The sequence below is a fragment of the Rhodamnia argentea genome, chromosome 6 (genome assembly GCF_020921035.1).
Source record: "Rhodamnia argentea isolate NSW1041297 chromosome 6, ASM2092103v1, whole genome shotgun sequence".
Classification (NCBI taxonomy): domain Eukaryota; kingdom Viridiplantae; phylum Streptophyta; class Magnoliopsida; order Myrtales; family Myrtaceae; genus Rhodamnia; species Rhodamnia argentea.
This window is the reverse complement of record NC_063155.1, coordinates 1,450,918-1,511,865: the sequence shown is the minus strand read 5'-3', so window position 1 is coordinate 1,511,865 and position 60,948 is coordinate 1,450,918. Positions and strand designations below refer to the sequence as shown.

The following is a 60,948-nucleotide window of genomic DNA, read 5'->3' as shown; positions in this document are numbered from 1 at the left end:
AACGGTCTTGTAGAGAGAAGAGACAGGTCCCAATGAAAATGGTTAGGTCTATGATGGCACAGGCTAGTTTGCCTATCATCTTTTGCAATGAAGTTTTGTTGATTGCTGTCTAGATACTTAACCGTATGTCTTTTAAATCGATTACTTCCACTCCATATGAGTTGTGGACAAGTGAAAAATAGGATTTGAGTTTTCTTATATCTTGGGGATGTGCTTCCTATACACTCAACTCCTTCCACATGTATGAAAATTTTCTCCTAGGGACAAAATGAGTATCTTCATGAGATACTGAGAGCACTTAAGAGGGTATGTATTTATAGGTGAGTAAGAAAATAGGAAGTGTAGCTGAATTTAAATCACGAGATGCCACATTCTTAGTGAATGAATTTTCGAAAAAGGGTGAGATAAGTGAAGACTATTCTCTGTTTAAAATCTTGGATAGTGATAATAATTTTACTGGGGCATCTCATCCAAATGGGAGCAATGTGAGAAGTGGGGAATTTATTTCGAACCAATTTCAATTACAACCACTTGATGTGAAGATATCGTCGTTATCTATTCCAAGTGGGAGCATAATGGAGAATGATGTACTAAGTGTACGATCTTCAATACAGCAAACAAGTCGCCCAGTAAAAGTGTAATGAAGCATGATGTACTAAATATACAATCTCTAATTTGGCGAATAAGTCACAAAAGTGTTCTCAGTCGACTCGTCGACGTTTAGACATTGAAGGTAAAGCTTTTATGGTCACTTCATAAGAAGAGGATAAGCCAAGGAATGTAAATGAGGCTCCAACCTGCCCTAATAAGGAAAAGTGGTTACAAGCAATGGAAGAAGAGATAAAGTTAATGAGATCAAATCAAGTTTGGGAACTGGTTGATCTTTCGAAAGGACACAAAGCCATTGGGAACATGTGGGTTCTCAAAATAAAGCTTAAAGCTGATGGCTCGATTGAGAGATATAAGGATCGCCTTGTGGTGAAAGAGTATAATCAACAAGAATTAATTGATCATAAAGAGGTTTTTTCTCCTATGGTGAGATTTACCTCAATTCACCTTATTCGGGCAGTAGTGATTAGTATGAATTTTGAATTACATCAAATAAATGTAAAGACTGCGATTCTCAATGGAGAATTAAAAGAAGAAATTTATATGAAACAACTTGTTGGGTTTGTTACAGAAGGCAATAACAAAAATATATACATGACAACTTTTGAGATTGATATATTGTCTTAAGCGGTTTTCGAGACAATGATATATACATTTTCGTAATACCATAGTAGCATATGATTTTACAGTGATTAATGAAGATCGTTCAATTTATATCAAAAGATCCAAAAATCAATTTGTGATCTCATCATTATATGTTGATGATATACTAATTGCTAGAAGTAATATAGTGTTTGTTAATACAATTAAGAATTGGTTATGTTCCAGTTTTGAGATAAAAGATATGGGTGATAGAAGTAATATAGTGTTTGTTAATACAGTTAAAAATTAGTTATGTTCCAGTTTTGAGATAAAAGATATGGGTGAATCTGCACATATTTTTGAAATTGAGATTTCAAGAGATCATTTAAAGATATTATGATCTCTTTCACAAGAGACTTATATAGATAAAGTATTTGAATGATTTCGTATGCAAAATTATAATCCCAAGGATACTCCTATTGTAAAAGGTGAAGGATTAAGCTATAGAGTGTGTCTTGAGACTTCACAAGCAAATGAAGAAATAACAAGTGCTCCATATGCTAGTGTTATTGGAAGCTTAATGTGCGTTATGATGTGCATAAGACCTGATATTTGTTACGCAGCTGAAAAGGTATGTAGGTATCAATCTAATCTAGGTCAAGCACATTGGATTGCGTTAAGAGAATCCTAAGGTATATGAAAAGTACTGCCAATTTTTTTGTTAAGTTATCAAGATAGAGATATGTACCTTGAAGGTTATATTGCTATTGACTGAGGAAGAGGTTTAGATGAGAGAAAATCTACCTCTTGGTTTGTAATCTTACCGTGCAAGAGCGCATTATCTAGGAGTAATAAGAAGCAATCGTGTATAGCCTTATCCACGATGGAAACCGATCTTGTGGTGTTATCGACAACAGTACAAGAGGATGTTTGGCCTAAGAGATGTTTTGATCAATAAGGTATTGCTAAGGATGGTGCAGGTTCAATTATTAGTTAATTGTGATAGCCAAGCAGCAATATCTTATACTAAAGATCCATTGCAAGACCAAACATATAGACACGAAGTATAATTTGGGAAAGACATGGTTGTACAAAAAAAATGTGAACATTCGGTACACATCTATGAATAGAATTATAGCATATCCTATGACGAAGTTAATTTCTAGAGATGTTTTCCTTGGTCATGAGATTAATTACCTACATTAAAATCTTTAGAAGTGCATAGAAGTTGGAGTACTTGATATTTATATTTCCCAAAGTTCATAGTTAATGATATTTGTTATCATTATTGATGCCTATGAGTTTGTATAACGTTTATGCAAATCAATGCTTAGTGCACTATATTGAGAAAGTATGTCCGGCGTAAAAGAGATTAGCCCACTCATGTTGATAAATAAAGACAAGACGATTTTAAGCTTATTATTTATGTGATAATTGAGAATTCAAGCTTGAAATTTTGATATCGCCTTAATAGGAGTGTTACGATGATGTCATAATAAGTTATGCCCAAAAGTGAAGTAACTACGTATTTCATTTTATCTGTCTTTAATGACGGATGTGAGTCTCGATGGATTCTTTGAAGAGAGTAGATTTGTGAACTCAAGTTAGACATTCGAAATGTTTGAAATATCATATGTATGATATTGAATGTAGAGACATATGCTTTATGAGAAAGAAGAGAATACTATAATACGTGCTTCATATTACGTATGCATGAGATGACCAAGAAGAGTTAGCAAGAATATTGATCTCAACTCTATAGTGTGAGACTTTTGAGAATATGAGTTCCTCAGCTTAGTGCTATCATGACTCTGACCTATTCTTGAAATTTTGATTTAGTGTTTGTTATCTTAGAGTGTTGCAAATGATCATTAATGATTCGATCTAGCGGGATATTTCCGGAAAAGCGAATTGAGTTGAAATGGAGAGATTTTGAGTAAGGAGAAAGATCAATTCGTTGTTGATATCGCATTATGATTTTGTATCCTCAAGTCGACTAATTGTGATTATATGAGTGTAATCGTAATTGTGAATACAATACATATCAAACTTTTGAAGAGATCATGATAAATATAAATGTGACTGATTGATCTAGGGTATAGCACATTAGATCTACTCTAAACTATAATGTCTAATATGAGTTGCTATATATTCCTAACGGATGTATGGCAACGGGCTTTTAGAGTATGTTTGTTGCACGGATTATTTGCCTATATGGACTTTGCGATGAGAAGAGAAATAGAAACGTTTAGCATTTATGGGCGAGTGGGAGATGTATTGCACCCATTAAGGGCAAAATCAATATCTGCATTTATTTTGATCATTGATTGGGATTAAGGGAGAGTTATTTCCTATTCAAAACAAAGAGAGCGGAGATAGTATATCCTCTTTCACAAAACGTACGTTGTTCAGGCGATTAACACAAAAAATTCTCTCAAAAACTCTCTTAGTGAAAACCCTATTGATGTACGATCGATCGGCGGATTCGGATCATTTTCTCACCTGCAATTGGGGCTCTTAATCTATGGCTATCGAGGTATGTTCACTCTACGTGATATATTTCTTCGATCAGTGATTCAAGTTGATCTAGGACATGTAATTTAGTATAATCCGCTGTGTATATGTACGTAGACGTGGCCAAATTGGAACCGGGGCCCGGAACCCGCCCGTTGACCGGGCCCATGGTTCCATAATTGTGGGAACCGGCCCGAAACCGCCGATTCCGACCTGTTTAATTAAATAAATAAAAAAAAGGGGCCCGGTAGGGCTAGTGGGGCAAAGAGCCGTTGGGCTCTTTGCCACACCACACCTCCTCCCCACAGGCCCCGGAAGAGCAACGGCTCTTTGGGCCGTTTGGCCGTTGGCTTTTTTTTTTTTTTTTTTTATAAAAAAATTGATTTGTTTTTAATTCTTGTCTATAAATACCTATCCTCCCCCTTTCATTTTTCTCACAAATCCTCTCAATAATTCTCTCAAATTCTCTTAATTCTTTCAAATTCTCTCAATCCGCTCAATTCTCTCAATCCCGCCTCAATTCTCTCAATCGGATTTTCGATCAATTCTCTCAAAAATAGCAAGTGGAAGCAGAAATGCTGAAAATGGCAAGATGACAATAGGAAATTCCGAGTATCCCATTTCTGAATATAATCCTCGTGAGTATGCATGTTAGGAAGACAACAACGATAATATCAACATTGTTCTGATTCCGAACGTCGAGCACATCCCAACACAAGAAATTCTTCATCCTCCTACTGGTGTCAAAGAAACGTCAACGGCAAATGAGCCCGAATGGAAGGGCCGATAGAGTACATCCGACTTGTGGTTGCACTTCGACAAGGTACGTGATGAAGGCAAACGTAAGTATAATATAAATTGTAAATATTATTTGCAAACATATAAATTTATGAAAGGAGACGGCTACAGAACATTCCGTCGGTATCTGACGAAAAAACATCCAACGCAAGCGAGGATCGACACTACGCAATAACAAATTTCTGGGTACGCCAATTCTAATCCTCATCCTTTATTCCGTTACACCGATGCACTTTATAAATAAACATTAGCTAAATATGTTACCCTTGATGATGCTCCGTTTACTACTAGTGAAAATTTTAATTTGAAATATTTGATAAATACTGCATTGGTTTTGCAAGCACCAACTATTCCAAAAAGAACTCTTAAAAGCAAACTTTTTCATCTTTATAAAAAATAAAAAAAAATATTTAGCAAAATTTTTTTAGGAATTCAATGGACGTGTGCATATAGGTAGCAATATTTGGAGTGATCTTTGGCAAATTCATTCTTATGTGGGTGTCACGTGTCATTGGATAGGTGACGATTATACTATTCAAAAAAGACTTATTGCATTTCGAGTTTTTGATGAAAAACATTTGGCTCATAATATTTATAGAATAATTAGACAAGTTTTAGAAGAATATAATTTGATAAATAAAGTATTTTCAATTGGTTTTGATAATGTCGCCGCAAATACCGCTTCCATTCCCGAATTAGAAAATATTTGCAAAACCTCTTTTGGCGGACAATTTTTTCACATTAGATGTGCTTGCCATGTTTTAAATTTATGTGTACAAGATGGTTTACGAACTCTTGACACTTCTCTCGTCTTAATAAATGGTGCAATTAAATTTTTATAGAGCCGTGCCCATTTTATAAAAGCATGAAGAAAATTTTGTAAACAACATGGGAGAAGGGCAAAAAGATTTCCAAAAGATATTCCAACTCATTGAAATTCTATCTACGAGTTGTTTTGTCAAACTTTTGATTACAAAGATTTATTATGTATGTTTATTTCGTAAAATATTTCCGAAATTACTTTACTTCCACAACATTGAGACGTTTGCAAAAAAATTGTAGATTTTTTGAAAAATTTTAATAATGCTATTAATACTTCATCTGGTATTTATTATCCTACTACGCATTTATTTTTAATAGAGTATGTTAATATTGGTAGTGTTTTTAGTGAATATGAAAAGGATACCGAATTAGATCAGACTATTTTAGTACTGCGAGAAAAATGGTTGCATTATTATTTCCAAATTCATCTTGTCTATTTAGTTGGTATTGTTTTTTATCCACGTATTAAATTAGACAGTTTACTAGATTATTTGAATATGTATTATCATGATTGTTTACATTTGAAAGATTCAATAGATATTTCAAATATACAAGGAGATGTTAAAGAATCTATAATAGTATTATATAGAGAATTTTGTAGTAGGTATGATTTAAGTGATTCCGGATCTTTACAATCTACTGCCTCACGTAGCGAAGCTGGTAGTTCATTTAGTAAATGGTACAATATGCTCAAGAGTAGGAAAAAAAAACAAAAAGGGGCAACATGTAGTATTTCTGAATTAGAAAAATATTTAACCACTCAATTTGAGTTTCGTGATGCATAATATAGTACAGATTTTCAAATCCTAAACTGGTGGAAGAGTCACTCAATCGATTATCCAGTTCTCGCCCTCATCGCTCGCGAGATATTAGCAACCCATTCTTCAACAGTTGCATTGAACAATCATTTAGCGCTGGAGGATTAGTTTTGGACTCTTGCCGTTCAAGATTAAGCCAGGAGTCCGTAGAAGCTCAAGCTTGTGTCGACGTTTGGACGAAGGTGAAATTTCGACACTAAGAGCTGGATCGAGAACACGAATTTTTTAGTGACGATTGTGGAGATACCACCACTGCGGGTACTACAACGAGTAGCAATGATTGACGATAAGGTAAGTTGGGGTTATCAAAGGTAAAAGAACTACATGAGTTTTGATTCTTCTATCCCCAAAGATATGTAGGCGCTTAATGATAATTCATTAAATTCAAGCCTATTCCTCCTCTCTTTTTTTTTCCGCCACATTTTATTACAATGTATAATTTGATTATAATTTATAATTTATAATTTATTATGTTTATTTTATTATTTATTATTTTAAAAATTAAAATTAAAAAACGGAACCGGAACCAATCCCGGAATCGCCGATTCCGGCTCCAACTTTTCGTGGAATCGGAACCAGCCTTGTCTATATGTACGTATATGTATTGGGATATGGTCCCTTTGTAAATAAATGGCAAAAGATAAATAGGACAATAAAGTAAAGTGCAATAAAGTAGATACTTGATAAAATAAATTGCATAGCAAATAATAAGTGTTTGATTCTTGATTGATCGGTCCCTAAAAAAGTGACGTTTCTGACTATTTATAAACTAGTACAAGATAAAACCGTCTCTTGCGGTTTATTCACGTGCACCTTATCCCGAAATTTTCGGATCTGCCTCAGTAACTACTCTTCTTATCCTTTAAATGGTTTGAAACACATACTTAACTGCTCTACAAAACCGTCAGCGTTACGTACCAACATAAAGCTGTTGCCGACATTTTTTTCTAACCGAGCATCGGACTGCTTGATGCTCCTTCTGGCCGAGGGACGGTTTACCGTTTTTTGGCTACCAACATGCATAGGTTAATGGGCCTTGTGATCTCCACGAGTTTTGTAACCAATTAATGCCCAAGTCGGTTTTTGGTGTCAACAGACACCATTGCCAAGCTGCCGGACCCAAGAATTGTCATCTTGCGTCGCCATCGTGCATGATTCCGTCTCTATCTTGCACGTTGAGGAGCTTCTTGCCCAGAGGCCTCCATCGGTCGCGAGAGCTACAACGGGCCCCAGATAGAGATGTAAACAAAAATTACAAAACGCGAGAGAACAAGGAGCTGCTGAGGAGAGAGATAATGAAATTTGACCTCAAGGGAGGAGGGAAAGAGAGGAATGGGGCCATGGTGACGTCAGGCATCATCACTTGGGTGATTCCAGTTCATGGAGGTGGTGGCTAGCACAAGGAGCCATCAAATGGATGCGGCGGATCGGAGTTTTATCGAATCGAAAATGGTCCAATTTATATTGATCAATTTACCATGTTTTGACTCATTTTTAGGTAATATAAATCTAGCGACCCATATTCGATTTCATTCATGCCCGACGTGACTTATATTGTTTAAATACTTTAATATTAAATCTAGTTTAGAAAAAAAATTATTTCTTATATATATTTTTGAAAATAGATATTGCTGAAACGTGATGGACTATTTTAATAAAAAAAATCATTTAAATTGATTTTTCTATATTTTACACTTTATATTTTTTCTTTCTTCCTTCTACGTCCAATGACCATCGACAACCGGCCACCAGTCGGCAACCCTTACCGGATTTCGTAGAAAAAACGAAAAATAAAGGAAAATAAAAAAGTAAAAATTACGAAAAATTATAAAATAAAAAGAATTAAAAAAATGGCTAGTTTATGAGTCACTTAAACTTATTAGATAACTAACCCGTTTATAACCAATTTAAAATCCATTTAAGACATATTAGCTTTTTAACTAACCATTTATGATCCGCTTAAGCTTATTTTTTAAACTTAAAGCAATCCATTTATGAACTACATCATTCATTATGGGTTAAGAATGAGTTATAGACTTATTTTGCCACCTCTACTAGTGCTTGATCAGACATGGCTAAAAAAAAAAGATATACTGAATTTGGAAATTTTCATTTTGTGAATTTTAAGGAGCACATTTTTACTATAATATACGGAAAAACCTATAGAAAAATGAAAAAAAAAACACTTTTAAGGCTTTCCAATCAAAATAGATGCCGAGTTTGGGTGAATACAGCCACAAAAACTAAGAAAAATTTCAAATAAAGACCCGAAATGTCATCATTTTCTCAAATAAGCACATGAAGTGGACATTATTTCAAATAAGGACCTAAAATGTACCTTGTTTCAAATAAGGACCCAAAGTGCCTTCCTCATGTTTTAAAAGGGGTCGACCAAGGGCATTTTTTATTTTTTACATTTTCTGATTTTTTTTCCTTTTTTTTTTCTCTTCCTCCTCGCCCGTGGTCATGGGTTGGGCGGCTTCACCCGATCAAGTGAGGGCCGGCCCTTGCTTGTGGCCAATGAGGCCACCCAACCCTCATATGTGGTCGGCCACTAGCAAGAATGAAGAGAAAAAAAAATCAGAAAACATAAAAGAAAAAAATACCCATGGTCATAACCTTATTTGAAACAATGAGGATGCTTTAGATCCTTATTTAAAATAAGGTCCACTTCAAGTCATAAATTTGAAATTTTCTTCGAAAATTATGTTTTGGGCTTGTTGCTTGAACCTAGTGGTCCCACCAAGCACGAAATTAGTTAACGTTCATGTATGAATTGTCTATATTGACTTTCGCATTTATATTTTTCTCAATCAAAATCTTGCAGCTTATGAACTTACAAAACACTCAAAATTTTTGCAAATATATATATATATATATATGTGTGTGTGTGTGTGTTGAAACCTAAATTCATGTATTATTTTGAATAATTATGAGGAAAAAAAGGGACTTTAAATGAAAGTTGAGGTATAGCGATTTTAACGAGGGAAAAGAAAGAAAAATAGGGCGTTATGACATGAATATATAACATATATGCTAAATAACTTCTGCACGTTAAATGCATTAAATTTTAATGAACGGATCTTTTCTTTCCCAAAAGAAAACTCGATAGTTGTTCCAAGACAAAATGAGTGTTTAGAGGAAGATCTCCTGGCAATAAGTAGTAAAATTAACCTATATTAATATTTTAAAGAAAATTAGGGGAAAAGTTTAAAGTTTTTTTTTTTTCGTGTTAGAAACTTTAAAATTGGTTAACATAGCTATAAATATGACAAGTCTTTAAGTCATTATTTGATTATTTCATGAACAATTAATTTTGTTAAACATGAAATGTGTTCCAGAAAAATCTACTTATATATCTATAGAATATTGTGGAAGAAAAATTAACTTTGTCGCATGTAATAAATTACTTTCATTCTATTGAACACAACATGTCGTGTATTAGAGTTAATTTTAGTGCAAGGACAATAACTACTCCTAATCGAAATGACCAAAATGATTGAGTTAAATTAAACATGAAAAGTTCGTGATAAATTCATCTTTCGTAAAAGATGACATGAAATTTTTTTTGTAAGTGTAGATTAAATTCATATACAAGAACGGTGAACCCGTAATGATATACAACATTATAAAGTAATATTTTCGTTAACGTTTCATGACTATTGCCACTGCTTTAACTCTCAAAATCGTATTTTTATATAAGTTGAATGTGCAAGAGGGGTGAAACAGTTTCAAGAAAATGAAAATTTGTGTACAGAAAACCCATAAGAAGCACATGGGCAAATATGCTAGTTTTTTTGTATCTTAAAATAGGGGAAAAGCCACCAAAAACCCTAAACTATGCCCATTGTGACACATTTACTCTAAACATTTTCTTACGATACTAAAAGTCTCAAACTTTTATACTAGTGAGACATATTAACCATAAACTTTTTTGTGACACTAAAAATCTTAAATTTGTATCCGTGTAACACATTTACATCAATATTTAGTGTAAATGTGTCATATGCTTATAAGTTTGAGATTTTTTGTGTCACAAAAAAATAATTTGAGGTAAACGTATCACATTAATATAAGTTTGGCATTTTTCGTGTCATAAAAAATGTTTGAGATAAATGTGTCACACGTATACAAATTTAGGATTTTTGGTGTTACAAAAAAAATTATAGTAAATGTGTCATGGTGGACATAGTTTAGGGTTTTTGATTGTGTTTTCCCTTTAAAATATAGACATAATACAATCATACAAGCCAAAAAAAAAAAAGGATAATGACATAAACAGTCCTAGAACTTTGATCCAATATGCAATGTGGTCCATGAACTTTCAATTTGAATAATATAATCCTTAAATTTTAATGGGATATATAATATGATCCTTGAACTTTTAAATTGACCAATATAGTTCATGAACTTTTAAAAAGCGTTTAACTCAATCCCTAAATTATAGAAAGATGTTTAATATAGTCATTTCATTAATTCAAGTTTAGGAATGATTTTAAACGTTTTCTCATAGTTTATGGACTAAATTGAACATGTTCCAAAAGTTCGCAGACCATATTGAAAAAATTGAAAATTGAGAGATCACGTTATATATTGAGTTAAAGTTCAAGGATCACATTGCATATTAAGCCAAAGTTCATTTATGCCATTTTTCAAAAAAAAAAAAATCAGTAATTACACAAATCCGTCCAATAATCTTTTCCCTTCGGTCGTACATATGTGAACAAACGAAGTAGCCCCTTCTGTAGAACTGCGTTTCTCCGTGCTGCTGCAATAGCTCGAAATTGTCTGCGCGACAGCTGAGAATTCTCGGTAATCCTGTTTCAGGCTTCACACTGTACTCTCATGTGTTGATTCCACGATGGTGAAAATGGTAGATTGGTTCGCTGACCTTCGTATCTTTGTCGGGTCCCTTTTTTTTTTTTTGGTCCTTTTGTGTCCCTTTCCTCTCCTTTTCGATCTGTATTTCGCTTCCGGATTATTGATTTGCTTGTGGCGCTGCATTGCTTCGTTGTCTTTCTCTTTGTGTTGTGCGTTCTGGGCATTGGGGAGATTTCCATGTTTTCCTTCTTTCAGACCGTCCCAGATATTATGCTGTGAAAAAATGCGTCTGCTTTAGAGTTTGCCCTTTAGCTTAAGCCGTCGAGGGTTTCTTGCTTCAGTGATGGAAGGACTTTGAACACAGAGCAAAATGCATTTACCATAGGACCTGCTGCGTATTATTCAATTGATGGCCTGTTTTTTGCGTAGCCTGTGGAAAGTGTCTGCCTACTTTTCCCAATTTTAAGTTGTCCTCGACATGGGGCCACGCTCAGGCTTTGGAAAGGGCCTTCCCTAGCAAATTGGAATGATCCCAGATGGATGTCGAAATGGGGAAAAATCACGCATTTTGCAGTAATAATTTGTGTTTTGAAACATGTTGCAGCTTGTGGAGAAGGCTAACGACGCCTTAAAGGGCTGATAGGGAGGTAAAGAACCAAAATGCAGCAGAGGAGGTCTTTGACGGGACGTCCAAGTGGAACGGACGGTTCGGATTTCTCCTTCCGTATGATTGTCGACTCGCGTAAGCTCCTGTCCATCCATATTTGCTGTCTGCTTTTCATTTGGTTATTGTCTTGCCTATCATTTGGTATTTTTTGTCTTTCTGAATGCGTGTCCCTTTGTTTTTGCCTCCCTTCCATTTGGATCTTCAGAAAATTTACTGTATGCAAATGTGTAACTTTGGATCAGGATATCAAAAAGTAGCCCGAGGGAGGTCTCAGTTACAAACATTGATCTCAATTCAGGTAAATTGCCATTGTCTATTGGCTTTGCAATTGCCCCTCTCTTATGCCTTGGTTGACTATCTTGTAGACAAGTTTTCGCTTACTAGTTATCCCCTGCTTTGCACAGGGCTTATCGACATGGTTTGTATTACTTAATTATGATGCACTAAACAACACAAGATTTGTAAACTTAAAGAACTGATCTATATAATGGAAATGGGTTGTGTACCATTAAATATAAATTCCGTAAAGAGCTAGAAACAGAATCTCCTATCACAGACTCTTGTACTTGAGCGGTTTGTTTAAGTTCAATCATAAATAGAATGCAATTTGTTTTAGCGCACACTTTCAGATGCTTCTTGCCTTTTCAAGCGCTCTCGTGACCTCTCATTCCTTTTCTATTAACTTCTGCAAATTATATTTATCTAATTCAGCAAAGAACTTTACGTAATTGAAATTGATGACAGCCTCATACTATCATGAAAATAAGAAATCATTTTCTTTGTGTTAAATACAGCAGTAAAGAATTTACAGCAAATTAGGTACAAACTATCTATTTCGGCATCAAATAGGAATCTTGTTTATATTTACTGGACTCTTTTGCTGACCATCTGGAAATATGAAAGGGAGTTCAATCATTCCTAATCTCATCTATGACACAAACGTCAAAATCAACAAAAACCCATATTTACATATGGGAAATAGATAGTAGCTACAGATTAGATTTACAAACAAAATATTAATTCACTAGTTATACCTCATTCTGCCCATGTTTCAAATCGATAGACAAGTTCCGATCTTACTGCGTTAGAATGTAATTCCTTAGTTCCTTTTGTTGTTGAAGAGTAACAGTTAGTTATTATGATGCAATGAATATTCTCTTACCTTTCTGAAAATAATTAAAGTAAAAGCATGACTGCATGTATAGTAGAAAAATTTTATGTTGTAAGCTTTTTATGTTGAATTCTGTGGTATTTGCTCATGATGGATTGAATGTTATTTTCATTAGATCAATGTGGTGACTCCTGCTAACATTTCTGACTTTTCTTCAATATTCATTCATGAAGATTTTGAATATTTACTTTGCCATTGGAAATCGGAATGCGGCTGTAAAACTTAATCTCCCTTTTGCAGGCTGTTATCCAATTAATTAGGGCGGTGTGTCTAGTTCTATCGATTTTGAAGGGGAATGTCCCCAATCCACTCGCTGTATCATCTCTCGCTACAACCTTTCTATCAATAATTGTTGGAGAATTAGGTTAGTTCTCCTCTCTACTTCTTCTGAAGATGCAACATACCCCAGCTTCAAATGCTGACAATAATCCTTTTGTGTTTGAAAAGGTAGAAGACGAAGTCGAGTAAATTTCTTGAGATTTTACATATTTGCAGCAGCTGCAGTGATACTTTTATCTATCGCCTGTCTTGGCAAGGGAGATTTAAAATTGGAGGTAAGACATTTTCTTCTTTCATAGCTCCAATAAATCGTCGACAAATTCTTCCTGTTGCTTTTCTCCCTGCCTCACTTCTTTTAGAACTTCCAGTTGCTTTCCATGGAGAAGGCAGAAAAGCCAGTTGTAAGCTCTTAACATCAGACTTATAAGAGAGAAACGGTCCTAGAAAATAAAATAGAGTAGCAAAAGAGTAGACAGGGAAACCAATGAAATTAAGAACAGAACATTGGAAAAATTGGGTTAGGAACTCACGAGGGATAAATAAAAGTACCTTCTGATGCTCTAGTATCTGTTAGATGGTGCATATTTTTGAGAGATGCACAGAGATGGGCCGAAGAGTGGGCTGGTGGCGGAGATCAATCTCCCAACCCCAAAACTCTGGATGTGCTTTAACATTTAGCTCGTAAATTTGTTTGTACACATCTTTTATTGGAAAGAATTTAAGCATAACTCTCTCTCTCTCTCTCTCTCAACCTAAATCTTGCGTTCATCATCAAGGGGACTTGAAGAAGACTTTATAAAGAAAATTAATTTGATAATCAGCTCCTTAACTAATTTAGTGTAGTTTGAAAGAATTAATGTAGGAATATGTCATTATTCATGAGAAGAAGATTTTGTGCTCAAATGATGGTTAATGTCATTGACAAACTTGTGGACCTTGTGTACAATCTACAGAGTTCATTTTGCCGACATGTTACATACTTTCAGATCACATTTCCTAACAACAAAATGAAAAATTTGTTTCAGATCATTGTAGTTATAGCTTGTAGAAATGATAATCTTCTATCTGTGTGCAAGAATAAAGCCATTAGGACTAGATGTTCTTTGATACTACCATCAAAACTCTTGCATTTGTGCTAGATATATTGTCTGAATTGTATACCTTGCGTTTTTCTTGGTTTCCATCCATAGTAATCTTGCAGCTTGGTTAACCCGAAAAATGGAAGTTGAATGGTGCATTTGTCCAATTTATGTCTACACTCATGATTCTATGTCCCGTAGATACAATTAATGGATGCCTGTGTAATCTTTGTTCTCATGGCTCCATTCCCATGTAGGACATCCTTAATGTCCACCTCGAAATAAAGAAGTTTGAATTTCTTGAAGCTGCAAGTGTTGTTCTTGGTGAGCATTTCCTCTGCCTCTTCAGTGATCCACATTGGTGAAGTATATGGTATCGTACTCACTATAATGTTCATTTCAAATTTCGCAGGCCTACTGGTCCAGATATTTGCTGTCAAAACGACTGTTTCGCTCATTAGCAACATGTCTCCACCCAAGAGAACTTCATAAGGGTGTGATGTCAACTTGCTATCAATTTGGGTTAAACAGGCGAGTTCTGCTTTCCTTGTGTGTGCCATACGTCTATGAGTATGGCTCATCCGGCATTACAAACAGCAAGAAGCTAGCACTTTGCTTTGCAAGTAAGCTGCACAATGGACTTGTTGGTGCTCGTAATTTGAAGATATTGGTTTACTGTGCTTGACTCTTGGTATCAATTTGGTGACCTTCAGCTGTCAATTAGAGAAGTTAGTTTTCTTTGAAGCAATTTTGGCAGTCACTGGACATAAATCCATATGGAGGAAACAAGTTTTAATACTACTTGACAATTATGAAAACGGGCTTGTAGAAAAAACAACCGAAACCGACTCTTGACTACATGATTTTGAAGTACGAGGCACCCTCGTTAGAGATGGGACTATGAAACTGGGTAGTTGCTGAATTCATATGCACCATTAAATGTCAAGTGTTCCAGCATTTTATTTTGCCAAGTTTATCTATGTTTGGATTCTTTCTGTTTGAGTGATGGAAATTTGGGCCAGTAGCTTAGCTATGTCCCACCTATGTTTGCTTACATTTCTCACCCATAATCAGTGAATCTGATGATTGTTTGAAAGATGTTGCTCCTCTCGTGGAATTCTACAGGCAGTAGAGAGCAGGAATGTAGCAAAAGTTTGCTCTGAAGAGCTTGGCCTGAAAACAGAAAAGAGTTTGATCCGACATCATTCGACTGTTTTAGACGCACGCCCCATAATCGTTACCCATTTTCATCCGTTGATAAATCTTGTTTGGAGAAGGAAATGTACTAACAATAGAGTCTACTCCCGCTATATGGTGCGAGTCCATCGAAGAACTTGGATAGAGACCAATTGCAACAGAGCGGGTTTTGTGGTATTCATCATTATAGAACCAAAATCAAAGAAAGGGGTGACGATATTGCCATTACCTGAGTTTTTATGCAATTTTCACTTGAGTACTTAATTATTATTTTTTTCGCTCAATAGAGTACCTCGACTATTACGATAAAGCAAGATTTGGCCCAATATAGTGCCCCCCTTCAAACATCAGACATCATTAGTCGACAATAGATGCGTGATGTTATGATGCGGCTAAATTCATGTGTCTTTACAGATTTTTTTGTTGTATTTCAACCTATTATCGCCTCGGCCGCGCAAGCGGCAGCTGCACTTTTGACCTTAAGCACCGTGGTTCCAACACTGCTACCTCCACCATCTGAATCAGAACCAAGACCATGAGAAAAACCACTGGGACTTCACCACCCCCTTCTCCACATTGACGTCATCTATGTTAGCTGCCACCAACAACGCGCCCAGCAAACCGATGAGAACGAATCACATGACCACCATCAGACTCAGATGAGACCAAAACACCCAAAACACTTCACAACCCTATATGCTTGCGGTGTCTGCAGCTCAAATGGGAGGTCGAACCTGATATAAGAGGTTCTAAGACCTCTTTGAAAGGCGAGAGAGAGCGAAAGTAAGTCTTCAACGGCGGAGATGACACTAGGCGCAGGGCTGTGGAGGTGCCATGGGACATGAAGGCTGTAACGGTGGCATTAGGTGCATCTGACGGCGGCCATGGTGTCGTCATGCTCGGAACAAGCACGAAGAAGAAGAAACAAGAAAAAAAGGGAAGAAAATATATTGGATGAAGCAATAGAAGGTCTTTGTTGGTTAAAAAAAGGGATTTTATTTTAAATTTATTTTCCTGACGTTTAATCGCATTTCAGGAATTGTAGTCGTTCACATAGTGATTTAGCGGTACCTTATGGAAGATAGCAAAGCCATTGTTTTATGAAGAACATATGGGCCGGGCCAGGCCCAGGACAAGATGGGTGGGCTAGACTTTCTTTCTTAAGCCCATTTCCAAAGCGCGCTCGGTACCCTTCAACCCGCCCACCCGTATCTCACCTCTACGGCCAATTTAGTTCACCTCCACTTCCTTGTTGGGTCCGGATCCCCAGGAAATGAAAGTCTCTCGTCGAGTTGGCCTAACCAGGCGGCAAATATGGCCATTTGATAACATAATTGAGTGCCGAAAGATATGAAAATCCAGAACTTCAATGAAATTAAGCTTTTTTGACCAATCAACTTAAAAAACTATATTTCGTAAAAAAAGAAGAAGATTCACTTGATATATGGCAAGACCTAACCGACATAACCTATTGATAATAACCATTGTTCTATCTTCAGCGAGCAATTTTTCACATTCAGATGTTAATTGTCAATTAGCATCGACTAAACACTTGAATTTTTATGTTTTAGCGCTGAAGATTATAAAAAGTATCCAAATTTTCCGCGCTAGTACCTTATTTTTACCAAACAGGCCCTTTAGTCAAAGAGGGTCCTTTCATTAGGATATAGAAAGAATACAATCTAATCAATAGTACCTTCGTTATTTGGTTATTCTGTAAATAATTTAAAAAATTGAAAGAATTTATTTATCTCATGAGCTATACATACCACCACTTGGTCTAATCTCATTGCGAGACTATTTTCCACCTCATCCAAAGTATTTCAGTAATATAAACATAGCTCTCTCTAACTACATTTTATCCAAAATACTTAGTATTGAGAGTCCGAGTCATAACAAATAAGGCTAACTTAGGCCATTTAAAGGAAACCAAGATCCTAGTGGCACATGATTGCACGATTTAAAATATCGGTTCGTGCCACACCGGACATTCCCAACATTTTCTTTCCTACTTTGGCCTGAGGAAATTTTCTTTTCATAGTTACTTTAGACAGTGCATATCAAAATATTAAAATTTCTATGTACTTTACATTGAACTATCACTTTATATTAACATTTGAAAACATAATTCAATTCGAAAAATCTTCCAAATATAACCCAATCTGGACCAAGATTGAAACTTGTGTTTTACCTCTTCAATGGTCAGATTTAGATGCACATATATCACAACCGGCACTCCTATATAATAAGCAATTCTTTCTTCCAATTCAATCTCTGACTCAAGACAGGCAATTATGCAGCCAACACTCGCACAAACTTTTTTGGGGCACAAGGAAAAATCATTTAGTACTAGATAAATGTACAAAAGAATACAAGAACAAACTCAAAATGATAACCATTTACTAGGCACATGGGAAAATAGAAGGAAAATTTTCTATAAAAAAAAATGAGCATTATCACAAGATGAAACGAGAGCAATTCAAAGCTGAAATGCCCATTGACCTTCTTTACACGCTGCAACTAATTTTTCATGAAGCAGTGCTCCATTTTATGTATTTACAACTTCACTCTTTCATTGTAAACCATGCTTTAACACCGTCATGCATTAGCTTCAACACATAGAATGTATCAAAAATTCCACTAGGCAAAAGCCCGGTGCTTTTAACTAAAAGGAATTCGTCTTTTAATGCCAAAATTTGTAAATTTGAATCCCAATGTCTTTACAACATCATTCAATCAGCTCTTAGTCTCAAAATCTCCTTTGCTGTTCGCCGCCGAAAATAGGGCATATGATCCTGTGACAGAGAGTTCAAACAATACATAAGGAAAAAAAGTTCCTCCAAGTCTCCTCGTTCAAATATCTAAGATAGAAAAACCACTCAAGATGTGGATGAATGGTATACATGCAACCATGGTTTAAAATTGGCACCAAATTCTGTTTTAGAGGACGCTAGAAACAGAAACTAAGCTAGGAGAGTAAAAAGAGGAGCCGATCCAAGACTCCATCCGTCTTTTCAAGAACTTGACAACCATGAATCGAGATAAAATATCAAGTCATTCAATTAAAGCCCAAATACTAAATAAAGTACATGAAACGGTGAGGATGGCAACCTCCACCATCAATGCCTTCTGACAAGCATACTATTTCATTCCATCTCCCATAACACTTAAATCTATCAGCTACACTCACTTTATAAGCTAGCATGTAAATGAACCTCCAGCAATCCATCTCATATGACCAAGTGGATCTTATTAAAGGCCTATATGATCTTGCCCCAAGCACTGGTGGCATTACCCGATCTCAGGCGTTGATAAGGTCCAGAACCAATAGTATAATAAGTATACCACTTATTTCCCCAATAAGGTCTGGGCTAACACTAACAGGCATAAAGAAGCAAAATTACAGATCATTACAAGATGGGCAAAAACCGGCAAAAATCCCAAACTATGCCCACTGACACAATTACCCTCAATTTTTTTCTATGACACCAAAAACCCCAAACTTATATTTGTGTGACACTCTCCGCCAATGAGAACCGTTAAAAATCTACCTACATGAACGCTGCGAAGCAAATGGTGACGGCGCCTACATGGCTTAAGTGAAATAAAAACGACGATTTGGCCGGAAAAATCATATGATGACACCTTGATGGAGGGTAAATGTGTCACATAGGCATAATTTGAGGTTTTTGGTGTCACAAAAACAAGTTTAGGGTAAATGTGTCACAGTGGGCATAGTCAGTGGTTTTTTGTGGCTTTTTCCCTATAAAGATTAATATCGTATAAAAAGAAAAACGATTCAAAATGCACAAAAGAGCAGCAGGCATTCATAGATTTATAACTTATCCATGTGCAACTTTACATGCCTCACCTGGTCGAAATAAAGCCCGAGCCCTCTGCTATAGAAATCAGCATACTTGATCATGAACATGCCGCAATCAAATCTGCTCATAGAATATAGGTGAATTGGTAAAGGTAAGTCCTCCAACACAATGAACAGGAAACCTAAACAACCCATATAAAATATTTCAGCAAAGCAAGCAAAAACAATTGAGAAACCAGTACATGAAAGATTACCAACTACCTAAGGTCATCTTATGGCTTGCAAAGCTCATTTCCAACATTCATGCTCATAATAAGATCTAAAGAACACTCTATCCGACTGAGACTTTTAGTTCATACTGCTGAAAGCTTGAATAAAAATGAATTATACACATTTGAATACATGCCCTCGCATTTACAGCAATGTGCAGAAGCTCAACAGATGGGAATGTCAACATTACATTAAAAAAAAAAAACCAATTAATTGGAAAGTCCTCACTCCTCTGCCTCCACTTTCCATAAATGTTGTTTATCTCAGCCATCAATTTAATTGATCCATTATATAATGAATAAGTTATGTATTGACATTCCGATGCAAGAGCAACATTACTTTTAGTACTTTCAGCAATTTTCTTCTTTATTTTAGTCTTTTTTGTGTTGTTAGGACTAAAATGTGGTATGTGTTAGTAAGGTGACTTTTAATGAGCTTGAATGGTTCAGGATAGAGTTTGTTTATGTTTAATTGAGGCTTGAGATGGTCTTACATTTGTAACCACGATATACATCGGTCTTGAAGTGACTTTTCATTTCTCCATTCACTAAACAATGTTGGTTTTTCTAAACCCAAGAATATCTATTTTCTGTTTCAACTTCAATTCTTCTCATTCTAGCATTGCTTGTGGCTCTAGCTGTTCCTTTACATCCTCAATGCCGTTATTCTCCCAATGCTAAGTACATGAAAAACAAAAAGATAATGCTAGAGGAAAATAAATGGAGAAAGAAGTTTATTTATAGGCAGTGAAATAAAGATAAGAAACAGCATACCCATTTTCCTGTGCAGGCAAGTCTGAGACATATTCTTGGTCCCACGAGCCTACAGCTATGTCTTTCCCGCACTTGTCCTTCACCTCATCCACAATGTATCTGGCCTGAGGCATTAATTAAGAATATAGTAACGTACAATTAGCAAAAATCTCCCTATCGCTCTCTCTTCAAAATAAGGCGAAAAGCTCAAATTAAAAAACACAATAGACAGAAAGCATACCAACACTTTCAACACTCGAGAATCCCTCCCTCCAAGGGAATCCAAATATTGAAATTTCTCATCTTTCTTGTTGATGATCGCTAGACACCAATGTATCTCTTGGTGGATTGGCACAAATATCTAAAACAGAAGGCAAAATTAATGATGACCCATCAAGAGGACAAAAGGCAAAACTAAAAATTATTAAAGTGTTGTGACTGAAAAAAATGAGTAAAGTGCAGCAGTGCTTTACTTTATCACAGTCGATTAGGCTATAACCCAACTTTTTCTGAGTAGTCCACCTTCTGACAGCTTTAAAGTCATACCCACTCCTGCCACTTGTTAACTGGAAATCAACATGTAAATTAAACATTAGTCAATAATACCCAAAGCAGAACGAGAATGCTATACAAGAAGCGCAATTGACGAAATCATGATGATAAAGATGATTGGAAATGTGATTAATCATTGTCGGAATCCTAAGGACAACCTGTATGCTTGGATAGCAGAAAATGCAGGTTTCTCGACACCAAGTGTCCTTTGGCCATCGGGTGCAACAATTTTTTTTGAGGAAAACTAGTTTAAACATCCATTTATATACTTAATCCTGCCCCGGAAACAACCTAACTAAGAACCCAAGAAAATCCTAAAGTTGAGCCCTTTCGATGTACATGCAACATAAGGGGAGAAATCAGGACAAAGACTACAGAAGAAACTTAGCTAGTTCTGACAGAATTAAATAGCAACAGTCAGAAATCAACCTTCTTGTAGAAAAATGTGTTGAAAAAATGACACTTCAAGAACTTCTGTGGATCTCTTTTCTCCCTTTCCTTCAATAACTCAAGATATAAGTTTATGACCTGTGAAGGAAGGATGTAAGATCAAATAAAGGGCTTGCTACATTCCAACACAGCATTTAATCACCGGTGAGTGGAGTAAGATAAAACAGTTTAAGGTCAACCTTCTTCCAAAGTAGCATAAACCCTGACTACAATAAGCTTAACTTTTCATAGAGTATAAATGTAAATTCCATCAAAAAGGGGATGCAGGTACATGACAAATTACCTCATCATTTAACCAAGCACCAGGTCCAAGGCACAACAGGGTTTCTCCTGTGATCTCAATGCCAGAGTTCTCGTGATTAACAAGAACCCTCCTCCTGCACATGCCAATCCTGATATTGTCATATGAAATATAGTCGCAACCATTTAGAGGAAACATTCTGTCTATACTCATACCGGTTGCCAGAAAGGGCACGTTCAACCTCTGCCTCCTCCTCATCCGTAAGAGGAATGAAAGGTTCACTAGGTACTCTCTGAAACCAAAACATGAAAACAATAAGCTTAAAGAATCTAGAAGGTAATCTAGGCCTAAACTTGCCCAGTCTTATGTAATTTCTAGTATCAGAACAAGCATCCAGTAATTCTTCTTCCAGCTTTCTATGAGCTAGAACCAACCAATATGACGAATTAAAGAAACCTATCGTGAAATAAAATGAAAAACATCAATGCAGGAAATTACCCCATCGGGTTTTCTGGCTGGACGCAACTCTTGAAACAATAACCTTTTTTCCTCGTGTAATTTTATCTCAAAATCCAAATTTCCAAGTTTAGCATCCCGCCTCTTCGCATCTTCAAGCAGCTTCTGGTAGGCAGATTTGCTCAAAACCTCAAGACCATCGGCATTTAAGGACAACCTGTCCAATCTCTTCTCTGCATTCTCCATCCCCACATTCCAATTACTCAGCTCCGACACCATGGATTCTTGAGCATTTCCCGCGACCTGATATTCGTCCTTTGACCTACTACCCGACACAACAGACCTCTCTCTTCCATCTTCAAAGCCATCTATTTCCTCTATACTCGAATCTGGGGATGCAATCTCCTTCCCAGGTTCCTCATCCACCAAATCAATCACTTCCTTCTTTGTCAAATATCTCAGCGTGCGCAGTGCGCTCGCCTTCGCCTTCTTGTACTTGTCCAACACATTACCCATGTAATCACTACTGTATTCTTCTTTATCGGAAGAACCCCTACCTAATACAGATGAAGAAGACCCAAATTTGCTTGTCCTAACCGGGGCATGAACTTCACGGTGCAACTTGCTAGTAGCTTCCGGATATCTGGAGATCCTGGAAACAGCGCTATTCGAAGAAACGGCCCGTCCAGGAGATTGCTGCATCGACGAGAACAGCCTCGGCCTCTTCGAGACGTGAAAATCCGGTGATCTATGGAGATTCGGCTGTCTGTTGCTCAAGCTCGAGAACTCATCTCCGCGCTTCCGGTTGCTCAACCCGCCCATCGATAAATCCCAGTAAAGTCAGACACTAACAACCCGTCATCCATCTAAGAAAACCCATGCTTCGCCAAAGCCATCGGGGTCGAAGTTCGGAACTAGGGTTCCAGAACACGCAGAAGGCTCGAATCAAAAACCCTGGACAAAGTGGACCGCCAATTCGTAGACTTCTGCGGTAAGCCAACAGCGTGAATGGGAGTTGCAGGCGCAGCCCTAGAAATGGGCTGAGGATGGGGCAATTGGAGAGAGAACCTAGCGAACCAACGTGAGAACGAGCCGAATTGGAGGATTGGAGAATCCCCGCAAGAGACCAACGGTTGAATTGAAAAACGGAAAGTGGCGCCGGCGTTCAGCTCCAGCGGCGGTTTAACGTGCGAAAGTGACGACGGTGCTCAGCTCCGGCGACCCCTAGGCAAACTTCCAGGTTTTTGTACCGTTCTTTCCCGACTTCCTTGCGTAATCTCATCGGGGCACCCATCGAGCTAGTGTTCTAACTTTTCCTGTTCTCTTCCGAGAAATTACATATTGCCCCCCGAGTTTTCACGATTATTGTAAATTTACCCCCGACGCTAGTAATTTAACCTCTGAATCGTGGAAATCGGACGCCGACCTAATTTTACTTGGAACTCCGACTACCGACTGATTACGGAGGGAAGATTCTTCATAGAAATATATCAACATAAAAATTGAAGGTATTGACATAAAATTATATTGCATGTGAGAGTGTGTGATTAAAGTTTCGACGAGAATATAACCTGAGTCAACCTCAAAAGTACATCAATATGTTTTTTTTTTTAGATATATTTTTAAGAATGTACAATTTAGATTCAAAATGCATTAAGTCCATTTGAATGGAAGTATTTATGAAATCATTTGTAAAGAATAATTCGAGATTACAGTATTTAAAAGAAGAGGTACCCTTTGTTTCGTATGCTAGTGGATTTAGTGTGCCCACCACCACGACCTCCCACTTAAGACACCCCTCTTGTGAAAGGAACCGAACTCAAACCAACTTGGCCACCGATCGGTGGGTCGTGTTTTTCTTTTTTTGTCCTTTAAATAATCAAAACTAAACCTTACTTGAACAATTAACTTTATTTCCTATAAATTTACTGAATCATGAGGAGATAACACCGTTTCTTTTCTTTATCACTAGCAAATGTGCATCTATGTTGCAAAAATAACATATTCGAGTTTTAAAAATGAAATCTGTGCGAGATAGCCCATTAATAGGACGACTTAAAAAATAACTAATGGAGGATGAAAAAAGAATTGTGCTCTCCTAAAACTAGCCACTTTGCTCTATAGGATTATATCATACATATGTCACATCTCTAATGTTGTACATACTTCAGTTTTCAATTATTTTATCCAATCTAATTTTCTATGATCGCTAAGGTGCATTTATAGTTTTTGCTATGTTGTATCTGGATTGGCTCCATCAAATCTACAGCATAACGAGGAAATCATTGAGAACCAATAGCGATTCGACTCTTTGTTATGCATCTCTTAAAAGTCATACACTTGAAATTATTTATTTTGATCAACAACAGGACTTCAAATTTCTCGTGAAATTATTCCGAAAATTTGTAGATGTTCTCCATTGAAAATGAAATTGATTTTATTTTTTGGAAAGTCAACATCCGAGCAAAAGAAAGAGCGGATGACCAACAGGTGAAAAAATTGTCAATCTCCATCTGATTTCGTTGGATGCACCGTACGTGCGCGTCGTTCGACTTCGTGCTTAGCTTTCTTGGATCTGAAGACACAAACAAACAACTGCAAAAATCTAATCCCATACTCTTTCGGTTTGGTCTCCAAGCACATTACTCCCATATTCATGCATCGGAGATGCGAAGTACTCCACAACCTGTCAAAGCATTTCCTCCTTGCATTCCACCCGGTAACTGCAATGATAGCGACATGAACCGGCCACAAACTATTCGTGTCATCATAAATCAACCGACTAAAACGAAGTGCCGGTGCTATAAGCCGTGATGGCAGCTCAGACAATAGAGAAGAGACCAGTCCTTTAGGTACCAACTGATAGGAAGAAAAGGACCCTTAGAACTCAACAGATCAAGCTCACATTGATGTCAAATCCACTCAAGTAGTCAACAGGATGAAGAGTAATTCCACCATGAAAATAACGAAGAGGTTAATTTGTACATCTATGTACAAGGGAGGCCCATAGGTTCATATATTAACTTCTAACGACTCCGATTGTGCCACCGGAGAGGGCTATTTTTTTTCCCTCTTGAGCGAATTACAATCCCGAGATCTTCAAGAGATACAGCAAAACCTACCACAAGTTTTCAAGGGCTGTACTCTCTGAATTATACTACTCGACTCAAAGATGACAGCACTTAGCATGTAATACAAGGCCAGGAAGTACCAGCGTGACCTGGCTATACTTATGCATTCTTAACTATAAATATGCATTGACCAAAAAAAAAAAGGCTACACATATGGGGCTTATTAGAGTCATTGCTATCTACAAATGATCGAGGTAAACTACCTGGTCTCACTTCACACAAGCTGCACGACAGCAGCAACCCGCAAGGCACCATTTTGAAGTAGATCGGGAAGCTCCTCAAATAAGAGAGCTGTTCGCCAACCCCATCCTTTCGGAGCTTTTGGCAAAAGGGTGCCCCTCTGTTTAAAACTTCCAAAGACCATCACTTCTCTTTTTGATGGACAGATCAGCTGAATTACAAGGACATAAGCAACACAGAAGTTAACAAGCTATAGGGTGACCACGTATTCAAATGATATTTGGCCTTTTCAATAGCTGTTTTAGAATTGGAATCCTACCTGATACCGAGCAGTAACCTTTTCACGAGTGTCTACGTACACATGAACCTGCCAGAGAGAAGTTGTAAAGGCAAAATGAGTTGAATTGAGAATACACAGACAGTGGTAACTTCCCTCTGATTTCCCTTCCTTTCAAATGAACTTTAGAGAGTAACATGCATATGAAACCCACATCAAGCTAATATAATCATCTATCCACACTGAAACATAAGCAAATGGTCTCATACTAAACAACAAGCAATGAAAAAACTGACCTTTCTGAGAGAATCAGGGCATTCAGCCTTCCGTCGATGTAGAAATAATCCTGTTACAATTGGGAACCAGTACATTCAGCATATTGTCTTATGGTTTATGCCTGATTCCAAAGGTTTTGATCTTAAAAGCATGGCTTGACAAAGGATATAAATACCAAGAGTTCTGCGTCCTTGAGGGTCTTCATCATTAAAAGCTTGGACACTCACCTATATATTCGAGAGTTGTCATAGATACCATTTTGCATCAGAGCATTTTAAAAACATAGCAAGACATTGAAATGGATGACTGGGATCTACCTTCCATAATGAACCTGCATAGAATACTTCTGCTGAGTGCTTGACTTGGCCATCACTGAGCCTGTGCACATCCTCAAATTCAACCCTACACAACAAAATCAGACCCAGTGCATGGGTGAGATATAATCACAACTTACCGTTCTTTTCAGGAATAAAAACACAAAGATACTTCAGATAATTACAAAACAATCAGGACTAGCAGAAGACAAAACCAAGCAATAGTCTACAAAATCAACTTCCATGAGTAACCGTTTGAAAACAGGGTATATGTTACATGAATTCCTCTACGTATTAAATCCTAAGCTTGGCCCAGATAAACTGGAGAAAAGAAGCACAACCTTGACTAGCTTCTCTCACGGGACAAAAAAGGATGAAACATCAGACTAAAGGAAACAACCAATCTTATTCATGTAAAATTATGTGTAAAGAAATTCAGCTACGTAGCCTAGCCAAAGAAACTCTGAAACCATAAGAGGAAATCCTTCAGCATTCTCCAAGTCTGTCTTTTAAACAGTTAATACGATAACATAGTAGTAGCTTACCCAAAACGGAAAGGAGGAAAATGACTGAGAGGGGTCTTCATATCCAGAGAGATGGAGGAACCACTAGTATTATCCCATTGAATTCCAACGTTGTCACTGGTATGATCAAGCATCTGCACGGGGACGGCATTTCCACTTGGTCCTCCAACAGAAGTTCCAGGCAATTTGCTCTGAAGATCTGTCTCATAACCTCTTGCAGTTAGATCTCCATGGAAATTAGCTGCATTACTTCCTCCCTGGCTTAGCCCAACTAGAGCTGTCAACCCATCTCCCGACAAATCGCCATTCTGGTCACCTCTGGTTTCTGAATTGTCATTAGCAAGAGCTTGAGGGCAATTTCTGTTACCGACACCAAAAGGCACACGAGAAAAAACGAAGCGTGTTGGTGGCCAAGCAGCTGCTGGCACAAAAGTATTTCCACGTCCAATACCAGCCAAACCATCAACAGGTCCCCTGACATGTACTCGTACTGGCCTACATAAACCATTACCATCACCTTGAGCTGGTTCAGTAACATATACACTTCCTATATTGTTTGAATTGTTTTGATCTTGCTCTTGGATGCAGTAACCAGTTGCAGATACCCCATGCGGATAACCAAATGGCTGTCTACAGGCACATGAAGTATTCAAAAGACAGCAGTTCTTGCAAGTATCAGCACAGATTTCTTGTACCCGTCGGTTTAGAAGCATCTACAGTATACCCATTTAATCAGTCAGCTCAAATAACCAAGAAAGCCACCAATAAAAGGCAACACTTTTTTAATGTACGATAACAAAAGCTGCTCCCACAAAGCTCAATCCAAGAATTCAGCATCACACTCACACTTTGACGCACCTGAACATCTTTCCACATCAATAATTGTCCATTTCAACATCAATTAAGCATCCATTCTAGTTATTACGGTAAAAGTGCATGAAACAACATTTGCATGTTCATCTAGGAAAGTTTTAATGCAGATTTTGTCAAGATAATAACTATAAAGGTAAGCTTGAGTAATTTAACAAATTCTGGGTGCAATTGAAGGTTTGCCCATTTGGCACAGGTCACTCAATAATAATTGAAAGATTGAATTTCAATTAAGCATGCATTCTAGGTATTCCATGACGGCAGAAATGCATGACACAACATTTGCATGTTCATCTGAGAAAGCATTGGTGCAAATTCTATCAAGATAATAGTTGTAAAGGTAAACTTGAGTACATTTTAAAAGTTGGGTGTCATTAAAGGTTTGCCCATTTGGCACACGCCACCCTTCCTGGACATTAGGCTTTAGTTGAAGTTTCCCCATTACTAGCCAAAACCACCACCCCACCCAAAACCCCCCGGGCGGCCGCGCGTCTCCAAGCAGAAATTAGAAAGAACCTTGGGAGTGTAATACGACCATTACAGAGAGGTGCCATAACTTCCCCCTCAAAACATGTTTGCATTGGAGATGGAAAAAAGTTATATTCATTCTTCGCAACTATCACAAGTCAATAAACCAAAGAACTTCTAGAACTTACACCGCAGGATGAAGTTAAGTAGCTGATAAACATGGCATAATGAGAATACTGAAATGAACCTACAACATTCATCATCAACTTGTATTTACAAACTGCAGAAACATACAAGAAGGGAAGAGATCTGAGCATAGAACCTGCAACCACAAACTATCGTTCACAGCTTTGCACGGAAAACCCAGTTCTTCTAGCTGCTTTCTCACGTTGATGAGAGCTTCAAAAGACATGTTGCTATATAAAAGAAAACCACCTTCAAATATATCGACGAATGTATCATAATCCTCCCCACTAATTCCACAGTTCTCCGCAGAACAATTTTTAATCTGCCGTCTTCCCACAACCCTGCCTCCCCATGAAAGAGTAGGCATGCCAGATTTTCCCCAATCATTTGGCATGATCCCATAACAGGAAGAGCTCATCATAGAAGAACCATGCCTTGATTGGTCCCTAGTAAGCCAGTTATTATCCAATCGATAGAATGAATTGTCTTCAGATGGCCCCTCCATAGCCAATCCACCATTCCCTAACCCACTTGTCCTGGCACCTATAGATGCTGCCGCCGCATAAGCACACGAGGTGTTACTCACATCAGTATCTGCAGATGACTTCAACATCTTGGAGCCTTCCAAGCCACTTGAGTACATGGGTTCCATATTTGACTGGGCATATGCAGTTTGTTGTGCTGGTTGTTTAGAATCAGATTCCCCTGCACCACAATCGACAACTCCTGCAAGCTCAACCAGAAGATTGCGAGCAGCATTGCATCCCTCCGATCCAGCTTTCGAGTTTAAGTTTCCTACTTCGGGTTCCAGTTTCAAGTGCGAGAAGCCATTCGTCAAATTTTCTCCTTTCTCTTCAGAAGAACCAGATAGAGTAGGCAATCCAGCCTCAGAATCAGAACTACCCTGCTCAGAAAGCTCCGCCCTGTGAAGTGCACCTTTTGCAAGCAGTGTAAGCAGCGCCAGTTCAAACCTTGGAGGGGAGGAGTTTTCAGTGTGCCATTCCACTTCATTTATCAACAGAGACATAAGCCCTTGAGAAAGAAAAGGACCTCAAAAGATCCTAGTTTGCTTACCTCTTCTCCTCACTAGGCACATAGAGTTCGTCCGAGGTCAGCAGCGCATGCAGAGTTTGAGGGGACAACTTTGGAAGCACCTTAATGCAAACAAAGGAAATATTCAAGATAGAAAGGACCTAATAAAATATTGATTTTACCAACTAGGAGGTAACGTTAATAAGTTCTATCATGCAAAGGACACTCATGTCCAATTAAGTCACGGCATTTTATATTGATGCATTTCAAATCAACATACTGCAGCAGAGAAGTTAGTCCTCTTTTTAATAGAATCAAATGTCAGGAATTTAGAATAAGCAAGAAAATAGAAATGACTTCATTTTCTTATTTGAATTATTCCCTTCTCTCTAAGAGGGAGGAGGAGGTATTGGTAGAAGCTTGCTCCTTTTATTGGCTAGATCATTGCTTCATCCTTTTACCTCTTTCAACTCCATGGCACCGCTTTGACAAAGGTAGCCCCAACAAGCATTCCTGACACGCTCTCCATGTATGCCATAATCCTGGCTCTCTGCAAAAACCTGATCAACATATTTATAGGGGTCAACTATCCATATTGTAAGAAAATTATAGCTCCTCCCTAAATGGGCAGCAAAAGCATGTCTTTTATACCTGATAGGCTAAGAAGTTTGAGGTCCACAGCTCAGATATAATGAAGTCTGTGCATATTGCACATAGGTCCTGCCGAGCATCATGATGTTGTCACTAATATGCAAAGTGAACCCAACAAAAGCATATATGCAAAACCATACGGAAGCATAAATTCTAAACAATATCTATATATATATATATATATATATATATTATAAAGCAGAATGCCCATAACAGCAACCCTTGAAATATAATGATAATTCTAATTATATGGAAACCTCGAATGTTGAAAATGTACACCAGCCTTGACTTGTTAATATATTAATACAAATTTCTTCAATCTCGAAACAGATCAGTTGACATTAGGCAAATCATATCAATTAGATAGCATCAAAGGATTCTTAATAAATGAGTTTTAAAATTGAAACGTTCAGATCACTTGGTGTAAGTATGGAGAACACCTGACATACGAAGAACAGTAGGTGCCCAGGTAAATTACAACTGCAGATTGACAGGTAAAAAATGAAATCAAATCTACAATAAAAAAAAAAGAACAGTAGGTGCTGCAACCCAATAGCAATTACCTGAAGGTCAAGAAAGGAAGCGGCCGCAAGAACACGGAATGCATTATTAGCATTAAGCTTGGGATAGTGCCCGTACAAATAAGCAAATGACATTGCAATCGCCTCAGGGTTAACATTCTTGTCGTCGACATGCAAGGTCACAACTGGAGCGCCGGCTTCTTTCCAAGGACCATGAAGCATGTTTCTGAAAAGAGTAAACCAAGATAAAGCTGAGCCCCAAATCGAGCACTAATTAGCTAAACTATGTCAATTAGTAGAATAAAAACTAATATGCAAAACCGTTCGGGTTCAGTTACTCGGCATAAGATATACATCAATAACTGCGTTCTCTGTTCATTCTATGCAGCTCCATTGGCTACTAAATCTTGATTACGAGACGGCACTGCAAAATTTTCACATCAACTCTACCGGACAAGAAGATTAGCCAAAATTATCACAAAGGGCCAGATAAGCTAAAACGACCAATATACTCAGCTACATAACACGAAATGTGTGGATACTGTATAGCATGAAACGAATGGAGGCACAAAGCAACTCAACCAATGAGTCTCATCTATATAAAGTGAGAAGAACGGATGATTGTTGAGACATGATTTTTAATCATTTTTTCTTTAGTTTTATTTTCCAAAAAATTCCTAAAAATTCATCCGTTCTTCGAAAAAATATTGGACATTTTTATGTATTTTTGTGACCTCGAAAAGTATTTTTTATGAATTTTTAAGTATTTCCCTATTTTTCGAAAAAAATCAAAAAAATTAAAAATCAACATTAGAAGCCTTGGCCAAGCATAAGGAACCAATTTGGAACAAAAAATAATTTTTCATATTTTTTCGCATTTTTTTTAATATTTTTGAAAAATAGGGAAATATTTGAAAATTCATAAAAAATACTTTTCGAGGCCACAGAATTAAATGCAAAATATCATTTGATTTTTAATTTTTTTTTATTTTTTGTGAATTTTTAGGGATTTTTTGAAAAATAAAACTAAAAAAAAAATAATTAAAAATCAAGTGTCAACGAAATGACGTATCAGGTTCGCTCATTTTAGCACATCTACAAATTAAGGAAGGTTCACTGGTAAACAGACAAGAAAACATCAAAGTAGAATAGAACAAGACAGCCAAAGACGCAAATCCTCGGCACCAATTTCCACACCGTTAAAACACGTCTTTCTGAACTAAATACAAGAAACCGAGCCCGAAGACAAAAAATGCAAATCAATTCACGAAATTCAACTGAATGGGGAACTGCGGATCGCGACCTCGAACGGAGGCGAGGGCCGACACCGTCAGAAACGCACCTGAAGTAGGAGCTGCGGGAGAGGATGAGGCGATGGAGGTGGTAGGTGGAGCCCATGGCGTGGACGGCGATGTCGGAGAAGGAGCCGGAGTTGAAGCCCTCGATCTGGACGTGGTCGCACAGGGCGGAGAGGTTGCAGTCGAGGGCGCGGAGCTCGCCGCTGCTCCGATCATTGTCGGAGTGCTGCGGCGGAGGATCGGCCGCCATCTTAGGGTGGGGCCCGTAGGATCGAGGCTTCGGGTAGGTCAGATCCATTTCTAGGGTTCGATGATGCAGGGTGCGCATTCTGAGAATTTCTATGGAGGCATTGGAGAGTGGAAGTGGGAGGAGGTGAGACGGAGAGAACTGTGAGTTTACGGTGACGAAAGCGTTTTTTTTTTTTTAATGTCTTTTTGGGAATATATAATACCATGTTATAAAAAAAATGCTAATATATTTTTTTGGCAATTTTCTAGTTTATATTATTATCTTTTTTGGTCAAAAGTTTCTACTAATTAAAAACGTTCTTTTTAAGAAGGAAAACACCACCAAAAATCATAAGCTATACAAACTATGACATATTTACCCTAAACTTTCTTTTGTGAAGTGAAAAACTCCAAATTATGTCCCGTGACATATTCACCTTAATTTTTTTGTGACACAAAAAACTCCCAACTTATGTCCATGTGATACGATTACCTCTCTGTTAGGGTTCTATATCGGTAAAAATCCAACGTGAATCTGAGATGGCGTTCATATGATGCCACGCAAACACCATGTTAGGAAAACATTAAAAAAAAAAAATTTAAAGTCGCTATTCATCATCTTTTGCAAGGTCCTCCGACGCTCGTTGGTCACTATCAACTTCCCTTTGGACCTCCGGCAACGTTCATCGTCCCTTGCTTGACCACATCCACTAGCTCTAGTCATGGCGGCAGCAAAGCTTCGAGGTTCGATCTAGGTTTGAAGCTCGTGGTCGCAATGATCACTCGAGTTTCGTGCTTGGTCCGAGGGTTGGTGAATTTCGGTCATTTATCCGTATGGTGGATGTCGGTCCCGATATTTTATTGCTCCGTTGTGGAGTGATATAAGGTTCTTCTCATTTCCAAGTATCTTCTCGCTTAAACTTGATTGTTCTTGCGAATTGCCCCCTCTTTTCTCCGATTTAAGTTTTTTTGGGTAAGTGATATTTCAACTTGTTGCGCGTTTAAAATCCTTCGACTAAGCCCAAGCGAGTTCCCGGGCTTTGGCCCAAATAAGGTTGAGGCCCAAAAGGATTATCCACGTGGGAATCTTTTATCGAACTTAATCCGTTTGTTTTCCAATAAGGAGTTCTGGGTCGATTTTGGATAGAGAATGTCAAATGCGAAGGATATTTATATTGAGAAGAGAGTCGTGATACAAACTCTTGGCAATCCATCAGCCCACTTGTTCGACAATAAAACCAACTTCGATGCACTGGGCTTCAAGGTATGACTTCGGAATTTAATCGACGAGGTCGAACCAAATTGCGGGACACAATGCTGGAATCTAATCGACAACACTGGACGGTGGATGTAGGACACAATACCGAAATTTAATTGACGGTATTGGACGGGATGAGTGATGAATACAACACCGGAATTGAATCGACGATCTTGAACTTAATGAGTAGACGCCGGAATTTAATCGACGACACCTAACTCTGGGTATGACCCTCACCAGAATTGAATCAACGATAGGAATGTGAAAGCTACAGTTAGACTAGAAACTAGGTAAAATCTAGGTAAAAGAGTTAAGACTTGTTTGTTGAGTTGTTTCGGCCTTTCCCGTTGAATGATCTGCGATATTTATAGAGAGTTTCTTGGTAACGCCTCTCGGCTCTCCACTCCCGCACGTTCTCCCATTTTTCGACGGTTCCCGGATTCGCGCGCCACTTCATTTTCCACCTTTTGGGATTACCGCCTCTTTAGCATAACCGCTCTGCTCGTGGTTCCTTCGCGCGTATTTTCCCTCCGATTTTGGGAACCGCCGCTCCTGACGCGTGGCGTCCTCTTGATCCATCAGAGCCTAATTCCGGTACGCCTAGCCGTAGGTAATCATGCCTTCCTCACGCACCTATCACGTGACGCCCTATGGGATTTTAGGTGTCAACATTATGCCCTCTTTTAAAAGAGGGTCGATCGAAGATTTATCTCTTTTAAAAGATATCCTTTGATTTGAGCGTAATCAGTTGTCTCCTCATGATTACACATTTCCAATTTCCATTCCAAAAGTACGGTCGTTTCGGATTTCCCGTTCTATTTGTTTCCGCACATCATCTTGGCCCTTGATTTCGATCACTTTTACACTTGTGCAAAAGTCTTCCGTCGTCGTCTTCCTGCGTTCGGATTTCCCAAAAAACCCTAAACCCTTTGGGGCTTTGTTTCAATCCCTTCCATGGCGACTTAGACCTTTGAACTCACGCCCGGGCAACTTGTTGGCCGCTTTAACAAGCTAATTAATAGTGAAGATGCTAACAATTGCTTTCTCAAGTTGTTGAATACTACCAAAGAACATGTTGGGTTTATTTTGGGCTCTAGTCTTCGAGATCACAATCACGTCCCAGCATTTCTTCAACCCCGTTTTCTAATGAGGAAGAACGAGAAACTTCCCATTCGGAGTTACGCCCCGATGGACATATGGTCGTTCCCATCTCCTCGATTTAGAAGTTTTCCCTCGTATGACGACAAGTTCTACTCCTAGTTTCAACGTCTGCGGAATAACCTAACAACCGTTTCTTCTTGGGCAACTTCGGGAATAACAACAGCCCTTGAGGTCGGCATGTTGGCACATGATCCGAATAGAGGACTAATAGGCTCTATTGTGAGTTTCGGCCTCCATCGACCAACCTGTTTCTTCTTTCCATGGAGCCCTATGCCGGTCACCCTTTTAGATATGTTTACGATAGCTGGCCTTACTCCCCATGGAACACCTACTGTTGACCTTGAAACTTTCGACGATTGCCCTATCTTCAAGGACGCACTTGCTTATGGGAAGTTCTTGGACGCCTCTTCCAAAACTTCCGGCCTGGTAACTCTTGTTGAGCAGACGACTTTCCTCCTTTTTTGGCTATCGAAGTACGTATTTTTTAGTCCAACACTCAAGGTTTCCAAAGACTACACTTCTCCGGCTTCTAATCTAGCATGGGGAAGAAACATTACTCTTGGACCCTTGGTTTTAGCAAGTTCAGATCGTAGCATTACCCATGCTTCCTCATCGATGATGTCTAAGGACGAAGGCGTGCTATCTGGTCCGCTTTGGGTTTTGCAAGCTTGGGCGGCGTTTTATTTCCCTTTCCTGTTCGAGAGTGTACCTTGTCATCGGGTGAGTGGACTACCTCTTTCCTTCGGCGCACAATTGCTTATAGCTGCCCAATTACATATTCCTACTGGCATTTCGTCTTTGTACTTCTACCTTTAGCAAATTTTATCATTCGATGTGGCGATGGTAGACATGTTCCCTTACTCTTCGGCCAACTTTGATTCTATTTTTGATTCGGGATCATCCAAACCGTATAACTTCCGCGAGTTCTAGACCTGCATTCTGTCCCCTGTTGATTTGCCCATCCGGATTTGCTCTAAAGGTAGATTCCATCCTGGTTTCGAACCTTACTCTCCCCAAGATTGCGCCAGGCAATTTAGTCTTTGATAGGCTGTTCCTATGCCCACTCCATACTCTATGGATTTTCCCTGGATGGCCAGGAAACCCTACAATCTTAAAGTCGATGTGCCCTTTACCCGTTGCACTCGGGTTACCAACTTGATTCACCAGCGTTTCTGCGGGGATATTCCGAGAATTCTTCGATCTAGCCCTGGGGTCACGCCGGGGTTTACTGACCGGTAGCTATCCTTTGCCTTCGAGAGTCCTTATGAGGATGCGATCTCATCGCTTTTGAAGGATGGCAAGATAAAACTTCCCAACTCCCTACCCAAGAAAGCTAACAAAAAGGGTGCCACCAAGGCCCTTCGATTCGTTGATCCCAAACCAATGGCAACTCCTTATGTCGGTAAGCTCATATATTCTTCAGAGCTCGATGAGCCTCGGGAAATCGACTTACCTATTTTCTATCCGTCGGATGAAGGTTCGGATGATGATGGCAGAATGGTCGGTGAGACGATCGCCTCCCTCAAGCGACAGAAGAGGGTTCCTCGGTTCACAGCAAAACGTCACAAACCTTCGACGAAATCTCCAACTGCATAGGCTTCTCGGGCCGCATCCTCCCTTGACAGTGATGCGCCGATCATTGAAAGATTGGATGACATTTCGTCCATCGATGACCTGCCTGTTTTCGCAGGATTGCCTGCAATCCTTGCTCCATTGCCATTAGCGACTTGTGGCGAGCCTTCTCCAGCCCTTTACGCTTACTAGGTGTCATCATCGGGCAACCCAACGCTAAGCCGTGAAGATCCTCCTGCTTCTTCCTCAGCCTTGGTTATCTTTAAAATTGGTGGCTAGTGACGCTCCGGATATTGGTGCTGCTCAAGACACTCCAATGGCTTCCACTTCCTCGATACCCCAAGAGGATTTACAATCTTTCTTGGCGGGCGCCACTCACCCTTTAAAGGAAGGTGATCCCTATGGTATAGGGCGTAGGAGGCCTCTCTGTGGGATCGGCCCGCCTTAGCAAACCGAAGGTTGCATTATCTCGTTCTTTGGACCTTGCCCATTGCGGAGTTGGTTCATTTATCAATAATCCATCGACCCTTCAGGGCATTAAATCTATGTTTGCTGAACTGGTCAAAGATGAGATTAGCGTGTTGCTTCCCCGAGATGTGATCACGCGGCTTAAACTTTTCCAAGAGCACTTTTCTAGTGTCTTCCGCCAATTTCGACGACGATCTCTACAATGCGTCGTTGATGAGATAGCCGAGCTGGATGAAAGAGAACTCGCTCTTGAGCAGCAGAAAATGGCGATTGAAAAGGAGATAGAGGAGATTCGATGTCAAAAGTCCATCAAACTTCTCCGTCGAACCAATGTCGAGGATTGATTGAAGGCGTCAATGACCTCTTTGGAAGAGAAAAGGCAAGCTAATCTTTCCAGGATCGCGCAACAAGAAGCGGGACATCATCAAACTAGGAGGGCTTGTCTAATGCGAAACCATAAGTTTGAGGGTCTTTTTCATAACTTGCTCATGGATGTACAAAAAGCCTTGTATTCCGAAAGATCTCAATGAAACTGTTTTTTCGCGCCAATACTCCCACGATTTCCCTATGTTCACGATCTTGGCCTACTGGCATGAGTCGGTTTCCTTAACGTTTCCAATATATATAATGACCATCCTTGATTGTCAAGCAGCATCTCATCATGGCAGGCCATCATCCAAATTTTGTAGGAGTCCGCGCAGCTTTTCGTTTGTCTCGTTTCGATGATCTTTCATGTTGTGAGGATAAAGGTGAATTATCTTTGTCTTTCATGGATTACCAACCCGATAATGGTCACATCGTCCTTGGTCCACATCTCAATCGCTTGCCCCCTCCTTCGATGCTAGTAGAGTGTTTCCCTCACCATTATGAAGAGGCTTTGCCTATCGAACGATCAACCATCCGTGCTGCCCCCTGGTTAACGTACGATCATCGATTCGATTCTTACCCGTCCTTTGATGACCGATTCTTTCGTTGGTATATCAAGGCGAGGGGAGAATTTTCTGACACGTGGGATCAAGCTCAAATTGGTAAAGCATTGCGGTTACGTGGTATGTCCGTTGATTCCTTGGAATATGGCATTGTCGGTAGCTTGTGTTGCTTCCGGTCACCCTCATCTAATTGTTTATATCTTCCCACCGGTCCGGTGACCATTACCTTATTCGACATTTGGTCCGTTGCCGGCCTTTCTCCCTTCCTTGAGTGCAATAATCAACTAGCAGATACTCAGCCTCCTTTCAACACCCGTCAACATCTGGACCTTCCTTATGATGAATTCATGAATCATCATGCTAGGCTTTCAGGACTCGTTTCTCCAAAAGAGCATCTCGCCTTCCTTTTATGTTGGCTTAGTCGATACATCTTCCGTCTCCCCACATTACAAGTATCTTTAGAATTTCTAGATTTAGCATGTGTACTTGCTCGTGGGGATCAACGTTGGGCTAGGTCATATAGCTTTATTTTCACTATATCGTGGCCCGTAGGCTGCAAGAACTTCTTTGACCAGGGAGCACCTCTATGTCTTTTTTGGTCCACTGTGGATCTTGCATGGGTGGTTACGAATCTACTTTCTCCAGTTGTTTCAAGAAGGCACGGCTCCGCTCCGTCAAACCGCAATGCTTGAGTCGACTATCATAGATGATTTTGAACTAGAGTTGTTCGATCGAGTACTCTGCCCATTACCCGACGGCTTCCCTTTTTTCAACAGCTTTCTCAATATATTGCTATCTCTTACCAACTTTAAGTTTTTCCGGCTGATCGTCGATGAAGGAGTCCATAATCCATCAAGTGATGATCTTAATGTTCATTTGTTTTGGATGAGCATCTTGACCCCATCCGATTTGTCATCGAACTTGTCCGGCGGTGGCACATTCTCGTCGGGCTTTGAAGTCTATAAACCTTACTACTGTGCTCGCCAATTTGGGTTTACCCAAGGCATTCCAATGCCTGTGGTGTATTCGGTGAACTTTCCTTTCTCCGATCATCGGGAAACGAAAGCAGACATGGTTCGTTACATTGATATTGCGCATTCCATCCTCGAACGTGCTCACTTTAGCAGCTTCTCCGGTCATCCATGTAGTTCCACGCTTTTTGACAAATGGTGGGCTGATTATCGTCTTGCTCTATTCTCTGAGCACGCCGACGATGTCCTCTTGAAAGTTCATCTGGCTCCATTGGGTTTGTTACACCCTTTTACGAAATGTGCTGTGTCACCTATGTCGTAAGTGAACCCGGAGTCCTCAACTGATGAAGGTACTTGTTCCCTTGCTTTGTTGGTTATATTCGACTTGGCCTTAACTAATTCGCTTTCAATACGGGTGATCCGATAGCTTCGGATGGCAATTCCGAAAGTGCCCTGGATATTCCTTGGGTGGCTCATACTAACATGGTAAGTGTTTCACACGGATCATCAACTCGGTCCTCCAATGACTATCATCTCATCCATGCTAATTGGTTGCGACTTCATGACTTACTGGGAAGACGATATGCCAGCATATGCAACGACATGGTCATGGAAGATGAAATTAAGGCTCTCCTCACTTTCTTGTCTCATTTACCGTATGATTTTCAATGTCGAGTCCTTGAGCCCATTGTTAATGAGCTTTTCCTTACATTTAGCTCGACTTTGAGATCATACAGGGCGCAGCAAAAAGATCCGGAGGTCATCATCAAGCTAGAGAAAGATGATCTTTTTGTTTCTGAAGAACTCGTGCGTTCTTATTCTTGATGCTTTGGAAAACGACGGACATGTTCCTCTGCGGACCTTATCTGCTCGCTTAAAGGCAACCCGCAAGCAAAAGATTCTTTGTGATTCTCTGCAGCTTGATCTTACGTAGGCCAATTTCCAAAGAGAAGCCATTATTGATGCCAATCGCAACGGTGATATCCAGCTTCATAGTTTTGTTTTAAACATCCAGCAATATGTATTATAGTATTATAATTCACTGCCTATGGCTTTTAATGCCACCCTTGTCGACTTCATTGCCCCCATCGTTTGGTTTTGTCTTCAACGAGCATTCTTTATCTTATTGTCAAATCCGCGTAGCCCATCATGACGCTATCTCAAAAGATCTCTTTTTCCCTCGCGGCATTTAATGATAGATGCCGTTTCGAGTACTTCTTTTCAAATTGAACAGTTGCGACGCTTCGATGATGGTAACAACTAGCTAGGGAACTGTCATCCACGTCATTATGGTCATTTGCATCTTTCCACTTTTCACGATGCACCCCTTCTCCTCGTAACTTGATAACCGTCCATTGACTTTGTTGCCTTGGCCATCGAAGGATCGTGGACGGATACGTGGCATCGTGGGGACAATTGCTCTTAATCTTTGCCTATAAATAGCATGGTCTTTCGGTGGTGAGTCTTCATTCACACTTTGGCCCTTGCAAACTCGGAGCATATCTTTTCAAAGCCATCATGAAGCCTTCGTCTTCCTCTTCGTCTTCATCTTCGTCTTTCACTCGTGAGTTCACCAACCTTTGGAAAGAAATCATTTCTCTCCTGGGCCATACTTACGCTTTATTGACGGTGCGTCCTCGGGCCCTTGAAAAATTGAACTCCCTTCTCAAACGGGCCATACCGCCGAGTCTCCCTACTGATCACCCATTCCGGGCGACCTACGACGAGTTCATGGTCACCTTTGAGTATGGGCTCGAACGATTTCGGCAAAACATGGCCGCGATTTCCAAACACGACCTTGCCGAGCACGAACCGTGGTGCAAGATAGAGGAAATTGAGAATGGAGAAGTGGAGTACAAGGAGCTCTGTAATGCCCGGGAAGCCCTTCTCTCATCTTACTCTGGCTTCCTACGGCTTCAGAACATCGTTTCTGACCGCCTCGGGGTCGGGCGGCGGCGTCTGCGGGGGTCCTTGAAGGATTCCGAGTGTCAAGAGTATGAACTGGGTGAGGCCTGTAAGGCTTGATCCTTAACTTCTGCCGAAGCCACCGTCGAGGCCTTAAAGACCATGGTAGACATTGCCAATGATCTCGTGGAGGCCCAAATTACACGCCTTCAAGGGCTGGAGCGTGAAAGGGATGCACTGGAGGCTCAAGTGGGCGAACCGGCTAAGGCCAAGCACTGCGCCCGAGAAGAGAACACCCTACTCGAGGGTCGGCTGCGTCATTTCGCCGCCAGCTTCCATGAGCATCTCAAGCAGAAGTGAGGGTGCGCCAGGAGAGAGAGAGAGAGAGAGAGAGAGAGAGAGAGAGAGAGAGAGAGAGAGAGAGAGTGAAAAAAATGTACTTGGCACAATGAATGAAGTTGATTTTCCTCATTCCTCTTGTTGTTCTCGCGTCTCCCACATGGAGGGATAGAATTTCTTTAAATATTTCCCGTTAATCAATCGTTGTAAATCTTTTCCAGCGATTTCTCTCATTCGATAAGCATTCCCGGGGAGAACGTCGGTTATCCGGTACGGTCCTTCCCATTTCGACGACCACTTACCATATCTCTCATTGTTGAGGCTAGTGGGTAAAATGGTTTTCCACACTAAATCACCAGCGTCGAATCGCTTAACTCTAACATATTTGTTGTAGGCCTTGGCGACTCTCCGTTTCCGAGCCATTAACCTTTCCAATGCTATGGCTCGACTTTCTCCTAGCTCATCGATAGTTGCGTGCATTGTCTCATCGTACTCTTCTCTTGTTATGTTGTCCTACGGTTTCACCCTCAATGACCACACTGTGATTTCAAACGGGTGTACCGCCTCTTGTCCATATGTTAGCATATAGGGACCGACCCTAGTGCTCGATCTTTTCAAAGTTCAATAGGCCCATAACACTATCGACAATAGCGAATCCCATTCCCTTGGGTTATCTTCCAGGTGCTTCTTTATTAACCCGATGATCACCTTGTTAGAAGCCTCGGCTTGGCCATTAGCATGAGCATAATATGGTGTTGAATGAATCATCTTGATTCCCCTGGACTTAGTGAAATCCAGTATTTCTCGTCCCATGAAGACCATTCCTTGGTCCGCCGTTATGGTTTACGGAATTGCAAATCTGTGTATAATTCACTCTTCGATGAATTCCCTCACGATTTTCTGCGTCACACTTTTGAACGAGGCTGGTTCGACCCATTTCGTGAAATAGTCGGTAGCCACCAGTATAAAGCTATGCTTCTTTGATGAGGGTGGATATATCTTCCCTATCACATCTATTGCCCAACCTCGAAAGGGCCGTGGCTTGACAATTGGGTTCATCAACGCAGCGGGGACGTGCTGGACTGGTCCGTGCTTTTGGCAAGCCTGGCACCCCTTGGCATAATCGATACAATCCTTGGTGATTGTTGGCCAAAAATATCCATGCCGTCGTAATAACCATTTCATCTTTAGACCGGCTTGATGAGCCCCACAAATTCCTTCGTGGACTTCCGTTATCACAAGCATTGCTTCTTCTTGCGCTAAACATTTCAAAAGCAAACCGTCCATTATCTTATGATATAATTCCTCTTCGATCAAAAGGTACTTCATGGCTTGTCTCTTGAAATCCTTACTCCGAGGGCCTGGGTTCTTCAAGTAGTTCACAAGGGGGTCCTCCGGTCCGATCGACTATCCTCGACTTCTTGGCCCTCGATTGGCTTGCTTTGAACCATCATCACCCAACCATCTATTGAAGGTAACACCTTTGTCCGGGTGATTATGTGGTCTACCAACTCTTTTGATATCTTGTACCCAGACACCATCTAAACCAATTCGTTAGCTTCTCAATTCTCGCTTCTTTTGACATGGATCAACTCATATTCCAAAAAGTTCGACAACAATCCTTTCGCCAAATCGTGATGTAGAATGATATTTTCGCTGTGACATTGGTATTCTCCATTAAGTTACTTTATTACCAACTGTGAGTCTCCTTTGATTCAGGCTGACTTGATCCTCATGTCAATCAAAATATTCAACCCCACAATCAAAGCATCGTATTCAGCTTGGTTATTTGAGCATTCGAAGTCTAATCTAAACACGAGCTTCGTTTTTTGTTGACGGGGGGATATGATCATAATCCCCGCTCCGGATGATCCGGACGCCACCGACCCGTCGAAGTATAACACCCATGGTGCAATATGAAGATAATTTTCGTCATCTTCCATTTTCAAGCTTGACAGGTACTCCGTGATAAAATCAGATACTGTCTGCCCTTTTACTACTTTAAGCGGCACGTAAATTAAATCGATTTCTATTAAGGTAAACGCCCATTTTGCAATCCGGCCACTTATGATTGGCCTGGACAATATGTACTTAATTACATTTATTTTGCAAATTACATACACCGTGGTTGGTAACATGTAATGTCGCAATTTCGTACAAGCGAAGTACAATGATAAGCACAACGTTTCGATGGGCGTGTATCTTGTCTCGGCATCATTAAGCATCATACTTAGGTAATAATGGGCCTGTTCCTTACCCTCTTCATTTTCTTGGGCTAGCATACTCCCTATCGTTGTATCGATCGCAGATAAATATAACTTCAACAGCCTCCCCGCCTTCGGTGGTATCAACACTGGTGGCTTGATAAAGTATTCTTTTAACTTGTCAAAAGCCACTTGATGTTTCTCCTCCCACACGAACGCTTGTTCATTTTTTAGTTTGAGCAACGGAGAAAAGACTTCGATCTTTCCCGATAGGTTAACTATGAAACGCCGTAGGAAATTCAATTTTCCAATTAACATTTGCAGTTGTTTCCTATTCTTGGGGGGCGGCAATTCTAAAATAGCCTCAGCTTGGTTCTTGTCTATTTTTATACCTCTCTAATGAACCAGAAAGCCTAGGAAATTATCAGCCCTTATCCCAAAAGCACATTTCAAAGGATTCATTTTTAATTTAAATCTGGGCATCCTAACAAAAGCCTGTCATAATTGGTCTAGATGACTTACCCGATCTGTCTTAAGGATGACGTCGTCAATGTAGACCTCCATGAACCTCCTAATCATGTCATGGAAAATAAAATTCATTGCCCTTTGATAAGTGGCGCCAGCATTCTTTAGTCCAAATGGCATAACAATCCACTCGAAAGTATCGATAGCTCCAAGACACCCGAAAGCTATCTTGTGGACGTCTTCAGCTGCTATAAAGATCTAATTGTACCGGGAATGTCCGTCCATAAGAGACATAATCTCATCATTGGAAGCCGAGTCGATCAATACATCGGTCATGGGCAATCGATACTCATCCTTCGGTGTAGCCGCATTGAGATCACGAAAATCGATGCATACTCTAAGCTTACTATTTTTCTTCCCGACTGGCACGATATTAGACAACCATTCGACATACCTTGCCGTTTTTATGAAGCCGGCAGAAAGGAGACGCTCAATTTCCTCCTTGATTTTGAGGACCACTTACGGAGCAAACCTTCTAGGAGCCTGTTGCTGTGGTCGAAACCCCTTTTTGATTGGTAGTTGATGCTCAACCACCTTTCTATTCAAGCCAAGCATTTCATGGTAGTCCCAAGCAAAACAATCCTTATATTCCCTTAATAGCCTCACCAACTGATCTTTAAATTGTTGATCAAGCAATTTACCGACGTAAGTTGGTTGTGGGCAAGTTTCATCTCCGAGGTTTACCTCTTCTAATGGGTCTTGAGCTTGAACCGCCTTACGGTCTTCCTCCACTGGAGAACTGTCGAACTCCCGAATCCCCTCTATCATCTCGTCCGATTGCCTAGCTTGTTCGGCTTTATAGGCCGAATGCCTCCTAGTGAAGGCTTGCGTCAATAACCTGGCTCCCATCGACCAACCGGCTGGGTGACTCCGCCGGTTCCTTCTTTGGGATCCACTCGATGTTTTTCTTGTCGAAACGGCGAAATGCGATATCACTTGGGTTAACCTCGGGAGGTTCGGATATGCGAAGGTAGTCATCCGTCATGACCTTATCTCGACCATATATACGAGTCCAAGTCACACAAGTTTGCGGGTTAGCCTTTACATATTGTACCTTATCCCCATTCCAAAATACCAGCATTTGGTGCAGTGTCGATGGGACATACTTGTTTCCGTATATCTAGTCTCTCCCTAGCAGGAGATTATATAACCCGTCAGCATCCACGACATAGAAAGATTTCCTCGATGTTTTGGATCCGACGGTTAAGTTTGCCACATACATGCCTTTTACTTCGGTGATCTCGCCGGTGAAATCAAACAACTGGATGTCCGATAGGATAATCTCATCATCGTTCCTTCCTATTTTCTTGAAGAAGCGATATGGGATGAGATTTAATGTTGAACCTCCATCTACCAACACCTTCATTACCGGCCGCCCGTTAATCTTGGCATTTATATTGAGCGACCTCAAATGATTCAAGGTCTTCTCTAGTGGTTTCTTGAATTCTATGATTTCCTTGTCATCGAAGGCGAACCGAGCCCTCTCTTTTTCTTGTACCGTTGCTTCCCCATTATGACTAGCCAAGGGCAGCTCCGATCGAAACTCATTAGGTAACTTAACTTGAGCCATACAAGAGCTTAGGGGCAATACTGACACGCTTATGCGATCTCCGAATTGAGATTTTGGTTTAGGGGAGCACTTAAATTCAAGCTGTCTACAACCTTTCTTAGTTGGTGGCGCCTCCTCGGGTTTGCATCTCTAGACCAAATTTCTTGCTCTTCGAAGTTTAGGATGACCTGGAGTCGTGGTCATCGGCTCGGGGTTAAGCAATGTAACCCGTCGCCGTAATGTGTGAGCTCTTCTTTTCCTTTGCAACCTCCATTTTCTGGTGCCGGTCATGACCTCCTCTTCTTTTTGAAGCTACGTCGCCTCGTACCGGGATCCTTCCAAGAGATTGCTGGGGATTTTAAGAGTTTTCTGGTACCGGCTCCCGACCGAGGCGTAATAATCTGATTGGGCGTTGTTGTCGAATCACTTTTCCCACCCATTCTTTCCTTGAGGGTAAGCTGATTAAGGGCCATAACTCACGTAATAGTCAAACTTTCTGCTTAGTTCTCCCAACGTGTCAATCGTAGGATCCCCTTCTCTACACCGCCGTGCGAATGACTTGCGAATCTTCCGTCGTCCGGGAACTTTTGTGGGCCTTACCTCATTGTTTTGAGCTGGCTGTCTAAACTCCCGATTGATCCGGCCAACCCATCGGTTATTGTCTTTGCGTTGACCTGTTCTCCGCAGCTCACGCCCGCAACGAGTACAAAGATTCGACGACTTGTACTCCTTTCCTGGTTGTCGCAAAGATATCATTCCGGTCATTACCGGAAAAGGGTCTGCGTCTACATCCATAGGAGATTTGCCTTTATCGTCGCCGAATTTGATCTTCCCTTGTCGAATAGCTTCTTGGATATTTTTCTTGAGAACCAAACAATCCGAGGTGTTATGGCTCCATGAGTGATGCCATTTGCAATACCTCTTTCCATCCATCTTTTCCTTTGTCGGTATCTTTTGACCTTCCGTCAACCTAATTTATCCATCGCCTAATAGCATGTCGAAAATTTCTTCCGTTCGATTTGCATCAAATGAGTAGTATACCGCCTCCTTAGCCTTAGCCATGACGGTTAATTTCTCCTTCATCCTTGTCGGCTTCAGTGCTTGACAAGTGTATAGCTTATCTATGATTAGTTGAGCGACAGCCACTTCGATGGAATCTGTAGGATCTTCGACGAAATCTGCTGATTCGAGAAAACTTATATCTCCCCTGCGAGTGTGCCTTTTATTTCTTTCCTTGAGCGGGGTTTCATGTTTAATGGCTATGGTGGATAGCTCAAACAGATCCGCACATGGATGTCTTACCATCTTATCTCGTATTTTGAATTTTAGCCCATTGAAGGCGAATTCTGCAAAAGTCTTTTCAAGTAAAGGGACCAGACATTTATTTCTAGCTTTCTTGAATCTTGCGATAAATTAGTCGATGGTTTCATTCGCCATTTGCCTCATCGTCGACGGATCGGCTATCGATAAATTTGGCACGGCCCACTGGAACTAGCTATGAAATAGACGTTCCATCTGTTCCCAAGCCAATACCAAATTTGGTGGTAGGGCGATATACCATGTAAATGCAGTCTTCGACAAAGAAAATGGGAACAATCTTAACTTCCAATGATCAGCATGAGTAGCGTCTCCACATAAAGCTAAAAAGCGATTAACATGCTCATATGTAGATTGCTCATCCTCACCAGTGAAGAATGTAAACTCTGGAATCTTAAATCTTCTTGGATACAAGACAGTATCCATCCAATCGGGATATGACTTTCGATACACATTGACTATGTACCCTACTATTGGATCATTATATCCGATTACCGGGTCTACGGCTAGCTGGTTTGGGTACATGGGTTGCTAAGGTACCCGATATCCCGGTTGTTGCGTAGCTGGATGCCCTGGTTGTAGGGCTGGGTGCCCTGGTTGTAGGGCTCATTGAACAACTTGAAACACTGGTTGAGGAATCTGTGCCCGCAACCCCGGCTGAAATCCTGGTTGTGCATATTGCTGCTGCACATGGTACCCTAGCCGAAAGGGTTGGTTATGTCCCCTAATTTGAGGCGGATGATCCCGCCCCCTGGCTTGACCTTGCCCCCTAGGAGGAACGGGTATTGCTCCTTCATTTATCATGGGTGCGGGCGGTTCATTCACCGGGACGTGAGCGATAATAGGTTGAATAGCAAGCACAGTCGTCGGTTAACCTATCCTATCGCCTCAATCGGATCTACATTTACTTGAGGGTTAGAACCATCACCTGACGGCTTAAGTACACTCCAAGTGTCATAAGTTGTGTACGGCACTCTCTTTAGTGCCAAAACTTTCAAATCGATCACTTTAGTACTAAGTTTTTGTAACTTCGATCACTTGATTGCCAAAACTTTCAAAACGATCACTTAAGTGCCAACTTTTTTTAAAAACAATCATTTAAGTGCCAATATTTTTAAAAAACGATCACTTTAGTTTCAAATTCACCGAGCCACATCATCTCAAATATTAATAAAAAATACCACGTGTCGAATTTTCGGCAAGCCACATTAACTCTGGCACTAAAGTGATCATTTTTAAAAGAAGTTGGCACCGAAGTGATCGAAGTTACAAAAACTTAGCACTAAAGTGATCGATTTGAAAGTTTTGGCACTAAAGTGAGCGCCGTACACAACTTATGGCACTTGGGGTGTACTTAAGCCATCACTTGACACGATAGGTAAGACCTCTCCTTGCACTACCGGTGGCGGGTTTTATCCAGCATGACCCGTGTTTGTTGGTGTAGTGGTTGGAGCAATAGCATTTTTAGTGGGTATGACTGAATTCCCACCTTGAGGTTACACCGAAGTTCAACGTTGACACGAGGCACACTCATGATAAGTGTTAATGATCAATGGTCTAACAACGTCGGTCATTCGTTGAACCATATGGTCTGCAAACTCATTTTGAGCTTCTTCAATAGTACGTCTTATCGACAATAACATGACAGACGTCATCTCCATATTTCTTCTAGGCTCTTCAACGTGCTGTCGATGTGCCTCATCATTGTTACCCTGGACCTGGTTCCCCAGTCCATGAGCTGCGATTGATGAGTCTTTTTTGGCACTCCTTCCATGGGCTCGTCTCCAATGCCATCTCGGTTGTTACGTTCTCTCGTTCGTGGCATAGCGCTCTCTCAAACTAACACCACCGGTCTCACCAGGAGTGCCAAAAAAGACTGTTGCGCGTTTAAAATCCTTCGACTAAGCCCAAGCGAGTTCCCGGGCTTTGGCCCAAATAAGGTTGAGGCCCAAAAGGATTATCCACTTGGGAATCTTTTATCGAACTTAATCCGTTCGTTTTCTAATAAGGAGTTCCAGGTCGGTTTTGGACAGAGAACGTCAAATGCGAAGGATATTTATATTGAGAAGAGAGTCGTAATACAAACTCTTGGCAATCCATCAGCCCACTTGTTCGACAATAAAACCAACTTCGACGCACCGGGCTTCAAGGTATGACTCCGAAATTTAATCGACGAGGCTGAACCAAATTGCGGGACACAATGCCGAAATCTAATCGACGACACTGGACGGTGGATGTAGGACACAATACCGGAATTTAATCGACGGTATTGGACAGGATGAGTGATGAGTACAACACCGGAATTGAATCGACGATGTTGGACTCAATGAGTAGACGTCGGAATTTAATCGACGACACCTAGCTCTGGGTATGACCTCACCGGAATTGAATCAACGATGAGAATCTGAAAGCTACGATTAGACTAGAAACTAGGTAAAATCTAGGTAAAAGAGTTAAGACTTGTTTGTTGAGTTGTTTCGGCCTTTCTTGTTGAATGATCCGCGATATTTATAGAGAGCTTCTTGGTAACTGTCTCTAGCTCTCCACTCCTACACGTTCTCCCATTCTTTGACGATTTTCATCGACGGTTCCTGGATTCGTGCGCCACTTTCTTTTCCACCTTTTGGGATTACCGCCTCTTTTGCATAATTGCTTTGGTCGTAGTTCCTTCGCACGTCTTTTCCCTCTACTTTTAGGAATTGCCGCTTCTGACACGTGGCGTCCTCTTGATCCATCAGAGCCTGATTCCGGTACGCCTAGCCGCAGGTAATCATACCTTCCTCACGCACCTATTACGTGACGCCCTATGGGATTTTAGGTGTCAACACAACCATTTGTTTATGGAGACTTTCATCCGCACAGATCGTTTCAATCTGAATTTGGTTTGCCTTTTTTTGTATTTGCGTTAGCTTTTGTCTATGATGGCTGCCCATGTCACAAATCGGCTTTCCTCGAGGAGAGCTTCAAGGAACCCAACACCCTCAATACCGGGAAGTTTTTCACCTACACATTTTTTTATTGGTCAACTATACGGTACCGCGGTCCCACCCCTCGCGAAGCCGAAGCGTAGGGTATACCATTCCCTCGCAAAGCGGACAAGATTCATAAATCTTTAAGCCAAGCTTCAAGCTCGAGCGACCACGGTGGCTGCGAACTTCGAAGCCATATTGACCTCGAAGCTTGTGGCCATCATGGCCAGATTAGGTGGGTGGTCAAGTAAGGGCCGATGAATGCTGTCGAGAGGTTTAGGCAGCAATGGTTAGCGACAACGAGCATCGGACGAGATTTGGTCTAGTGATTGTGTTGTTGGCTAGAGAATTCACCTAGAGGGGGGTGAATAGGTGATAACGTGTGATTTTAAGATTTTATTGCGGAATTCAAATCACACAGTGTAAAAACGAAATCTCGGATGCTCAAGCAATTCTATTGATGCTAGAAATGTAATAGGATTGATGCGTATTGACCATGTGCAGTTTAGATATCACCAAATATTTAGAGTGATCAGAGTAAGAGGTAAGGAAAACTGCACGGAGGGATTATAGTGGTTCGGCTTTAGTTAAGCCTACGTCCACTTCTTCGGCTGACGACCAATCGGCTGGATTCCACTATTAATGTGCTTAGAGGTTACAAATCGGTGATCTCCTTGACAAGCGGGACTTTACACCTAGCATTCAACACTCTAGTGTACACCTCCTCACAATTACAATGGATGAATCAAGAAGTGTGTTTAAAATGGAGTACACTCTATCTAGGAATTATGAACACTTTTCCGTCTTTACGCCGATTTCTCTTCCCTTCGTCTTCGAGATGTCTTTTATACTCTTCCGCCTCCAATCTAGCCGTTGCAAGGCATCCAGAAGAGATCTATCCAAATCTACTCTTTTGGACGAGATATTTGTAAAAAGAAGATCTCTTAGCCGTTGGGGATCGCCAAAAGAAAGTCTTCCCCGTTTGGATCAAATCGCCCATACAATTATGATCCCGGGTTTCCATAGATGGTTTCTTCCATTTAGAAAGTCTTGAATTGTCTTCTTGGTTCCGCATTCTTGATTGATCTCAATCAATGAGAATCTATCAAGGATGATCCAGCTCGATGGCGTCGGTTGATATGCATCAATTAAGCTCAATTTGTATTCCTCTTGAAATTCTGATTCTTGCTAGTGAAGTACTTCTCTCAGAGCTTGAGCGTCATTCCAATGTCCGAGCTATCCCCACTCAACGTCCGAGTTCGAACTAGCATCCGAGACTCTCAGAAACAACATCTGAGCCAAATCCTTTTGTTAGATTCAATCCTGTGCATCCTCGCACCAAAGGATAATCTGCAAAACAAGTAAATCACAGCATTATCTCAAAATACAAGAGTACTAGGATTGTTTTGTCAACTTCAAAACCGTTTAGGGATTTTTTCTCAACAATCTTCCCCTTTTTGATGATGACAAAATGATCCACTATAGGAATGAAGAAATTGAGTTTAGAAAAGGATGAGCAACTTCAACAAAGTTACTCTAGTGATAATCTTGCTAAGTAATAATTTTGGAGTTTCGTTCCTTGTACTTTTAGCAAGAATAAGTTCCGAAAAAGAATGCATTTATATACTATGTTAAGCAATATTCAGAACTTATATTATCTCAATCGATAAGTTTGTATTCTAAGTGCATTGAGATATAAAACAATTTCAAATACAAGCAAATATGAAGATTGTAACTTCTCAAAACGTCATGCTTTGTTGGATGCTCATAACTTGTCCTGTTTAGCTAGAGCTTTCAAATATGTGAAAAGTGGAACTTGTTCACCTACTCTGTTTAGGAGAAGATGTTCCTTCTTAGATGATGTTTTGTATTCCGCAGAAAATGTTGAAATCCTGTATTTAAAGGATACTTGCTAGAATACACACACATATAACACAATATGAATCATAACACCATCAAAACATTAATTTTCTCCCCCTTTTTGTCATCAGCAATAGAGAGTATCCCGCATAGTCAGATAGTAATAAAACGTTGCTCCCCCTGAATTCAATGCCTATTCAGGTCATTTATGCGATCTATTCAAAATATACTAGCATTCAAAAAATAATGAATCATTCAAGCAGATGTTAGCATTCAAATTATCGGTCTTTCAATCAAAGAAGAATAAAATATGACAGATGAGGTTCTTATTATAGTGCTATGAGCTTAAGACTCAAGAAAATTGGAAGAGAGCTTTAGTAGATTTGAAACATAACAGCTCGTGTCATGTGAGACAGCTTTTCATTGACAGCAATTGCTAGCATGTGCAGATCCTTTTCAGCTCGTTTGAGCTCAAAGCCCGTAATATGGTATTTGTTGTTCATATTTTCTTTGAGAATCTGTCCCTTCAAACTCAGGCGATCTTTGATTGCGATCATTTCAATGTTGAATTCTGTGCTAAACTTCCTCGGATTATCTTTGCATTTACCCCGTTTAAACAGAATATCCCATAACTTGTCTGTGTCAAAGATTTCTGGTTTCTTTGTGTCCCAAGAGTGACACCAATCTCCTTGAGTGTGATCTTTTTTATCTTGTTGAATCTTCCGGACAATATCCCCGTTTATCTCAGTAGATAGCTTTTCAAGAGCCCGTATTCCGGTCAAGATGTAACTTGGATCTAGTTTATGTTCTTCCACCACTGCTCTTGCACATTCCGCTCGAGCAAAGTCTTGCTCATTTTCCTTGCAAAAACAGAGAAGATCATGATTGTGGAAATCATTTAGATTCAACTTGTTATCGGTTTGGACTCCTTGCGGTGAAGCCTTCTTTAATTCTTCCTCGGTTGGCTTTAATGCATATTCAATCACTTCTTGCTCAGAGACGAACCCATTATGTCTTATCAAGGCTTCCACGGATTCAGCTTCATCTTCTTTCTGTCGAGCTATAAGAATTATCTTTCTAACAACTTTGGCCAATCTTATTTTCCTTTCAAGATAAAAGGCAGCTCTTTTAGCAGTGAGAGTCTTTACCGATTCAGAATGTTGGTTAGTTTCCTTCCTTGTTGGTTGTAAGGAACTATGTGGTGCTGTGGATAGTTTGAAGTCTTGTGGGAATTTCATCAACACCAGTTTTGAGAATTCTTCCAACTTTTGGTTGATGGATTCCTGAAGCGTATCCACCGTCTTGATTAATCTGTCGGTTTTGAAGAGAATTTGTCTTGCTTTCTCCGAGAATTCTCGTGCCGGTGCACCGAACTCTTCCATCAGCCTTTCTCTCATTTCTCCTATCTCCCGAAAAAGCAAATTGTACATTCCGGTGATTTGGTACTTCATCTCGATCCGGTAGTACAATACGTCCTCCAACAGGCCTGAATCATTATTCCGATTCATTTCTTCTTCTTCAACGCCCGGTTCTGTTTCCATGTCCTCCCCCCGAGATTTTTCTCCTTGACTTACAGACAATTGCGTTGGATCGCCAGCTTCTTTTTCGCGATTCTCAACCGGAGCGTCATGGTATTCTGCCAACATCTCTTTATGATAGATGTCTTCTTCTTCTAGAATTCCATGTTTTGCTTTTATGATCGCTGTTCTTTCCTTTCTGACTTTTTCGACAAACTCGTTGAGAGAAAGATGATCATCATTCTCTAGATCACTTTGAGAAAGATCGGGGTAGTTTGTTGAGGAAGGGATGTTTTTGGGCTCCATGAGGATTGTATGGCGATGAAAGTTATAGGAGACTGAGATTATGAAAGAAGGTTTTGGGAAAAAACAAGTGTGAAGACCACCCCTTTTAAATATGAGAAAATGACTTCGATTTAAAAAGAAGGATTACGTAAAAGATGATCCCAATCTTGATAAAATAGGAAATTTTTTTGATAATAATTTGAGAATATCTTCAACTCAACCAATTTAAAATCAATCAAGGCAATCAAATATTCAATCAGAGCAATCAGCACAATCACATAATATTTGCCGAATATTTAGGAAGATTGTGTTGATGCATACCTTATTTGTTGCCAAAAATAAAAACGACTTACGCGCCAAGATTTCGAACGATCAAATCTTTTGTCGTATCTGCTCGAAAGATGTTGTCTACGGATGATTTTCCACATTCCGAGATCCGTAAGTTCCTTTAGAAGATGCTTTCAAGCTCTGGAGCTGCTGAAGGTCAGCTAATTGATGTTTAGAATCAACAAATTGAATGTTGACGTCATAGTTATGCACATGATCACGAATAAAATGATGCTTGATTTTAATATACTTAGCTCGTGAGTGCGGAACTGGATTCTTTGTGAGGTTGATAGCACTTGTGTTGTCACATTTGATTTCCACATTGTGAGCTTCAACACCAAAGTCCTTCAGTTGTTGCTTCATCCATAGTATTTGAGCGCAACGACTTCCTAGTGCAACATATTCAGCTTCTGCAGTTGATAGAGCTACGGTGTTCTGTTTCTTGGAGAACCAAGATACCAGCATTGATCCCGAGAGTTGACATGTGCCCGAAGTACTTTTTCTATCCAACTTACAACCTGCAAGATCAGCATCTGAATAGCCATGTAATATAAGATCCGATGTTTTGGGATACTATAATCCTAGATTTGGATTAGTTCCTATATACTTGATGATTCTTTTGACAGCAGACATATGAGATTCTTTAGGGTCAGATTGAAATCTTGCACACATGCATACACCGAATATAATATCGGGTCGAGATGCGAGAAGATATAACAAAGAACCAATCATGCTCCCGTATAGCTTCTGATAAACTTGTTTGCCCTGTTCATCCTTGTCTAGTTTGGATGAGGTAGACATAGGTGATTTTGTTTTCTTGCAATTGTTTTGACCAAACTTCTTCACTAGTTCCAAGGCATATTTTTCTTGATGTATGAATGTGTCCCGATTAGTCTGATTTACTTGTAGCCCAAGGAAGAATTTAAGTTCACCCATCATGCTCATCTCGAACTCATTCTGCATGTTCCGAGAGAAGTTCTCACAAAGATATTGGTTAGATGAGTCAAAGATAATATCATCAACATATATCCGGATAAACAGAATGTCTTTATCTTCCCTTCTGATAAAAAGGGTTGTATCGACTTTACCTTTTTCGAAACCTTTTTCAGTTAGAAAGTTACTTAACCTTTCATACCAAGCTCGAGGTGCTTGCTTCAGCCCGTAAAGAGCCTTCTTCGGTTTGTACACATGATCCGAGTTCTTTGGATCCTCAAAACCTGGAGGTTGTTTGACATAAACTTCCTCCTTGATGTACCCATTGAGAAATGCACTTTTAACATCCATCTGGTACAACTTGAAGTCATGATGGCAAGCGTAAGCAAGTAGCAATCTGATGGCTAGCGTAAGCAAGTAGCAATCTGATGGCTTCCGGTCTTGCCACTGGTGCATAAGTTTCATCATAATCAATCCATTCTTCCCGTGAGTAACCTTGTGCAACAAGCCTTGCTTTGTTCCCGACTACTTTTCCTTTGTCATCTAGCTTATTCTGAAAAATCCATTTGGTTCTAATGACAGAATGATTCTTTGGTTTGGGTACAAGTTCCCAAACTTCATTCGATCTGAATTGTTGTAATTCTTGTTGCATAGCTTCGATCCAGCTTTCATCTTCGAGAGCTTCTTCAATTCTTTTGGGTTCAACTTCGGAGACTAGAGCAAAGGCATTTATTGTATCCTTGAGTCTAGATTCGGTTCTGACTCCTTCATCTATATTCTCAATAACCTAATCTGCGGGATGACTTGATCTGTATTTCCAGCTTCTATTTGATTTGTCATGTTCGGTCTCAGTGGTGTCTTCATCATTTGATCCTTTAGATGATGTGCCTTGCATGGTGTTTTCCATGTTACGAAACGTTTCGACTAGTTCTGCGTCTTCAGATGATGGTTTTTCTTTTCAAGATGATGTGTTCTGAATTTCAGATCTTGTTGTTTCTTCAAAATCCATCGTCCGAGTAATCCGCTCTTTTTCAAATTTCACATTCATTGATTCTTCAATTGTCTGAGAGTTCTTGTTGAAGACTCGGTATGCTTTACTAGTAGTGGAGAAACCCAAGAATACACCTTCATCCGATCTTTCATCAAACTTACCAGTCCTATCACTTGCATTATTAAGAATATAACATTTACTACCAAACGCATGAAAGTATGAAATATTTGGTTTTCTTCCCTTGTAGAGTTTATAGGGAGTTTTCTCAATCAATGGTCCGAGAAAAACACGATTGATTACATAACATGCGATCGAAAGACTTCAACCCGAGAAATGAGGTGGGGCTTTGCTTTCAATTAAAAAAGTTCGTGCTATTTCTTGCAAAGATCTATTTTTCCTTTCAACAACTCCATTTTGTTGAGGAGTATAAAGAGAAGAAAAATTGTGCTGAAAACCATTTTGATCATAGAAATCAGCAAAGTAATTATTTTCAAATTCTCCTCCGTGATCGGTTTTGATACTAGTAATTGAATAACCTTTTTCATTTTGAACTTTTCTAGAAAAGGTTTTAAAGAATGAGAATGCATCACTCTTGTGAGTAAGAAAGAATACTCAAGTGAATCTTGTATAGTCATCCACAATAACAAAGCAATACTTTTTACCTCCAATACTACGTGTTCGAGTGGGTCCGAAGATATCCATGTGCAATAGTTGCAGAGCATGGGTAGTGATGACTTCATTAATGGGTTTGTAAGAATCTCTTACTTGATTTCCGAGTGTGCATGCTTCGCAAAGTTTTGTCTTTTCAAATCTGGCATTTGGAAGTCCTCTCACCAGCTTCATTTTGGAGAGCTTGTTTATTTGCTTGAAGCTTATACGTCCCAACTTTACGTGCCATAGTTCTGGATCGTCTTTGACGGATAGAAGACATTTTTCATCTTCGGATGATGTGTCTAGAAGGTACATGTTCCCATTTCTTCGTCCGATAAATGATGACTTATTGTCCCGACTTGTACCCGAACACTTATTTTCTGCAAAAGAAACTTTGTATCCAATATCGCATAATTGGCTAATACTAACAAGATTGAAGTTCAAACCCTTGACTAATGAAACATCTTTGATGAATAGATTGCCAATCTTCACAGTTCCTTTGCCGATAATCGTTCCTTTGTTGTTGCCTCCAAAGGACACGTTTCTTCCATCAAATTTTTCGAGGTTAATGAACATGGATGAGTCACCGATCATATGTCTAGAGCACCCGCTATCAAGGTACCATTTGTTTCTCCTTTTGTTTGGTACCTGCAATGATCAAAGATTCTCATTTTTTCTTTGGTACCCAAATTTGTTTGGGTCCTTTGAGGTTAGTCGTAGAAGTGTATCTAAGAATGTCACGAGTTGATCGATTGATCTTTAAGTAATAGCTCCTGGAGTGTTTCGGATCACCACAATTTGAACATCCCGAGGGATGTTGACCTTCAAATCTTACAAATTGTTTCCTAAAATGACTTTGATAAGCGCGTTTGGAAGGTTCCCGCTTAAGTCTTTTTTTTACGTTTGGAAAATAATTTTTCTCAACACTTTCCTTTTAAAAACCAAGTCCAGACTTGTTATAGTAGGGAACTTGTATGGAAAGTATGCGTTGCAAAGTTTTTGAACCGGATGAGAATTTTTTGTGTATCTCTAAAACTTCCTTTTTCAAAACAGAATTCTCTTTTGCGAAAATATCTTTTTCCTTTTTCAGTGAAATGTTTTCCTTTTCAAAATGATTTCTTCCCTTTTTCAAGAAATCGTTTTCTTTTTCGAAAGATTCTATCCTTGATTTTAATTGCAAATTTTCGCAAGATATAGAATCGGATTTCTCATTTAGTTGACAATATTCCTTTTCGAGAAAGCAGATTTTATCTTTTTGCAAAATATCCTTCTGTCTAAAAACGGCAACTTCCTTTTTCAATTCGAAAAGTCTCTTAAGAGTAGCCTTGTATTCTAAACATAACTCATCTATATACGCAGATATTTCGGGAGAGATGTTTGGGTGAATTACCTCGATATCATCATCCGAATCCGCCATTAGACAAACATTTGCGTATTCTTCATCACTTTCACATTCGGTGTCGCTCCAAGTTTCTGCTTTCAAGGCTTTCTTGGATTTTTCATCCTTGTCCTTCTTCTTTAACAAAGGGCAATTGGGTTTGATGTGACCTCTTTTCTTACATTCGAAGTAAATGACTTCTTGGCCTTCATTTTTGGTCTCAGATGATCTTATCCGATTGAATCGTCCGAGATCCTTTCAGTTTTTGAAACTCCCGCCTTGTTTGGCCATTCGTTTAAATCTTTTGACCATGAGCGCTAACTCTTCATCATCTTCGACTTGAGAATCTGAAACATTAGAACCAACATTAGATTTTAAGGCAATTGACTTCTTACCTCTAGTTGTGGTTTCATCATTGATCCTTTCTTCTTTATAAAATTGAAGAGTTCCAATGAGCTCATCCATTGACAAAGGAAATATTCTTTGAGTCTCTCGAATGGAAGTTTTAACGTTGTCTCATTCCTTTGTAAGAGCTCGTAGTAACTTGTTGATTCTCATAGGTCCAGAAACTGGTTGCCCGTGATATGTGAGACCATTCACTATTTCAATGAACCCGTCAAACATCTCTTTCACTGTCTCATCAAGCTTCATTTTGAATGCTTCATATTGTCCGAGTAGAAAGTTGACTTTTGTCTCCTTTACTCTGTCTGTTCCTTCATAGGTGACGTGAAGCTTATCCCAAATTTCTTTTGATGAAGAGCAATCTGCAATACGTCTATATTCAGTAGGAGATAATGCACTATAAAATGAATAAATGGCCTTTGCATCAAGAGCATCTCTCTTGGTTATTTCTGTTGCGATTAGAGCAGCTATCGTGTTATCCCATGCACTTGTAGTCTCAGTTGCTGGATTTACTCCTCTTTGTACGACATCCCGCATTTGAGGATCCCGGCATCCGAGAAATGCTTTAAATTTGTTCTACCGGTCGCTATAATCTTTTCCTTCAAAGTATGGTGGCCTGTTGTTGCTTCCACCATCGATCCAAGAAGGAGAGAAATTGCTAGTCATAAAGATCGTTAGCTCAGAAGTAAAAATACTTCACAAAATACGAGCACCTTGCTCTGATACCAATTGTTGTTGGCTAGAGAATTCACCTAGAGGGGGTGAATAGGTGATAACGTGTGATTTTAAGATTTTATTGCGGAATTCAAATCACACAGTATAAAATAGAAATCTCGGATGCTCAAGCAATTCAATTGATGCTAGAAATGTAATAGGATTGATGCGTATTCACCATGTGCGGTTTAGATATCACCAAATATTTAGCGTGATCAGAGTAAGAGATAAGGAAAACTGCACGGAGGGATTATAGTGGTTTGGCTTTGGTTAAGCCTACGTCCACTTCTTCGGGTGACGACCAATCGGCTGGATTCCACTATTAATGTGCTCGGAGGTTACAAATCGGTGATCTCCTTGACACACGGGACTTCACACCTAGCGTTCAACACTCTAGTGTACACCTTCTCACAATTACAATGGATGGATCAAGAAGTGTGTTTAAAATGGAGTACACTCTATCTAGGAATTATGAACACTTTTCCCTCTTTACGCCAATTTCTCTTCCATTTGTCTTCGAGATGTCTTTTATACTCTTCCGCCTCCAATCTAGCCGTTGCAAGGCATCCAAAAGAGATCTCTCCAAATCTACCCTTTTGGACGAGATGTTTGCAAAAAAAAGATCTCTTAGCCGTTGGGGATCGCCAAAGGAAAGTCTTCCCCGTTTGGATCAAATCGCCCATACAATTATGATCCCGGGTTTCCATAGATGGTTTCTTCCATTTAGAAAGTCTTGAATTGTCTTCTTGGTTCCGCATTCTTGATTGATCTCAATCAATGAGAATCTATCAAGGATGATCCAGCTCGATGGCATCGGTTGATATGCATCAATTAAGCTCAATTTGTATTCCTCTTGAAATTCTGATTACTGCTAGTGAAATACTTCTCTCAGAGCTTGAGCATCATTCCAACGTCTAAGCTATCCCCACTCAACGTTTGAGCTTGAACCAACATTTGAGACTCCCAGAAACAACATCCGAGCCAAATCTTTTTGCTAGATTCAATCCTGTGCATCCCCGCACCAAAGGATAATCTGTCAAACAAGTAAATCACAACATTATCTCAAAATACAAGAGTACTAGGATTATTTTGTCAACTTCAAAACCGTCTAGGGATTTTTTCTCAACAAATTGATGTTGACACCTAATTTTTGATCCAATGTTTCTTAGTTTTATTTCATAAAATTCACAAAAATTCATAAAAAGTCAAAAAAAAAAAATTGAAAAATCAAGTTTGGTAGCTTTGGCCAAGCATAAGGAACCATTTTTGAACAAAAAATAATTTTTCATATTTTTCGCATTTTTTAATATTTTCAAAAAATAGGAAAATACAAGAAAATTCATAAAAAATACTTCCCGAGGTCACAAAAATATAGAAAAATGTTCCATATTTTTCTTTTAATTCCCTCTTCATATTGACTGCAATAAAAATTACAAATTGAACTCAATTTTAGATATTTCTTCACAACATCAAGGGTTGAATTCGCCTAAAAAAATGCAATTTGAGTCTTTTTATTTGCAATTTTTGCACGTCTTGAGTCGAGACATTCAATTTCAGTCCTCTGCAACTTCAATCTGATCAATTTCACCCTCAATTGCACGAATTACACGAATTGGGCAAAAATCCCCAAAATCTTTGCAATTTAGTCTTTGGAATTTTCAATTTTTGAAATTACTTTTAATTAAGGGACTTTCATGGCAAAATTGGACTTCCCCCTAAGGTTTTCATATGCTCTGAATCGATTGGTAGGGGTAATTTGATCCAATTTGATCATTTGGGCGTCAAATTGAGCTTTTCCCCGATTTGCAATTTTAGAAAAATTTGGGATTTTTGTAGAAATTGAAGCGAACTTTTGGGGAAAACCACATTTCTAGATAGTATTCGAGCCCCTAAGTTCAATTTTGATGATTAATTGCAAAAATTCCCCATAAATTTTGATTGATTTTGAAAATTACATGTCCGAACCGGTTCAAATCGGTCTGATCGCCGGTCGGACCGGTCGAACCGGTCCCGAAACGTGTCGTCTTCTTCCCCGTGCTCGCGACCTTCTGCAGATTGGATGATGAATTTTGACGATCAAATTGGACGACCAATTGGCTATAATTGGACAAGCTTAGGGAGGCATTTTTTCTGCCATAACCAGACGCGTTGATCGTCACCAGTATCACGGCCAATGGTCGCCGGAGCACGACAGGACAGCCGATCAAAGTCACAGTGGTGCAAAAAAGTCAACCTTCACAGAATGCACAAATTCAAGCCCATTTTGCGATCGTCGGAGTGCCAAACGGAGTTGAACAGAATTGCATTCCGTCTTCAACGCCGTTTGGACCTCTTCGCACACTCGAGCACGTGCGAAGGAAGGTTGGCGAAGTTCCCCCGATGCGCCAAATTTCAAAACAGGTATAAAAGGCTGAGAAACTCCGCGAATAAAAAAAGAGGGCTCATTCGTGCTCGCCCGTGATACCGAAATAGAGAGAGAAAGAGAAAAATAGAGAGAGAAGCTCTCGCGCGACGCCATTGCCGAAGCTTCGCAACTTCAGCCCACCCAATCTAGGCTAAATCGAGGCGTCAGATCATCACCAGAAGCTCGCCCGAACTAGGAGGAAGCGATCGCACCAGCTCAATTGACCTGTAGCCTCCGAAACCGGTAAGTCAAGCTCACAATTTCCTTCTCGTGCATCTATGGCGGAGCTTGTCTCCAACCACAATTCTCGAATATTATTGAGGCGTTTTACTTCTGGAACATCACCGAGCATATATGTATTCCTGTTTTGCATCGATTTCGCTTGAACACCTCGAATCGAGCCTTCAACCAATCGCGGCCTGGTCGAACTTCGACCCGGCATTTTCAGCCATCGCGAGCTCA

At 39.8% G+C, this 60,948-nt stretch overlaps 3 protein-coding genes across 6 annotated transcripts; 1 reads left to right on the top strand and 2 right to left on the bottom strand.

Moving 5' to 3' along the window:
* Window positions 1-10,824: 10,824 nt before the first annotated feature.
* On the top strand, window positions 10,825-15,189 carry LOC115726326. 3 transcript variants are annotated; one of them, XR_007198659.1, is made up of 7 exons: window positions 10,825-10,955; window positions 11,569-11,749; window positions 11,874-11,929; window positions 13,043-13,166; window positions 13,250-13,356; window positions 14,418-14,484; window positions 14,573-15,189. XR_007198659.1 is itself a non-coding variant. In XM_048280219.1 (7 exons), the coding sequence occupies exons 2-7, from the start codon at window positions 11,625-11,627 to the stop codon at window positions 14,650-14,652; spliced, it is 582 nt and encodes a 193-aa protein (XP_048136176.1). In that variant the 5' UTR covers window positions 10,825-10,955; window positions 11,569-11,624; the 3' UTR covers window positions 14,653-15,189. The 3 variants fall into 3 exon arrangements, 2 of the variants coding, with proteins under 2 accessions (XP_048136176.1, XP_030512008.1); XM_048280219.1 differs by having other exon boundaries at window positions 11,569-11,772; XM_030656148.2 differs by having other exon boundaries at window positions 11,569-11,706; window positions 14,573-15,131.
* A 2,632-nt stretch (window positions 15,190-17,821) lies between these two features.
* On the bottom strand, window positions 17,822-23,198 carry LOC115726323 (ubiquitin-like-specific protease ESD4). The gene is made up of 9 exons (XM_030656143.2): window positions 21,944-23,198; window positions 21,661-21,737; window positions 21,488-21,581; window positions 21,184-21,282; window positions 20,676-20,768; window positions 20,444-20,563; window positions 20,224-20,327; window positions 19,229-19,301; window positions 17,822-18,152 (listed from the first exon to the last, which is right to left on the bottom strand). The coding sequence occupies exons 1-9, from the start codon at window positions 22,721-22,723 to the stop codon at window positions 18,090-18,092; spliced, it is 1,503 nt and encodes a 500-aa protein (XP_030512003.1). The 5' UTR covers window positions 22,724-23,198; the 3' UTR covers window positions 17,822-18,089.
* A 480-nt stretch (window positions 23,199-23,678) lies between these two features.
* On the bottom strand, window positions 23,679-32,029 carry LOC115726321. 2 transcript variants are annotated; one of them, XM_048280151.1, is made up of 13 exons: window positions 31,674-32,029; window positions 30,374-30,557; window positions 29,811-29,879; window positions 29,621-29,719; window positions 29,202-29,281; window positions 28,264-29,098; window positions 26,625-27,316; window positions 26,083-26,167; window positions 25,941-25,992; window positions 25,786-25,835; window positions 25,532-25,579; window positions 25,242-25,423; window positions 23,679-23,707 (listed from the first exon to the last, which is right to left on the bottom strand). In XM_048280151.1, the coding sequence occupies exons 1-12, from the start codon at window positions 31,955-31,957 to the stop codon at window positions 25,247-25,249; spliced, it is 2,655 nt and encodes an 884-aa protein (XP_048136108.1). In that variant the 5' UTR covers window positions 31,958-32,029; the 3' UTR covers window positions 23,679-23,707; window positions 25,242-25,246. The 2 variants fall into 2 exon arrangements, with proteins under 2 accessions (XP_048136108.1, XP_030512001.1); XM_030656141.2 differs by lacking the exon at window positions 23,679-23,707 and having other exon boundaries at window positions 24,971-25,423.
* Window positions 32,030-60,948: the final 28,919 nt, after the last annotated feature.

Excerpts from the sequence above, each read along its gene's own strand:
- LOC115726326 (XM_048280219.1), top strand. The coding sequence starts at position 11,625 with ATGCAGCAGAGGAGGTCTTTGACGGGACGTCCAAGTGGAACGGACGGT. Across the intron at positions 13,167-13,249 it reads AATAATTGTTGGAGAATTAG|GTAGAAGACGAAGTCGAGTA; the intron begins GTTAGTTCTCCT and ends GTGTTTGAAAAG. Across the intron at positions 13,357-14,417 it reads AGGGAGATTTAAAATTGGAG|GACATCCTTAATGTCCACCT; the intron begins GTAAGACATTTT and ends ATTCCCATGTAG.
- LOC115726323 (XM_030656143.2), bottom strand. The coding sequence starts at position 22,723 with ATGGGCGGGTTGAGCAACCGGAAGCGCGGAGATGAGTTCTCGAGCTTG. Across the intron at positions 21,582-21,660 it reads CGTGCCCTTTCTGGCAACCG|GAGGAGGGTTCTTGTTAATC; the intron begins GTATGAGTATAG and ends TGGCATGTGCAG. Across the intron at positions 18,153-19,228 it reads TCGGGCTTTATTTCGACCAG|GATCATATGCCCTATTTTCG; the intron begins GTGAGGCATGTA and ends TCTCTGTCACAG.
- LOC115726321 (XM_048280151.1), bottom strand. The coding sequence starts at position 31,957 with ATGCGCACCCTGCATCATCGAACCCTAGAAATGGATCTGACCTACCCG. Across the intron at positions 27,317-28,263 it reads ACGATAGTTTGTGGTTGCAG|ATGCTTCTAAACCGACGGGT; the intron begins GTTCTATGCTCA and ends GGTATACTGTAG. Across the intron at positions 25,993-26,082 it reads ATGCAGGTTCATTATGGAAG|GTGAGTGTCCAAGCTTTTAA; the intron begins GTAGATCCCAGT and ends TCGAATATATAG.